This window comes from Python bivittatus, unplaced genomic scaffold (genome assembly GCF_059951505.1).
Source record: "Python bivittatus isolate LINGU-HERP-01145 unplaced genomic scaffold, Pbiv_v1 ctg000220_np1212, whole genome shotgun sequence".
Classification (NCBI taxonomy): Eukaryota; Metazoa; Chordata; class Lepidosauria; order Squamata; family Pythonidae; genus Python; species Python bivittatus.
Genome location: NW_028277048.1, coordinates 24,510,575 through 24,582,663, shown reverse-complemented (window position 1 = coordinate 24,582,663; position 72,089 = coordinate 24,510,575). Strand labels below are relative to the sequence as shown.

Here is a 72,089-nt window from a genome sequence, read left to right as displayed (position 1 = left end):
TGGCAGCAGCTCCTTCCCCAAGCGTGGGTGGCTAGTTGCTTCACACAAACACACACACAGACACCATCCTAGGTGCTAAAAGAGGATATAGTACCCTTTGGGTACTGATTCTGCATATTCCTCTCTTGCAGAATCCAAGAATAACAATAACAACAGCAATAATAATAAATGTACTGCCCAACTCCCAGTGACTCTGGATGGTTTATAAATTGTTAGAAACATTTTAAAATGGACTTCTGGGGGAGTAATGATGGATTGAAGATGGCTCTGTTTTCGCAGAGTCAATGACTGCGGGGGTTAAGAGGAGCCTCCGAAAAGCCCAACTCTTTGGAACCATCTCGAGACAAAGGAGATGACTGGATCACCCACAAGCACTCCTTGCAGAGGCTTCCTGTGAAGAGATCACAATTTAGCGATCTCCAGCAGGTTGAGCGGTCTGGGAGTCACTGGAAACACCGACACAAGCCACAGCTCGGAGCCTCTAAAGAGACGCTAGATTTGCTTTTGCTTCCTCTTTTAATTAACATCGGAAATTACTTCTGAACGGCAAGCTGCTGTACACCAAGAGCATTTCCTTCTATCCTAGGAGAAAAAAGATTTAAGTAAATTTAAAGATTAAAAATAAAAATTTTAACTTTTGGAAAACAGCAAAAGGGAGTTAAGACTGTTGACTGTGGACAGTTAAGGGGCCAGATGGATTTGAAATAATAATTTGTTTATGGAGTGTTTTAAATTTAAAAAAAATACAACAGATGATTTTCGAATTAACTGTAAGAAAATGTACTGCGAGAATGTTTTGGCTCTGAAAATAAACAAAAGATAAGGCTGGGCTTTGAAGGTTAACTAGACAGAACCAGAGAGCAATTAAAGACAAAAATACTTCCTAACATAATGGAGGGATATTGTTTTACTATAGAAAAATTTAAATCTGTTTCGGAACAATGTGTTCAAGACTTATTTTTAAAATTGGATCTAACAAAGGTTATAGAAGAAAAAAAGATTCTACTGGATAAAACAGAAGCTGAGGATGATTTGAATAGGGATTTTAAAATGGACTTTAAAGAATTGCTAGACTATAAAAGAGATATGGAAGATATGGAAAAAGATGTGGGTTTGAAAATGGACTTTAAAATGTTTGACTACAAGAGTGACATGGAGAAAGAAGTTGTAATGGATATACAAACTATGCTGGCTGATGTTTTAAGAATTAAAGGGGATATTCATTATAAATCAGAAGTATGACTTGGAAAGTTATCTTATTTTGGATCCACAGAAGGGAAGCACTAAATCTCTGAAGTTGCTACTGAAAACAGACAGGGAGGAAATGATAAAAAAATCTCTATGTGGGACTTTATTTGAAGAAGTGACTGAAGATTAAGTCTCTTAAAAAAGAAGAAAAAGGAGTTCAAAGTGGACTTTATTGACCAGGGTTAAATTGTATAAATTTTGATTTTGGGTTGTTATTATTGGAATTTTTTTTTTTGACCGGGATTGCAAGATGATGTAAATATTTTTTCATATGGGGATAAATCTTTTACCTCCTCCTTGTTAGAGAAAGTTTTGGGTTAGAATGTAAAAAGGACCTGTTGGCTCTAGTTTAAAATATATATGTTACTATTATTGATATTCTTTATACCTATAGGGATAAATCTTTTATGTCTTACTTATTAGAGAAAGTTTTAAGTCAAAATGCAAAATAGATTTATTTGTCTAAGCTTAAAACATATAGGTTATTACTACTGGTACTCTTAATGCTTTTGCTGAGTAAGACTGATCGATGAATCGTTCTATAACCTGGTTATTGTTTAGTGATGAGAAATGGGAAGAAGAGTTCTTTTTTCCTATAATATTAGAGAAGATGTTAAGTTACCCTAAATGCTTATACTTGTTTGGAGTGGGGAGTCACTTTTTATATGTCTTTCTTTTCCTTTTTCTTTCTCTTGTTCTCTTTCTTCTTCTTCTTTGTTTGTATATCTTTTCTAATTCTGTATTAGCTTTTAACTGTGCAAAACTCTAATAAAAATATTATTTTAAAAAAAGAAACATTTTAAAACAAGGAAACAACAAAAAACTGAACCAGGAAATCAGCTGGTCTACTGATTTGGCTCTACTGAACCCAACCGATTAATCACAGAAAGCAACTCTGAGCTTAAAAGTTCTGATTGTGCAATTTTCAGAGCAATAGCCACCTAACAAATGCAAGGATCTGTTGGGGGAGGGTTGCTATTCGATGTGGCAAATAGGATTTCATCTGCAAATGCAGCAGGTCCCCTAGTCTTATCACTCAACCTTCTCCCCACACTGTCTTTGACAAGAGCGGGATTCCAAATGGATCATATGGAGGTGCTGGAAAAGAACAGAGTACTAATTCAAAGAGGCATCATTTCTAAACAGCCAAGGGCTGCAGACCACAGACCATGGGGACAAGACCCAAACATCTTATTTCCTATACAGTACTACAGTGGCGGCTTGCAGGCAGAAAATATTAGTTTGATACCTGCTGTGCTGCAGTTAGGGAACAAATCACAAATAGCAATGAGACATGCTCATCCACACGCTGCTTCCAGATCACCTTCTTCTCAAGCAAGCCACACTCAGTGGTCCCTGGAGTCTCAGGTCTTGATAATTATCATGCCCCTGAAGTTTCCTGGCAGTGGCCTCACATTCTGATTTCTCCAGCCGCGTGTAGAAGTCTTGTATGAGACTTTCTGTGGTGCTTAATTGATGAATATTTCCACATAGGCCTAGATTACTCAAACCTGTGATCTCCATGATGAACACCCATTTGAATAAACCTAGTATGCTGATGATATTAATTTTTTCGTTTTTTAAAAAAGCATTTTATTTTAACATAGACAATGGGACAGTAACTTCCAAGGCATTTGTTGGCAACAGGCACATGCAGTTTTGTTATTCAATACTTCACTGCTGCTTCCAGCATCTACTGCCTGAAGCTGCCACCTCATGCCTAACAATAGGGCTGGATCTGTAGAAAGGCTGATGTGACTTTATGTCACCATAAAACTAGATTGCAGCTCAGTCAGTATATTTTTGGTGCAATACCATTAAATATGGAAGGCTGTGATCCTCTAACATGGCCTTGCCTAACCTAATGCCTTCCAAATGTGTTAGATACCTATAATTCCCAGCCAGTGCTGCCAAACTTAATTCTATTTTACCTATTTTGTATACAACAGAAAAATTAATTACGGAGAGAGGCAAATTTCGGAAAAACAACAGATGGGTACTTCAGACAGAGATATTTTTTACTATTGTTCTCAAAGGGATGGGAGGTATAAACACCAATGACAGGAAATTCCCAGATAAAAGCCAGAAGATACATCTCCCCAAGGACAGATTAGTGAATGGTGTAGTAGGATAGTGAGAGAAAGCAGCGAGATGCTAGACACAGAAAAATCATAAAAAACAGAAAGCGTATCATCGCTCTCAGGGCACATGAGAGGCAAAATACTATGTCTAATGAGCACTTTGGAACTTCAATACATTAAAAGTGATAACTGTCACACTTCACTATTTTCTATGAGTTTGGCAGTTCAGACTTCCTCTCCTATTCTAAAGGATGATTTCTTCCATTTTTCAGAAAGCCCCAGTTAGTTCATGCACTGACTTCAAAACCCTGAGTTTAATTAATCAACTATAAGCATGTGGAAGCATTCTGGCTGGGTGGCCAATTGTTTTTTGGCAGTGCTTCCATGCCCATACAGTGGTACCTCGGATCACGAACGCTTCTGTTCATGAACAATTCGGTTCACGAACAGCACCGTTCGCAAAATTTTGCTTCCGTTCGCGAATGCCGGATCGGGTGACGAACAGGATCCGCGGCCATTTTCCCTCCCGTGACACGTGGTCGTGGCTTCCTGTGGGGAGGGGGACTCTCCCTCCAAACAATAACTGCCTCCCCACCCACCTTCCTGTCTTCCACGCCAGAAGTCACCTCGAGCAAGGTTAGTTTTCTCTCTCTTTGTACTGTACTGTATTGTACTTTGTTTCATATTTTTGTGGTTTAAAAAAAAATACATATGGTTCAGAACGGATTAACCATATTTACATTGAACCTTATGGGAAAATTTGATTCGGGTCGCGACCAATTTAGGTCGCGACCAGAGTCGTGGAACGAATTAAGTTCGTGACCCGAGGTACCACTGTAATTGCTTCCTGACAGCACAAATTCAACAGATAAAGTACATTTCCTATTGTTTCATCACCAAATGAAGAAACAGCATCATCTGTTAAATTTCTGCCTGATGGACATATGCAGAAACACTGTGGTGATGGAACTTCTGGAGCACACCTACTATAGGTTTTTCATTGGAAACCTTGGAAAGAAGCACAAATATACCTTCAGTTATGTACATGAAAAAAAAATTTTTTTAAAGATATTTAGGTAATATTATCTCAGAATAATACAGAATGAATTCCAGCACTAGTCCTTCTGTTTGAACTAAACCAGGACTGTGTCATCTCATGGCTTTAGGTATATTACAACTATTTGTCATTCTGCAGAGACAAAACATTTCAATTTAAACCTTATGACAGCATCATCAGTTCTACATATCTTAGCCAATGGGGATTTATGGCCCATTATCTTGAGATAAATCAAAATATTCATCAAAAGAATCTGCCTTCAGAAAATTTAGAGCAAACAGTAGGCAATCTGATATACCCCAGATGTTATGGACTTCAATTCCCAAGGACTTCTGCTATTGGCAATAACTGGAAGTTCAAACCCAAATATCTGAAAGGTACGTGGAAGCTCTACTTTAGGGTAGTGGAGGGAAATTACTAATATGTACATATTGTCATTATACCTGCCTTATTGCCCTAGGTCTGCTGGTCAGCAGTTGATGAATTTCTGGATGTGTCTTGGCAAGGTGCCTGTTGCTTCTCTTGATGACTTACTTCCTTATTCAGATAGAAAGTCTAACAGTATTCACTAAGAATGGATCTTTCTTGATGTGGATGCTTTATTGCCAAGAATAGGCTAAAGATAGAGTTGGGTCTACTAATACCTCTGGATGATTTGCAGTAGATCAAGGATTTCTCATTTGCAACCAAAAAACATAGATCCCTTTCCCTAAGTTGTAGTGCTGAAATGAAGAAAGCTTGGGATAATCAGGAATGGAAGGACTATATTCAGTCTGCAGTTTGCAGGATTTGTTGCAGAACAAATCCTAGAGTTTAGTGGTTTTAATGTAGATGTCTTGTCCACCAGGTACTGGTTGGAAGATCTTAGGGATGAATGGAAAAACTGAGCCAGTTCTGCTAGTCTGAAGTCTGCTGTTTAATTGTATGTTTGCTGGTACTTGCATGGTGCCTCAGTCCTAGATTCTGCACAGCTCATAGAACAGTACAATACCATATAACAAATAAACAGAAATCAAAATAATCCATCTGGATAATTGCATTCATCACCCTTCTGTAGATCACTGTACAGTACAACCATAGCTCCATAGATAACAGTTATTCTCTGAAATTTCTATGGAAGAGTGTTTCAGCTGCCTCCTTGAATATTAAGAAAGAAGAAACCCTGATCTGGGATGGGGGGAGGGGGGAAGGATAGTATATAGAAGATAGAGACCATAATATGGAACAATGATCCCATCCCAGCATTGTGGGCCTAGTTTATAAAAAGGATGCACAAGAACCTGGAGGAGGTAGCCTACTCAAAATACTGGCATATTTAGAAAGAATGAATGGGAAAAAAATTAAAAATAAAATGCTTATGAAGGAATTTGGTATTCAGTTAATACTCCTCATCATGCCACATCTCAATAAATTATGGATACTGTTTGCATGTGGCTTAAGAACTATGTTAATCAGCTAGATAATGATCTCCCATTTATAAAGTACCTTACAGAGAAGAATCATTTCCCTAACTCTAAAATGAAAGTCCTTGTAGGCTGAAATGCAACAACTATTCTTTAGATGGAGAGTAAAACAGTGGATCCCAAGGCCTACAGAAAGCAAAACTTCTCCCTTGGAGTGGGACCAGGCTAGCATAGGTGTCAGCTCTGCTCTCCGGCAGACAGAATAGGACCCAGGTTGTGAAATGGGGGGTCCTGGTTTTACATTTGGTATTTGAACAACATTGCAAAGGATGTCAGGGCACTGGGGTAACTCAGCCTATTCTCCCTACCCCATAGGATGTCGGGACGCTGGGGTGACTCTGTCATAGAATCATCAAAGGGGGGTTGGTGAAACAGTGGTCCCTGAGCACTGTTTTAGGCCAGAGTTAGTCAGCAGTGACTGAACTGGAAGCGGGCTCCCCTCCAAGGGCAGATTTTAAGGTCACATGTTCACATATCCATCTCTAAAAATGCTGTACTCATAGAGATTTTTCATGCCCACTTTTGCACCTTAAAGTCAGACTGGGAGAAAAAGAAAAGAGAAAGTTTGATAACTGTATGGAATATGCAGATGTTGCTGAACAACTCCCATATATGGTATAGGTTCAAATCAATAGGGGAAAAAAATCTGATTTCTAAAATGAATGGGTTTGACGAGTGCTTCTGGCTTATTTTTGCCTCCCTGACTGGACATCAGAAAAACACATCCCTCTTTGTGAGATAGGATTAGACCTGGAAACAGAGACTGGCCTTAATTACCAGATGACTTTTATGGTTGTGTGGATCTGAACCCGAGTCTCCCTAAATCTAATCTGATATTCTAACCATTATTCTACACTGTTTCTGATACATACCCACTGAAATGAATGGCCCTGCACAAAAGCCTTCCTATATATTCAGTTATAGCACTACTGTAGAATAGTATATCATTGATTCATGCTCCATATTATTTAAAGGAATTCAAATCCTTTACCTCTAGCACTCAAACAGTTTCCCATTGCATAAAAAGGAAACTTGCTCCCACTGCTGCATTAGAAATTATAATAATTTGCTGTATACTCCCTGAGCCACTAGCCACTTTTTGTAGACATAAGATTTTTAGCCGCTTGAATAGAAGACGGCTTCTATTATGAACTGAATCCACAAACATGTGTACCCCTAGTTATTTTCAACGATGGTTTACTCCACCCAAATTTCTGGGTGTACATCCCAAATCATAAACTAATCATATAGCCTGGGTTCCCACAACAGCCTAAGCTAAAATGCGGTTGGCTTAAGATAGTATTCCTCTTTCCACCCTCAAACTGTAGGGTTTTCTCACTTTGCATAAGAGGACCTCTTACAGCAGTGCCTAAATACTTGGCACAAAGATTGGGTGATGGGGAAAGGCTTGTTACTATATAAATTATTTGCAAAGGGATATTTTGGTTTCAAATGTAGCAGGAACAGCTGCTTTATACCTTGATTTTATTTTGAAGTGACACCTTTAAAAAGGGCAATCTTCCTTGGGCTTCAGAAAGAAAATGGCACAGAACCGTCTATCAGAAGGATTGTTTTCAGATCAGCAAGAAGACGTCTATTGTCTTCATTGTGAAATCTTCCTTCTCTTGGGCTCAGAAGCTCTGCCTTCCCCTGTTGATAAATCCTTTTGAAAAAAGAAAACAAATTTCTCATATCTCTCCCCACTCCCAATTGCTTTCACAGAGTACCTACATTAGTTTAACACCACAGGGATGATTCTACATCCTGAGCTTCGTGGTGCTTAAAAAAGAAAAAAACAAAAAAACAAATTGCAAAATTATCTCCTCGGATCGGTCATTTATTGCCAAGCTAGTGAAGACTCTTAACAAAACATGCTCCAGGGTAGAGTCCTGGCAGAGAGATGGTGCCAGCATCTCTTCCTGGAAAGGCTCCATGATTTATCCCAAAGGCTACAGCGTCACCCGATGGAACAAGATGGAAAGAAAGCAGACTTGCAAGAAAGAGCCAAACTAAAAGCAAGCTGGCATGGACTGAACGAAGAACATTTCCACGCTGCTGGCAACCTTCATCCATATATTCTTGAATCTCTTTTACTTTTTACCTGCCCTACATTTTGTTTCTGTACATTGTTGCTGGTGAATAATTACTCAGCTTTAGTTACTTTTAGACACTTGGCATCCCTATTAAATAAACTATATTCTGGCTCCCTGACCTTTGTTTTCCCACAGGCTAGTATATTACTAAAATTTCCTCCCATTTGAAGTGACACCACTCCCTTAAAGAGACTGACATACTTTCTTGACTATTTCAATATGGTGTAGGATTCTGTTGTGTCTATCCATGCTCCTGCACTATTACTTCTAGAAACGATATCTTGCACACTTCTTTGCCTGGGTTTCAAATATAAAATACTTCATTTGTACAATGAAGTGAAGGCCCTTTGTACAGAAGAAGTCATCAGTAGGTTGAACAGCCAATACTAAGTTCTCAGCTATGCTGCTGAGTAGCAGTTAGTGGAGCTAAAACACCACAATCTTGTTATCAAATGTTAGGAATGGTGTTAGATGGGCTCAACACCATGCAGGTGTGATGCACTGGATGACAGCAAGGACTTGAAAAGCTGGACAGTCAACCAGCCAACCACTTCTGCTCTAACTACTTCGTCAAGGATGACTTGTCTCGCGCTGCATCAATTGTGAGTATATTTAAAATATTTGTCTGCCAACTTTCTATTCAAATTTTCAGTAGCAGCTTACAAGATCTCACAGAAACACAATCAAGATATTTATTGGGTGCCACTTAGTAGCAGTAGCAACCAGATGCTACCGTTTGTCCCATATCGCTAGCCCCGTTTCTTGAATTAAAGAACAAAACTATTCTCCCAGCAACTACAGTTCATAACCAAGGTATGGAAAAGGCCTCCCAAGGGCACAAGGGCCTTTCCCTCATTGAACCCTGCTGTAGTTCTCTGGCTCTTGATTAGAAAGCTGGACTGGCTTTACAAAGAATAGTTTTAATTCAATGCATCCTCTTGTTTATGTCCAAGAGGGCCACAATCCATTCTTATTACAGCGTAGACATGACACTTTGGTGACTTCTGCCTTAAGCCTCAGTCATGAGGAACTGGTATCCTACACAGAGCTAAACTGCTTAAATTCCACTCACCTCAATCAGTACTATAAATACAAAGGGGGTGGGTGGGGGGAGGGAGCTACCAGCATCCATTACTCATATTTTTCTCAGATTCTGAAGCAGGAGCAGCCTGCTTTTGAATATCCCTTGTTGGGGAGTATGAGCTCAAGGAAATTACACTCATGAGTTTCCCAAAGCCACGTGATTAGACACTGTAGGGAATAAAAAATGCTGGAACTTTTCTTACATAATTTTCATAGAGATCCTTAGCAGGCTTTTTGATGGTTTCATCATATAGTTCTATCCAATTGATTACTGTCATTCTATATTATTATTACTTTGATAATACCAGTGTATCTGAGGGTTTTCCTCAGTGCAAAGGAAACGACAAGAGGAATGGGTTCTTCCACTACCTGCAGCTTCCCTGTTTTGCTCCAGAGGGCGAAGGGACCCTCTGGGACAGATCTGGGGGACAGGTTGTCATGCTCAGAAATAAGAATTTAAAAGAAGTCTCCTGTATGCGTAGCTGTGATATCAAATACAATTTGCTGAGCATCAGCTCACCTTATTTTATCTTTTTTTTTTTTAAGGGCGGGGGTTGGTCAATATATACAGCAGTGGCTGGGCACACTGGGTGATGTGGTTCATGCTGGGAAAGCTGTGCATATTGATTTTAAAGTGGACCAGGTTCATTTGCAGTTTTCCGGTTCCTTTTTCCTGTAGGCCTATATAAAAATGCATCCTGATTCGTGGAATGAGTACATAGATCTTATTAATACCCAGAGATCTGCAATGTTCTTTGACATTTTTAAAAAATACGATATTCATCTCCCTTTGAGGCCTTTAAACTAAAATGCCACTGAAATATTTTCATTTGGAAGCTAAACCTGCCTGATAATGAAGGCAAGCTTGAATTTACTGACATAGCCCACTTCTGCTTCCAACCTGGAGAAGAGCTTGGATATACATACAGCTATGGGCAAAATCAAGCACGTCTTCAACTGACCGCTATGCTATTTGTTACATTTCTTAGTGCCTTTAAGGGGTTGGGGGGACTTTTTTTTTCTTGTTTCTTTCTTGACTTGCTTAGTTTTAATTTTGTTATTGTTGTATATTCTAGTATTCTGTTTATTTTTTTGTAATCGTCTAAAGAATAAAGTTTTTTAAAAATCTACTGCTATGCTGGAAAACAGCTCCTACTGTGCCTATCACTCCCCCCACTCATTTCCATAACCTTTAATAGCCTTCTTTTATCCCAACTCCATATTCTGGCTCCATAGGTTCCCCTCCAGTTGACCATTAAATATCTACCATCTTTTTTTCCAAGATGGATTTGTCTACCATTTGTTTAGAATAGCCTTCCTTAAACTGGTGCCTTCTACATTTGCTGGACTACAACTTGCATAATCCCCAATTACTATTCATATCATATTGGGCATGCTGCTCCTTAATGATGGGATTTGTAATCTGGTACTTCTGGAGAATCCAGAGGAGGGAACATGGGTTTTCTTTTATCTTTCTGAAGAGGGAACATAATTTGTCTGTAGTCTTCACCCATGCCTTTTCCTATAAACACACACACACACACACACACACACACACACACAATTCACCAGTTGCAAATCAATAAAGAATACTGCTGTTTCATTCACTGTTATGAAGATACAATTAGGCAGCTATAGATCTTCCCTCTGTTGATCCTAGTAAGGTATAGTAACTGAAGAGACCTTGCTTCATACACACACACACAGGGCAAGTAAATGAGATCATAACACACTTTTTCACACTTCACTTGATGCAGCTGATAGCAGGGAAATATGTAATGATGTAGAAACAGACAGAGCCTATGGAAGAATGAATCTGAAGAGACTTCTAATTCTGCCTCAGTAGAATCAGAGTAGGTTCGAAGTAGAAAGATGAAGAGAGCTGAAGTTGATGGTACCAGCACTGGAGGTAACATGCACCACCATGCAGATCAGATTTACCTTTTTTGTTGGCATACATCCAGAATCAGATTCAAATGCAGATATTAAATTGGTCATGACCATCAGCTGAAGCTGACAACCGGTCCTTTAAGTCCCTAGGAAGATTCAGGCTTTTTTGTTTAATTTTGTTTTACTGCCTGCAAAATAGGAGCCAGTCACTCCCTCTGGTAATCGCTGGAAACATCAAATTAGCATAAATTCTATTAACAGTTTCCCAGACGAGACTTTTGAGTCTGGTCGCCTCAACGCAAACAAAAGAAAAGATAATTGCTTTACAATAAAAGAAATGGCAAAAGGAGGTGATCCGCGCTTGCCATTTAATTCCTGATTCTTTGAAGCCATATTGTGCATGAAACGACCTTCTGATCCCCGTTCTTGTCCCATGAAATCAATTGCGTTGCCATCAGCCATTAAAACGAGGCTCTCTTGACAAAACCTTCTGGGAACTGAGTCTGGATGGGGGGGGGGGGGCAACTACCCAGAGATAGTCGCCATGCAGGAAACAATCCCTGATCCACGTCTACAGTATTGCAAGAAAGGAAGGAAAGCAGTTCTGGAGTGATATACTTCAAGGATTTTTCTTAATATTGCCAGAGATGACTATAGATTCTCAGGTTTAACACATATTTACAAAGGCATGCTTTTTTATCCCTCAAGAACGCAAACTACTATATGGTTAGCAACAGGATTACAATATTTTCTGCGGCTCACATCAATAAATAAGTTGCCCCTTCTTCTTGAAACTAAACCATTCCACTGTGAGGTGACCTTTCATCGCTATTAGAACAGAAGAGCTTTACTGGATCAGCCCAAAGGATTATCTCGTCCAGCATTTTGTTTCTTACAGGGATCAACAGATGTTTCTAAGAAGCCTGCAGTCAGGACATAAAATGATCACTATTTCTATTCCCCACAGTTAATAGCATAGATAACATGATTAGTGATGGTCCACAAATCTGCCTAAATATCACTGAACGCTGTTCAGGCCGGGCACTATCACAACATCAAATGTAGCAGCAAATTCCACAGTTCTTGGGTCAGCCAATGTAACTGAAAGGTGAGAGGAGATTCAGGACACATAAAAAAAAGCACCTTTTAGTATGTAGGCATACTGTGATATATGCTATTAAGTCTAAAAAATCATTTCACATCCTAGCAAAATAATGCATTGAATCATCCGAGGCAGATTAGAGCCCTCCATGGAAAAGGAGATGCCAGATGTTCAAGCTGGCTTTAGCAAAGGTCAAGGAACACGAGCTATTATTGCTGATGCATGCTGGATAATTGAGAAAGCCAAAGAATACCAAAAGGAAGTCAATACGTGCTTCATTGATTATAAAAAGGCCCTTGTGTCGATCATTTCGAGCTATAGAATATGCTTAGAAAGATGGGAATCCCAGAACATCTCACTGTCTTCATGTGAAACCAATATAAAGCTCAGGAAGCCACAGTATGAATGGAACATGGCAAAAACAGACTGGCTCCAGGTCAGCAAAGGAGTGAGACAAGTCGGTATATTCTCCCCTTATTTATTCAGCCTATATGCTGAATATGTATTAAGGGAAGCTGGATTGGAAGAAGATGAACAAAGTGTTAAAACTGGAGGAAGAAACATCAATAACCTATGCTATGCTGATGGCACTACTCTGATTACCAAAAATGCAAAGGATCTGCAAACTCCAGTACTAAAAGTCAAAGAGCACAGTGAAAAAATAGGACTATATTTAAATATAAAGATGACCAAACTAGCGACAAAAGGCACAACAATCAGCCCTAGGACTGACAAGGAAGATATCAAAGTAGTAGATAGCTTCTGACTTTTAGGATCAACCATCATCAATAAAGGAACAAGCAGTTAAAAAATGTACTGCTGTCATAACCAGACTAGCACTTGGTACAGTAGCCATGAAAGCCCTGGAAAAGATATTCAGAAGCTGTGATATGTCTGTCCTACAGAGATTTGAATCATGCAGGCAATCATTTTCCCTGTGACATTCTATGGAAATGAAAGTTGGACTCTGAAGAACCAGAATGGAAAGAGTATTGACGTTTTTGAAATTGTTGGAGAAATCTTCTGAGAATACCATGTGTGAAGGTCTAGCTCTCTAGAGAAGGCTGTAATGCTGGGAAGGAAGGAGAAGAGCACGATCAGCAGCAAGGTGGATGGACTCAGTTACAGTGGGAATGGGTGCAATGTTGGAAGACCTGAAAGACCAGGTTAGGGATAGATAGTCATGGAGAAAATCTATCTATGTTGTCACTAGGAGTCAAAAACAACTTGATGGCACATAATCAATCAATTTGTAAATTGCCTAGAGTGAACTTGGAATGAGGCAGTGAACAAATTGCATAAGTCAAATAAATACATTGAAAAAAAATTATGTCTACCAGCTTGGGCAGCTTTGAAAGAACTATGGAATTGATACCACAAGATGCTCACATCATAAAAGCATTACATCATGGCCATTTTATTTTTAGTTCCTCATTCAATAATCCCTAGTTACATATTGCTATACTGGGTTTCTTCCCATCACATACTTAACCTGATCAGCACCTAACCCAGTTAACTCTTAGCCACGATTTAGGCAGCACACAAACTGGATCAAAAACCATAATTTTGGGAAAATAAACTGCTGCACACCCTTTTTTCTGGGAAGTACCTAGTATCTATCCCATGAGCCCCTGCATTAGGAAGGAACTGGCAAGATTCATGAATCACTTACCTTCTCCGTATTGACCAGACAGACAGCAGAAGATGTAGCTTGGGAGGTATATAGTGTCAGATGTTAGCAATAATTCTGTAAAAGGGGGAGATTTCCGATAGCCGGAAATGCAAAGGATCTGCAAGTCAAAGAGCACAGTGAAAAAAAGTGGGACTAAAATTAAATATAAAGAAGGCCAAACTACTGCCAATAGATTAGAATTGACAATGAAGATACTGAAGTGGTGGATAGCTTCTGCCTTTTAGGATCAACCATCAACAGTAAAGGAACAAGCAGTCAAGAAATAAGCTGCAGATTAGCACTTGGTAGAGCAGCCATGAAGGCCGTGGAAAAGATATTCAAATGCCATGATGTGTCTATACTTACAAAGATCAGAATCGTGCAAGCCACGGCATTCCCTGTGACACTCTGTGGAAGCGAAAGTTGGACTTTGAAGAAGCCGGACAGGAAGAGTATTGACACTTTTCAACTTTGCTGTTGAAGAAGACTCCTGAGAATACCGTGAGCAGCGAAGAAAACAAACTACTGGATCATCAAACAAATCAACCCAGAGTTGCCACTCTGGGCACAAACCCACTCAAGGCACAAACAACCAGGCTTAAATTATCCTACTTCATTAGGTGAAGATCCAGCTCTCTGAAAAAAGCTCTAAAGCTGGGAAAAGTGGAATGAAAGAGAAGAAGAGGACAACCAGAAGTAAGGTGGATGGACTCAGAGTGGAAATGGGTGCATCATTGGGAGGCTTGAAAGAAAAGGTTAGGGATGGATCATCATAGAGAAAATCTATCTATATGTTTGCTAGGAGCCAAAAACAACTTGATGGTACAACCTATCAATCTCTCCAGAAGAGAAGGGAGGGCTGGATATGGAAAATGGATCAGTTGACTAGTTTAGATGTTTCAGGAGCTGATTAACTCGGTGGATTTATTTTTGCCCTGTATATGATGAGTGTCTAGTTTGAGATAAATTTAACCAACTGGGTATTAGTTCACTGTGTCAATTAACTCCTTTTTGGTTTGTCCAAACATTTTATCCACAATGCTAATCCAGTTAAGCAAACTGTGAGAACAGGGCCACTGGGATGACAATTTAATTGCAGTTATACATGCCACATGTGGGCTGCAAAAAATCCAGACAGCCATTAGATGGCTCCAAAGAGAGAAAGAAACTCTAAGATTTTCCTTCCATCTAATGGTCATGCAAAGTTTTGTAGCTGGCCCTACATCAATTTTCTGGTTAATCATTGTCAGTACAACTGATATCAGTAAACTCATGATGTTTGATTAAAAAAAATCAGTGTGAATCAGTTTACACTTTTTTAACCTTTAAGTTCAACAACTTTTTATAGTCTTTTGGTTTGGAGAAATCATTTGAAGCACATCAGTTATGCTATTTTGTCTTAAGACCTATATAATCTGGTGTGCTTGGCCAACCTGGCTGCCTCACTGTTTATCATTAGCTCCAGATCATTAGTTGTCTGAAGCAATTTTATCCAATTCTTTGGCTAAAAAAAGGTTCCCACAAGAGGTTACAGCATATATAATCAAAAGACAAAGAAAGACAAGAAGGATAAAACGAACAAGTTAAATTATGATCAAGAGAAGAAGCAAGTTAAAAAGCTATTGATGCTATTTAAAATAAATTTGTTTTTAAACTTGCATCTTAGTTCTGCAGCCAGGTGTGGCTGGAAAGTGCTTTTAAACTATAACCTTAACTCTATGTGTTCCTCGAAGTTCACTTGGCAATGAAAAGGCATCATTTTACATTTTGGACCATTTCAGACTCTCCATATACACTTGCTTGTTCTCTGCTTCTATTCACCTCTCCTAGTTACCTTGCATTTCTCTTACCCATATATGGCAGCAAAATCAGAATTTTTTCAGTACTGTACTGGTGAAACACTGCTTATCAGCTACCAAAGTGCTTGAAAATTTTTGCAGAATGTCATTACAGTAATAGCTAAAGTGCTTTTCAGAAATAATGGAATGAATACCTAAAATGATTGGCATTCATTCATGAAATGCAAATTTCCTTTGAAAGTGAAGTTCCTGCAAGAGAATCACGTCCTGTGAGGTGGCCTCATTTGTTGCATGAATCCTTCCCACACTATCTCTGGAAATGACCATTTGCTTGATAGAAAAACTTCACCATTGCCCATGTCTGTCTCAAATTAACGGTGGTGTTGAACTATAATTCCAATTGTTCCCAGCTATGTGGGTAATTGTCAGGGATGATGAGAGCTGTAGTTCAATCACTGCTGACCTCAAGGATGAGATAAATTGCCAATTGTGATCAAGTTGTTAGACTTCTTCCCCAAACTAATGTCTTCTACACATGCTTGGACTCAGTTCTCACCAGCCCAAATCAACAGAGCCAATAGTAAGGGTTAATGGAAGGTATGGCCTGTAATGGTATGTGGGAAAGACCTTGGGAGACAGAGTGAAGAGATGCTGCCTAGGGAATGGTCAGATAAGAGGCAGCATAGCCCGCAGCTGGATAGTGGGCGGGACAAGAGGCTCAGAAGGGACCCTCCCTAGTTTTTCGGGCTGTAAAGGAGATGGCAGGTAAATTGTACTTTCAGACTTGCAAGATTCTGTTAATGTAGCCTTACAATAAAGTAGAATTAGCTTAGCTGGTCATGTTTTCTGTCTGGTCTACCTGGTAAGGCTGACATGGCCAGAATAACCTCAGCAGATAGCAGCACCTTGTTGATTTTGGTTGATCTTGAAAAATTAAGCATGGTAGGACTGCTTAGCATTGGTTGGAAGGCCACCTGGAAATCCTAGGGTTGTAGGCTAGATTGGTAATCAATAAAATATTCCTGGAGAAGGCAAGCACAAGTGTATCCTTGTAGGTACCCACAGTTAAACTCAACCTAAGTGAGAGTATGATTTTTTAGTAAAAAAAGTAGCTGGAGGTTAACCGGTTGAGAATGAAACTTGCAAGGCTGTAGTGTGTCTCATATATATTTACTCATTTGCAACATAATTTATCTCTCTCATATCTGTCATCCATTTTATAGCCTTTTAAAAAGTTTTTATTATACATAATTTGGATTTAGGAGACTAAGCATGCCTCTACCTGCCAGTATATTTTTAAACCTTTTTTTCTATAAAGATTGTCCTCTTCCCACTCAGAAATTACTTACCATTTTTGGAACGTTTAACTACTATCCATGTGTTTATTAATTTTGAAGGATATGTGTCCCTTTCTTCAGGACTGAGATTTTTAAAAGATTATTCCACTATTCACAAGAAAGATCCTGCCTATATTAATTATATAGAGGAAGAGAGTATCATATTAGCATTGCTGGAGCCACACTACCATTAATATAGTGTTCAGAAGAATGCAAGAATTGTTGGCAATACACTTGATAGTGGGAAAAAATATTAAGGCTGTCCTTTTGATTGACCCATCCAAGATCTTTAAACATGGCAAAAACACATTTTAGATAAGGCTGACGATATGCTTCTGTGATTCAAGCTTGACTTGATTTAATGTTTTAATGTTCATGAATCTTATTAGATCTTCTCCCTTTTTTCTATACAGGTAGTCCTCAACTCATGACCATTCATTTAATGACCAATTGAAGTTATGATGGCACTGAAAAAGTTACTTATGACTAGTTCTTGCACTTACAACCATCACAGAATCCCCATGGTCATATGATCAAAATTCAGATGCTTGGCAACTGCATGTATTTATGATGGTTGCAGCATCCAAGGGTCATGTGATTGCCATTTGTGACCTTCCCAAAGGGCTTTCAGCAAGCAAAGTCAATGGAGGAAGCTGGATTTGCTTAATGACCGTGTGATTCACTTAATGCAAAGGAAAAGAAAAGAAGTGGAGAATAGAAAGAAAAGAAAGAAAAGTAAGAATATAGTAAGGAAAAAGAAAAGAGATATATAAAGAAGTGACTTCCAACCTTCATTACAACAAGTATAAACAATTTTAGTAACTTTTCACCTCCCCTTAATTTACAACCAATGATCTCTTCATCCCATGTCCCATCTCTTATCTATAAACAAATCCATAAATCATCGTCATTTTGGTCCTGGTGTCACCAAAAATCCATTAAGGGTTGCCAGAAATAACCACATATCTATTATAACCTTGATCAAATAGCCAACTTTACATTCCTTCCTTTTACTTCTAGCAACTTAATCTTTAGTTCATTCAAGTAATGTTATAGAACTTGATTTCTTTTCATTTCTTTTTTACCTCTTCTCACAAGATTCATCCAAGCTTTAACAAACCTCTTTTGAAAGTCCAATATAAAATAATTATCCAGGTCATTCTCTTGGTTTATTACTTGTAATTCCCTTTTGATTTTTAAAGCATCAACCAATCTCTTTTGTATGTCCAATGAAACATCTTTTTCCATGTCGTTCTTTTAGCGGGTCATTTGTAGATCCACTTTCGATGCCATCTCTGTCTTGTCAGATAAAACTTCTTCTTCTTCTGCCATTTCTCCCCAAACATCTTTTGGACACAGTCTATCCATAGAAGCCAACATTGCTATTGACGTTGATATTAACTTTTAATTCCATTTTTCAAAAGTATCCTTCAGTATTTCCAATGTTATAATATTTTGGGTCATTCTGTAGCTGTTAATCAGGTTTATGTAGTCTCCTTTAATTAAAATCTTCAGTTCCCTCTAGTGTCCAATTTTTAAAATTGTTTATCTCTTTTATGTCTTAGAAAAAAATTCAAAACAAGTTAACTTTCCCACAGGAAGGATTCTTTATAATTAATTCCAAAATCTTATTTCAAATTTAGTTGGACCCTTAATCTGTTAAGAACTTTCTAAAGTCAAAGTCTTAATTAGCTTTTTGCTGTTTATTTCCTTTTTTTAAGTTCTTAAGCTTGTAGTTAATTTTTTTTTTTCATTAAGGATAGAAGGTAGACTCACCCAGTGTTTTCAGACTTGTGGATCCAAGGGTTTTTAATAGCTGAAAAGTAGTTAATAAGCAATGTCTGAATGTGATTAGTAAAGGAAGTATGCGAACCCAGTGTCCTTTTATAAAGGCGCCAACTGTAGTTTGAGCAAGATGACTATTCCCTCATCTTCCAGTGCTCAAAATCCGCTGGAGACTGCTGTTTTAGTCTCCTCATGAGGAGCAACTATCTGCAGCACTTGTGGGTGATCTCCCATCCTCTCTTTCTCCAGAGAGGTTCGAAGAGCCAGTCTACTCACTGGCTCTTTATTCTTTGGGGTCATCAGCTCCACTTTTCGCAGAGCTGTCATCAGTCTGCCATTTCTTCCTCTGGAAGTTGTTAGATTTCTTTTAGTACAATAAGTGGTTTACCTATCCCTACCCCCATGAAGAAAGATTGAAGGCAAAAGAAGAAGGGGATGGCAGAGGATGAGATGGTTAGATAGCATCACTGAAGCAATTAGCATGAAACTGAGCAAACTCAGGGAGGCAGTGAAGGACAGGAAGGCCTGGTGCGATATGGTTCATGGGGTCATGAAGAGTCGGACACAACTTAACAACTGAACAACAACCCCCATGAAAGCATTAATTTTATTCATAAGGGAATCAGACTAATTCATTCATCATTTTAGGGAGTCACAATACCATGAAAAACCAGCATGGCATTAAGGTCTCGGTTTAGAATTGAGAAGACCCAGGTTATGGTCCACCCTCAACCGTGGAAGTTCACTGCATAACTGGAAAACTCTTTTCTGCCCTCTAGTGGTCATCCTGAGTTTTATAGCTCAGATTTGACAGATGGAAGGATTGAAGCTGGAGAAGCAGGGACCAGCACTTCTCTGGCAAGACAGAACCATTATGTCAACTCTGAGCAGATGCATCCTAACCTTAAAATTGTAAACAGGATGGTCCAATTTGTATTGAGCAGGAGGAAAAGTCCTAGAATTTAAATTCTGGAACACAGATAGATATACCGGCTTTGGTTTCTGTGTAATGCACCAGATAGATCTTCTGTATGTATATGGCTTCTTTTCTGTCTGCAGTGAAAAACTAATTAGCTCAGTTTTATAGGAGAAACTTCTGTGTAGTACCCTGTTCCAAAATAAGGAGGGGTTAGTCTCTGGAAAGCTGATACTTAGCATCACGCCAAGCAGTTTAGTTTGTTTCTCTCATCTTTGTAGGAGGAGAGTATCCAGCTTGGGAAAGACTGCTATGGCTGAATGAATTGTTACAGGACTTCATTAAGGGTTGTAAAGAGCCCAGAGAGGACCTTGGAGAAACTATGCAGAGATAGTTACAAAAACATGCTTTCAGTCCAGGAAAAAAAATATTAGGGAGAAACTCAAACTGGTTCTGCCCTAACTCCGTCAGGTATAAGAGGGAGAGATGGAGGGAAGAGAAAACATGGTCTGGCTTTCAAGATTCGGTTACTATAGACCAGTGTTTTTCCAACTTGGCAACTTTAAGATGGGTGGACTTCAACTCCCAGAATTCCCCAGCCAGCAAGTCCACCCATCTTAAAGTTGCCAAGTTGGAAAAACACTGCTATAGACTGAATCAATAAAATAGAATTCCAGTCAAAGGTGTGGATTGGTTTCCTGGTCTAGCCTACCTCAAAGGGCTGACAAGAGTACAGAATCTCCACTTTAACATCATTTCCCATTGATTGCCATACAGTGTCGCAGCTCTATTGCTAAGCCAGTGTTTCTCAGTCTGGTGCCCTTCGGATGTATTGGATTATAATTCCCACACTATGTAGTAGCCGTGCTCCCTAGGTAATTTTGATAATCTAAAATGTTTGTAAGACACCAGATTTGGAAGGGCTGAACTAAAGGAACAACTAGGTGGGGAAACAACTAACTGCAAAATCCTCTATATTTACTCAGAAGTAACTCCTTGGAGTTCAATGAAATTTAGTTCCTGGTAAGTGTACATATAATAGGGCTGTGTGAAAATTCAGTTCAGAGGTTTGATTCAAAGCTATTGAATCTCTGAATTGATTTGCCAATTTAGATTGTCAATTTAGATCAACTCATTGCATTGAATGGTTGTTACTAAATCAATCTGACAGTTCAGTGACCTTTTGTGGGTGCCCAGAAAGACTTTTTTCTGAAGTGAATTGATTTTCTGAATCAGATCAACTCAATTCCACCCGATCAATGCACCCCTAGTATATATAGGCTGCAATGTTAAAAAAGTCCAATTGATCACAGTGAAAATTACCTCTAAAGAAAGATGCAGAAGAAGGCACTGTTAGTCTTTTCATGAAATTAGCTCTACTGTATGATAGCCACTATACAGGGAGTCCCTGGGTTAAGAACACCTGGGTTACAGATGACCCATAGTAAGAACGGAGCCTATTGTAGCAAAATTCAAGTTAAATACACAGTGATTTGTGTTAAATACACAATACTACTTATACAGTATTGATACAGTAATACTGTTCCGGCTTACATACAAATTCAACTTAAGGACAGACCTTGGGAACAGAACTTGTTCTTAAACTGGGAACTACCTGTAGTGCAATTTAGATATAAGAAAATACAGAATGCTTCTTTTTTGTGTCTGGTTATTTCAGTGTTTTGATTCCTTTAGGTTTTCCAGGAAGCACAAGGCAGAGGAGAAGTAAACTTTGGGTTTGAAATATTACAGTGGAGGGCAATGGGATCAATGATTTAACTATGGACCAAATCCAGCTCTCCACCGCTCAGACATCCTTCATAATTCTCAGCTAGCATACTAGCTGGGAACTCTGGGAGTTGTAGTCTCAACACATCTGGATATCCAAGACAAAATGCTAATAAAACATTCTAGTGCAATAAATCACACATTGTCATCAAGGACCACTAAACAGTGATAGGTCTAAATGTCTTCAACATAATGGTGAAACTGAAAATCTCGATCGTGAGGGGAATACAGGATATCAGGATGGGAAAACTGCCCAACGAACAAGTTTCAGAGGGGAATAAAAAAAGAAAACTTGGAGGATCATTCTTCTGAACTGAGATACTTAAATAAATTGTTTAATTTGTGCGCTACAGGCCTTATGGAGAGTTTTATTGAGTGGATGAAATAACAGTGTCTAGAGATGTAAAATAATGTATTAGGTTATTCAATTCTTCATTCCTTCTGTCTCTCCTTCATTTTCTCTCCTTCATTTTCTAAAAGCAAAAGTTCCCTCAGGTTTGGGGCTTCATGGGCTCAGCTGTTAGCTTCCTATATGTCCCTTCCATTTTATTTGCCCTCAGTGAAGTTTGAGACAGGAATCAAACTTTTCCCCTTACAAATTTCTTGGAGAGAGGAAGGCACAGATCTGCCTTTTTATTTCTGTTCTAAACCGCTTGCTGCTAATGGAGGTAGAACAACAAATGCTCCAATCTTGCAAGTCAAGCTCCATCAGATTCCAACAGGAAGCAACTGGGTTTCGTTTTTTGTTTTTTTTTATAGCATCTGCCAGCCCTTCAAGGTAGGCCCAGTCAGGAAACGGACACCTCAAGATCCACTGGAACACTACTGTACTTTATTGTTGTAGGATATAACAACAGAATTGTGACAACCTGCAGAGTATTCCTCTCCCCCTCTTTTACCATACAGAATCAAGTCAGGGTTATTTTGAGTCTCCTTCTCCTGCTCCTCCCTTTCCTTCGACTATTTTGTTCTTTACATTCTCCCTGATTATCTCTTCACAGTTCTGCTAACGGTTCTCACATTCCTTCCTTAACTTTAGCTCTGCGTTCCTCTACAGCCCCTGAGCTGAGGCACAAAACCTTGCAGAAACTTATGTCTGGCAGTAAAATAATAATAACGTGAACACATTTACCACGTTGGGCTTATTGCTTTTTCAGAGCACTTAGTATGACCTGACTGAGGCAGTCCCTCGCTCTGCCTAATGGCAGGACTGGCCCTTTGCAGTTTGCCACACCTACACTATAAATCTCTATTTCCCTCTCGCCCGCGATGCCTGAGCATTACATTAAACCTAAATGGCAGATTGATGATTTGCGAGCAGCTTTATCCATAATGCCTTTCTTATGCCTCCCATCTGCAACATGGGGCTCATATAGCTTGCTCTAGTCTAACTCAATCTAATTTCATTTTGCTCAGGTACTCGTTACATGTGCTGTTGACACCATCCTGTTCAGTGACTAGGAATGCTTATGTTCATACATATTATGGACATTTCTATAGGTGGTGGAGCTCTTGGCCGTCCCACGCATGCCTTTTTTTGAACAATTAAAGATCAGCGGAGCAAAGAGATACTTTAGAGACCATTAAAAAACCCCAAGCCTTTTAAAAGTAGCAACGTCAGGATAGGAGGATGACACACTCTTGTACTTCAATGAGGAATTGCTCTGCAATTGCTGGTTGCTGCCATTGGGTAGCAGAGGGCAGCCTGCCTGAAACGGTGACGTCATACCATTAGAGACAGTGGTCTCCGCAGGCTCTTGCTTCTTCTGTCGGAATGACAAAAGCAGCGTTGTGGCATCGCACCACAAGCTCAGCGTGGATATGATGTTGCAACACACGTACAAAGGGAGGGAGGCTTGTGTCACAGTGCTGAGACACGGCTGTCATTCGCCTGAGCCCAAATTGCCCCCTTCCCACCCCCACCCACCCCCCAGGATTCCACTAAACAAAAATGGAAAATTGACAATTATTTAGTTTAGTATTACACGTTTACTATTGGAGGGCAAGCATCATTTGGCATTTTTGCCTTAGACGCCAAGATTCTGTTCTAGGCATTATTCTTAGGGAAAATAGTTGGGATTCTGGAAAAATCCTTGAGAAGGGCAAAAGAAATAGAGCTGGACGATTAGGTGCACAAAGAAATATGTACGGGCTTTGCTTAGCTCCCAGTGATTGGTCTTTTTAGGTCATATCTGTCTTTTGTTCAACCACAATAGCTAAGTTCCTGTGTTTAACTCTCCTCTTTCTAACGTTAGGACCATTATTTAGATTGTTGACTTTGGCCAGAAGCTGACAATGGATTCAGCCTTTGAAATTCTAGGTGTCAGAATATGAAGAAAGAAAGCAGCCATACACTGTGATGTATTGTTATTTAGATTGATGGTGGCCTCTATTTATTGTCCTCCTGGGCAAATTTCACAACTATTTCCGGAAGAGTTTGTTTTGCGAATTTCTTTTCTCATGCTGCCCTTCACGGCTTTGCGAGCGTTTTAATATTCATATTGATTCTTCACCAGCTAGACAGAATTTTTGTTCTATCCTTTCAGCGTATGCTGTTTCCCTACAACGTGACCTTCTGATTCATGTGTTTCACCTAATTTCAGCTGCCCTTTTACAGTTTTACCTTCTCCTTAGTGTTGTCTATGGACAATTTCTATCACTTCTTCCTCTTCTATAGCGTCTGCTACTGCCCTTCCTTCCCTCCTTCCTTTGAATTGGCACCACGTGATCTGGAACTCTTCAGGCTCCGGAGCTGAATAAAAATATACATGTTAAAGAGGAACAAGAAATAAAACAAAGGAAAGAAAAGAAAATAATGAAATGGAGAATCCGTCTGACAACACAAAAAAGGTATACAGTGCTACCTCGGGTTACGAACGCCTCTGTTAACGAACTTTTTGGGTTACAACCAGCTCCGGCTGCAAAAATTTACCTCGGTTTGCGAACTCCGCCTCGGGTTACGAACCGGATCTGCGGCCATTTTCCCTCCCGTGACACGGTCCATGGCCATTCTTCCGCCCCTGACACGTGGTCTGCAGCCATTTTCCGCCCCTGACACGTGGTCCGTGGCCATTTTTCCGCCCCTGACACGTGGTCCGCGGCCATTTTCCACCCCTGACACGTGGTCCGTGGCCATTTCCCCCCCCTGACACGTGGTCCACGGCCATTTTTCCGCCCCTGACACGTGGTCCACGGCCATTTTCCACCCCGACATGTGGTCATAGGGAGGGGGACTCTCCCTCCAAGCAATAGCCGCCTCCCTGTCCTCCATGCCAGAACGGATTAACGGTAATTACATTGAACCTTATGGGGAAATTTCCTTCGGGTTGCGACCAATTCGGGGTGCGACCAGAGTCACGGAACGAATTAAATTCGTAACCCAAGGTTCCGCTGTCTAACCAATGTCTAGTGAGGAGCTCCATCTGCCCTAGCCGAGGGCCTGACTGAACAGCAGGTCTTTAAGGGTCTCCAGAACACCATCAAGGTGGAAGCCACTCGGATCTCAGGGGGAACTTCATTCCAGAGGCTTAGCTAACTTATTTATTAATATCATCAAAGTCACTCTGGAATTAGTACATTGCTACTAATGTTCACTGTAGCCAAGCTTGCTTCATCATGGACATCTGCAGCTCTGAGAAGAGAGAGAATCTTGGTTAGACATTAGAATGAGCTTCCTCCATATGCCTCTCCCTCATCCAGACTGTGGACACATACGATAATTAATGTTATTATCTGCAAGAGGCAAAGCAGGGGTTCTTTTAGGCCACTATACATCTCAGGGCAGGGCTCATCAGCTTTTCTCACCTTTGCAATAGTGAGTATTCCTCACGTATTAGTCCTATGTCCTGCTTGGTTTGCCCCTTATAATATTGTCTGGGGTGCCCTGATATGTGATCAAGATTTTCAGTTTCACCGTTATGTTGATGACACTTAGACCTATCACTCTTAATGACAATGTGTGATCAATTGCACTAGAATGTTTTATTAGCATTTTGTGTGTGAGGATGCGAAGGTGCAAGGGGGTGCATGAGAGGTGCCACATGGTTTGGGGAGGGTGTGTGGGGCGTGTGAGAGAGTAGAGGTGTGTGAGAAGTGCCGTGCTGGTTGGGGAGGGTGCATGGTGATGTGCGAGAGACGCTGTACAGGTTGGGGAGGGTGCACTGGAGTGCAGTGGGGGTCAGGGAGGATGTGTGCGGGGGTATGAATGGCCAGCATGCTGCGAGTGCAGAGGGGCTGGGGAGGGTGCATGGGCGGAGGAGACTTACCCCAGTGACTTGTGACCTTCCCTGCTGGCTTCCCCATTGACTTTCTGGGAAGCCGGCAGGGAAAGTTGCAAATGGTGATCACGTGATTGTGGGGTGCTTGGCAACCGGTTGTAAGTCTGAATGGGTTGCCAAGCACCCAGATCATGATCCCATGACCACAGGGGTCCTGGGGCAGTCATAACATGAGGACCAGTCGTAACCACCATTCATTCAGCACCGTCATAACTTTGAACAGTCGCTAAACAAATGGTCATAAGCTGAGGACTACCCTGTATATGCACCCTTCAGTGTCATAAGATGACTCTTAAATATGCACAGTTGTTATGTTTGATTAGTTTTAGTTGTAGGTATCTGTTTTATTGGTCTGGTTGTGATGTTGCAAACTGATTTTATTGGATGGAATTTGGTCATTCTCAGTTTTCTTTTGTACTGCACCCTGGCAAAAATATTTAATAAATAAAATTTGTTGTTGTTGTCATTATTATTTGAGTACAAGAGTGAAAATTCAGCTCTCTTCTGGGCTTTCAGTTTATCTCCCCCAGTTTAGCATGAAGTGGAAGTAAAGACAAGTGTAATATTTTTAGAGCAGTGAGGCCATTCTTAAAAGGTTTGCTCACAGTATTTGAGCCTAATATTTCATGTCCTCAGCATGATCTGAAAAAAACCCCACTTCTATATTTTTTATATTTTTTGTTGTCCATTTTCTTTCTAGGAATCACTGCTGTTTCACTCTAATTATCCGCTATGCATGATTTAAACTAATTTCATACCCTGTCTCGCTTCTTTTTTCTAAAAGCCAACCCCCCAATCTTACAATCTTTCACACAGAAAAGCTGTTCCAGCTCGGTATCATTTTCATTGGTCTTTTCTGCTTTTCCGACTCTACAGTATTTTTTATGAGGGGCAGTAGCCCAAACTGTATATAATATTCTGCTTGTAGATTTATAGAAAAGGATTTTGTATTGGCAGTTTTATTTCCAATTCTTTCTCAAGGATTCACCCTTGATCAATGTTTTCACTGACATATCTATCACAATTTTAAGTTTTCTTTACAATCCATAAAATACTAAGTTACAAGATCTGGGTTAGAAAAGTCCAGACAAGTATTGAATAGTAGCAGAGAGCGATAGAAACATCTCGCTCTTTCTTGCCTTCTAGTGATTGTTCTGATTTTTACCGCCCAGGTCGGATAGCCCTGAAGAACATTAAATAACATAATGCAACAATCATCACAATACAATAGAGACACACACAGAGATTTTTACTATTGACAAAATGCTCTTTCCAGCAATCTTTCATAAATTGCAATTGTCACCATAATGCCACTCTTATATCTGCGAGCATATCTGGTCTGAATGCTAAATGTGCAATTCAAGATAATTTTGCACTGTACATGTGGTGGGAGCTTTTAAAGCAAGAAGGTGCTGTGCATTGTACTTAAAACTACCCAGAATGTTTAGCAATTTCATTGCATTAAGAAATGAATGAAAACAGATGGGCAGAACAAAAAGTAAATTAAAGCAGGCAGTTTTACAGACGTTAGCATTACTGAGAAGTAGGACTATGATTAGTTCATTACTGTGAGCAGTGGGAAATTGTAATAGGCTGTCAGAGCTACTCTTCTCTAGAAAAGGAACCTGCGTCCTTATTATCATGGGTATGTGAGTGGAGTGACATCAAAATAGTGCAATATGGCAACACAAACTTTAATCATTGGCAACAACAGTGCTTCATAGTGCTACTGTGGGCCTTCTGTTTAAAAAGTTTTATAAGGGAGCTTTAAATTTAGGTTTCTTTATTCCACTTTCACTCACGTTCTTGTGTTCCTCCTGATGTCCTCTCATGTTCCTTAAGATCAGTTTCTGTTCCCACAGGGCAAGGAAATTATTGGTTTCTTTTCATATTTATCCTTAACTTTTATATACAGAAATAACTTTCCCTTCCTATTTAAAAAATGGGAAAAATGGAAGAAACCAGTAATTACATTCCTTCCCTGAAGGAACAGAAACAGACAATAAAGCAATTAACAGAGTCTATTCAAGGGGCAATTAAAAGGCTGTTCATCACTGGTTAGAACTGGCAAGTAGGAAATTTTAATTAACCCTGGAAGTGACCTTTGCTGAACGGGACTTACTTGTGAGTGAGCCTTATAGAAGAACCTTGGTCAATGGGAAGGGCATCACTGTATAATAATGTCAAGTGCTGGGTGAATCCGCTGTTTTAATTTTGCTTTCAGTTGATTGTGGAAAACCAATACCTCAGCAACCCTGAAGCACTCTAGTCTGGAAGGAATAAGCTTAGAAGCAGCTCTGATATATTAAAAAATTGCTGAATCACCAATGCCTATATGAAGTTGTACCTACAAAGCTAGGAACACTGGCTGGGCAGTGAAAGAGGAAATTGCCAATTTTAAAGTGTGGTGCAAAACACAGTTTAAAGTGATTAATTATGTGCCGTCGAGTCACTGTCAACTCTTGGAGACCACATAGGTAGATTTTCTCCATGGCAATCTGTCCCTTACCTGGTCTTGCAGGTCTTCTAATAGTGCACCCATCGCCACTGTAATTGAGTTCATCCACCTTGCTGCTAGTCCTCTTCCACTCTTCCCTTCCACCATTCCCAGCATTAGAGTCTTCTCCAGAAAGTTAGGTCTTCACATAACCAAAGTAGGTGTGTCCAAAGTAGGATTATTTGAACCTGGTCATTTGTGCCTCGAATGAGAACTCAGGGTTGATTTGTTCAATGAACCATTTGTTTGTTTTCTTGGCTGTCCATGGTATTCTCAGGAGTCCTCTCCAGAGTTCAAAATCAGTAGTATTCCTATCCTGCTTCTTCAAAGTCCAACTTTTGCTTTCGTAGTGATTTGAGGGAATACCATGCTTTGCACAATTCTGATCTTTGCAACTACAAAACCCTCATGGCATTTGAATATGTTTTCCAAGGCTTTCATGCCTGCTCTGCCTAGTGCTAGTCTACAGCATATTTCTTGACTGCTTGCTTCTTGTTGATGGTTATCCTAAAAGCCAGAAGCTATCCACCACTTTGATATCTTCCCTGTCAATTCTAAGGCTGTTTGTTCTACCTATTGTCGCTAGTTTGGTCTTCTTTATATTTAATTTTAGCCCCATTTCTTCACTGTGTTCTTTGACTTTTAGTACTGGAGCTTGCAGATCCTTTGCAATTTTGGCTATCAGGGTAATGTCAAAAGTACAGTGCAGGTTATTGCTGTTTCTTCCTCCAGTGTTAAAACCACACACATCTACTTCCAATTCAGCTTCCCTTCATATATATTCAGCATATAGGTTGAATAAATAAGTGGAGAGTATCCAGTATCCAGCCTTGTTGCACTCCTTTGTCAACCCAGAGCCAGTCTGTTTCTCTATGTTCTGTCTGTACTGTGGCTTCCTAACCTGTATATAAGTTTCTCATGAAGAGAATGAGATGTCCTGAGATTCCCATTTTTCTGGGCTTGACGTGATCAACACAATCAAAGGCCTTTCTATAATCAGCGAAACACATGGTGACTCCCTTTTGGCATTCTTTGGTTTTGTCAGTATCTAGCATGCATCAACAATCAAGTCTCATGTTCCTTGGCCTTTTCTAAAGCCAGCTTGAACTGGCTCACATGTATTTTTCCATTTAGAGGTCTAATCTGCATTGCATGACCCTAAGCATTATTTTGCTAGCATGGGAAATTAAAGCTATTGTACAATAGTTTGCACACTCTGTTAAATCTCCTTTTTTTTTTTTTTTTTTTGGTACTGGAACGTAGATTGACCTCTTCCAATCTGTTGGCCACTGTAATCATTCTCCAGATTTGCTGGCATAGCTCGGTTAGAACCTTTACTGATTATTCTTCTGTTGCTTGCCATATTTCAGTGGGTGTTCCATCGACAAGTTAGTTGTTGTTCAGTCGTTAAGTCGTGTCCGACTCTTCGTGACCCCATGAACCATATTGCGCCAGGTCTTCCTATCCTTCACTGCCTCCCTGAGTTTGCTCAGTTTCATGCTCACTGCTTCAGTGATGCTATCTAGCCATCTCATCCTCTGCCGTCCTCTTCTCCTTTTGCCTTCAATCTTTCCCAGCATCAGGGTCTTTTCCAAAAAGTCCTCTCTTTGAATTAGGTGACCAAAGTATCTGAGCTTGAGCTTCATTATCGATCCTTCCAATGAGCAGTCAGGGTTGATTTCCTTTAAGATTGACTGGTTTGACCTCCTAGCAGTCCAGGGGACTCTTAAGAGTCTTCTCCAGCACCACAGTTCAAAGGCATAAATTCTTCAGCGCTCAGCCTTCTTTATGGTCCAGCTCTCACAGCCATACATTACTACTGGAAAAACCATAGCTTTGACTATGCGGATCTTTGTCAGCAAGGTGACGTCTCTGCTTTTTAATATGCTATCTAGGTTTGCCATAGCTTTCCTCCCAAGGAGCAAGCGTCTCTTAATTTCATGGCTGCAGTCTCCGTCTGCGGTGAATCGACAAGTTAAAGTACATCCAAATAAAACCAGACCCCAGATTATAATCCTTTGTATAAATGCATGGGAATGTGTTCCCATAAACTCAGTGGGACACAGTCATGAGAAAAATTTTTTAACACTGTAGGATAATTATGCTTTAAAAATCATTGATAAATGTTTAATTCAGATCCAGTTATAAATGTTTGCAATTTTTTTCAGATAGCTAATTTCTTTGGCTTAAATATACTTTGGAAAGGAACAACCAAAATGAGGTCAGCAAGTAAAAAGACATTTCTAAATTAGCTCAGAAAAGAGAATTAAAAAGACTAGAAAAAAGAACGCAAGAACACAAAAACCAGGAAAAAAGCAAGAAAGGCCACCAAAAGCACATTATGTTACATAGGAAAAAAATTACTCAGCAAATATCACTCAACTTTGATCATGTGGATTAATTTTAACTAGTCTTTCCTATACATCAGTGTAAAATCACTTCATAAACAGAGAGTGAACAAACGGTAGTTTTGGGGTTGAAATTGTCAATAATCGTTTTTGCTCTACCCCATGTTTGGTAAATATACAATTGTTCATATAATGATAAATTCAAAATATTAGGTATATAAATAAAAAAATACATTCACATTAATAAACCATAGTAGTCTTTGTAACAGCATACTAACTTACTGATAGTAAACCCAAATGGGGCAATGGTAGGACAAGCCCATATCATATGACAGAGGATGGATCCAAGTTTACCTCTTACTCCATTGTCCAAACTAGCCTATAACCATTTCTGAAGAGAGAATGGACAATGTCACCTTCTTTCAATCCTCCACTCAACTCTGAAAGTAACATCAGTGTTCATTTTCTTCCCTGTGTGGGGCTGAATGTTCCTACCTGTTTAGGATAGAGGGCTTTCATTTTTGTTGCAGTTCATTGGCTATTTTGCAAAGGAAGAGCCACCTCTTCTGAGCCAATGTTTAGCATTATCTCTAATACCTTTGAGACCTCTCTTCTAACATTACTACTATAATAGAATAATCAATAAATATTTGCCTTAAAAATGAAAAGTTGCTGATTCAAAACCCAACAGGAACTTGTTTTGTTTTGAATTACTTTTTTTTTTTTTGAGCTTCCTCCTCTTCCATTTGCTTTATTTTTTTTCCCCATTTCCACGGATTTTCCAGTCATCTGAAGTACAAGGCTTTCACCCAGCCCTCAAATAGCCCAAAGGTTATTTGGTCTATTTAAAAGCTGAGGGTGAAAACCTACCTTTGATGCTTTAACTTTGTAAATATAAATTTAATTTAACTTTGTGTGTTTCTCTGTGACACATATTTCTGTGTGTATATGTGAGATATATATATATATATATATACCGTATTTTTCTGACTATAAGACGATACTTTTTTCTAAAATACTTACACTAAAAATTGAAGGGCGTCTTATTCAAGGAAGTCAGCCGAGGAGAGAACCGCGCGGTGGCAAAACTGTCCATACTTTGTCTCTGCAGTCAGGCTTCCTCCTGTTGTTAGCCTCCAATCACGAGTGAAATAGCTTGTCTCCCAAACAGACTTCCTCCAATCACGAGCCTTATGTAACTGACGTCAGCTGATGCTGAACAAACCAATTAGAGGAAGGCTGTTTGCAGAGACAAGCTATCGGTAGTTTCACTCGTGATTGAAGGTAATCAGTTTTGCAAAAGAGCATGGAAATAGAGCTGCAGAGAGACGGTTTGGACCTCCTCCCACCGAGTGTATCAGGTAAATGTTAACTAATTACTAAATAAAAATGTGTTCTGCACTATCTTTAAAATATTGATTTCTTAATTTTGGGTTGGAAAAGTGGGGGTCGTCTTATACATGGAGGTGTCTTATTGACGGAAAAATACATTATATATATATATATATATATATATACGGAAAAATACGGTATATATATATATACTTTGTAAATATAAATTGATTATATATATATATATATATATAATATATATATTATATAATCATATATTATATATATATATATATATATATATATATATATATCAAGATATATATAATCATCTTGAATCAATCTACTGCAGGATAAGGCCTCTTTATTGAAGGCTATGGACCATAATCTACCATGCTGATCCAGAGCAGGTTGGTAAACAGATGTTTTCCAATTTTCTAGTCTATAGCTGAAAGAAAGTGACTGACTCAAAGTTGGCTTGACTTCCCTGCACAGACAGGAAGGATAAAAAGGAGGGAGTGAGCAATCGGGTCTTGTATTTGAACAAGATTGTGTGGTCCAGAGATTGGAAAAGATTGGTGCATGTACCTAAACCAAAAAAAAAAAGCAAGAGAATGTGCCAATTCAGATCATTGCATTATTCCATTGTACAAGCAAAACAAGAACTTATAAAGAAAAATAGAGCTATATATGAAGAGAAATGACAATTGAATAGGCAGGTTTCAAAAAAGTTCCATACTTTTTTGACATATGTAGAATGTTCAGCACTTTAATCACTTTTTCTCCTTCACTTTTAAACAGTTCTGTAGGTGTTTCTTCTGCACCCGATGCTTTCTAATTTTGCAACTGGTTTATTGCCTATTGTGCTTTACTTTCCACAGGTCTAAGCAGCATTGTCTGAGGCTAGAACTTGATAAGGCCAGAAGGCCAGGGACTGATTGTTGGGGATCAGCTGATATATTTAGATGGACAGGAACAACAGCCAGATTCAAGAGCTCCTACTGTCAGACCTGTGGGAGCTATTTGAGATCCATGGGATAAAAATCAGATGCAGAGCACTGCCTGAGAGTCTCACCCCAGCTACTTTACCGTATAACCATTTATTTGACTTTTAAGAAAGAAGAAAAGAAACCAAGACAGAACATCTCAAACAATGCAGCTTCAAATAATCTAGCTGGCACTTCTTTGTAAGATTCAGAAAAAGGAGTGGTGTTTACAGGACAGATGCTTGGAAAGAAACGAAGCCTAAATTTCTATGAGTCACACATTTTTCCCATTTTGTTTCCATTATTCCTAATTTTCAAGATCAGATTTGTGCAAGCAATAATATTCCCTGTGGCACTCTATGGAAGTAAAAGTTGGACTTTGAAGAAGCAGAATTAAAGACTACTGATGCTTTTGAACTCTGGTGTTGAAGAAGACTCCTGAGAATACTATGGATAGCCAAGAAAACAAACAAATGGTTCATTGAACAAACAACCCAGAGTTCTCACTTGAGGCACAAAGAGCCAGGCACAAATTATCCTACTTTGGATACATTATGCAAAGACTTAGCACTCTGGAGAAGTCTGTAATGCTGGGAAATGTAGAAGGAAAGAGAAGAAGAGGACAACCAGTAGCAAAGTGGATGGGCTGATACAGTGGCGACGGGCGCACTGATGGAAGACCTGAAAAACCAGGTTAAGGACAGATCATCATGCAGAAAATCTATTTACATGGTTGCTAAGAGTCAATACCAACTTGATGGCACGTAATCAATCAATCAATCAGTCAATCAATCCTTAATGTTCAGGCATTGAGCACTATTATTTTTATCTTATCATTCAAGCTGTCTGGAATCGGGCAGCCTCTAAATTTAATAAAATAAATAAATAAAACAAAGAGCAGGTATTATTACACAGAAAACCTTGAGGTTTGCAGAGGTATAAGTAATTATTGAGGAGGAGACTCAGAGGCAGGTATTTCAAAACAGCCCATTGAAAAAGGAGCATGGGGAGTAGTTGAGTGACCTTGGAAAAGTGTAAAAATCAAACACAAGGTGGAACCGAGGAAGTATGGCCAAGGAGAGCATGGCTGGCTGATTGGCAACTAGATAATTAGGAGCACTCTGTAAGCAATGTTTTTCATATCCTACTTGGTTGCTCCTAACTGGGAATGCAACCCGTACTGCTGTAACTTACACTCCGACCGAAAACTATCTAGACGTGGGTTTTCTGACCTCAACATGAAGTCAACTTTTGTTTTTTCTTCTGCCCACCAGGTTTATTTATCAGGCAGCCTGGCAGAGTTCTACAGAAACCTTGCTTGCTATTTTATTACCTTTTGATTTATTCTAATAAAGTATAACCCCCATTGTGGTTTTTAAAATTGGTACCAGAAATATGTTGCTGTATTGTTTTTCTTTCAATAGTTTTATGTATTTATTTATGTTATTAGAGGGATCAGAGTCACGACAAAGTTTTTTTTATCCTTTTTTATGTTCTAGCTAGTATGCAAAGAATAAAAAGAATGTCTTCCAAGCGTTTAAAAATTCCCTGTTGTTTCATCTAATACCCGCCCTTTTTTCCTGTAAAAGGAAAGGGGCAACAAACTGATCCTGAGTAAAACTGTTCCCAAAGGAACGCCGCCTATGAGCTTACTGATCAAAGAGCAGGAGAGAAAAGGTGTCCTGAAGTATGGGCAGTCGTGCCCTTGAAAAAGAAGGCGCCGGAGGCGTCCCGTTTCAGAGTGAATAAGTGGAACGAGAATGTTTCCTTAACGAGACAAGGAGGAGTGGTGACGTCACGCTTGCCCTCGCTACGCCGGTACTGCTTAGCCAATCACGATTAGAAGAGACAATTGGTTGTTCCGATTCAAACTGAACGGCGGGCGGGTCTCGAAGCCGTTTTGGTTGTACTGGGTGCCGCGCGCTAGTCCGGTGGGGTTCCAACGGCCTTTTCTCTCACGCGCCGCCTGGTAAGTAACATGGGGGAAGTAGGAAGAAAGCGGCGCGGGAGGCTGGTAGGGATTTCAGGGGCCATTTGGGAAGAAGAAGCTAGAAAAAAAGAGGGAGGCTAGTGCATCGCCGGCATTACGGTTCGTTTTATCAACGTGCTGCGTGGTTACGGAGCTTGCAGTTTTCCCCGGTATGACGGCTCTGTGAGGCGAAAAGGCTGAGGTTATCTTTATGGCCGGCCTGAATCTTGACGGACTTTTTATTTCACACGGTCTTTCCTTATTAAAACTGGTTACTGTGGTATTACCAAAATTGAAACGACCAGTCTTCAAATCCATTTCTGAAAATAGGTTTCTTGTAAATTGACAGAAATATCAGATATTGTAATAACAGTTTTTTTCATGATCCCTTCTAATATGCAGTTTATAATCCAACAATTTATGTGGAAAGCAGCAAAAAGCAGGGAAGGATAGGAATAAGCATGTGATTAATATTCAGATTAGGTTTTTTTCTCAGGAATGAAATCTTGTTGGAGGCTTTACAAAAATAAGAGGTTTGGAGGAGGGGTTGAACGGAAAGAAGTCCACGGCATGAAAGACTGGGTCATTTAAAGAAGCAGGATCTATTTAGATATCTGAAGGTAACCAAACTGAAAGAGCAAAGGTTATGGTAAGTATTTATTGGAAGTTGAGGTGGTAGGATGAAAGCAAGTTTACAGAAGACTTTGAAGGTAGGGGTAATGACCTCTTGGATTAAAGGGTACACAAAAGCCCAGTGAGGAGCTTAATGTGATCTGCTCAGTAAGGGAGGTGATTTGTCAGTAGAATTTTGACTGATCCAGTGGAAAATGAGAAAGTAGAAAGTGGACCTGGGCATTGCTCCTGTTCATTGAGTATATGGGTGTGATTTGATTGATACAGTATATCAGAATAGAGGAGAGTTTAAAGAAAGACAAGTTTGGTCTTGGATTTATGGCAGTGAAATATTTAAATGGAAATATCAGATCAGGAGTTAGAGGTGGGATGAATGGAATAGGAATGTTCTGTAATTGGAGTTAGAGGTAATAATTGTCTAGGCACTGATGTAAGCTATCTAAAGGTGATGAATTCATTCATGCATATGAGAGGGAATATACAGGATACAGAACACATGCTTAAGAAACTTCAGTGGACAGGGAAAAAGCAGAAACCTCCCTGCCCACCCCAGTATTAAATAATTAGAAGGACAACATTATAGCAAGCAGTTGAATGTGTCAGCTGTACTGAAAGCAGCAGTGCTGAAAACAATATTGAGAAGTTGAGGTCCTTGTATTTTCGACATATTATTCAAATAATATTATTTGAGATAATATTAGTCATTTGGATAAGAGCAGTTTCATTGGACCATAGAACCAGAAATCATATTTTGAGGACACAAATGGGGAGGGTCAAGAGAAGTGTTATGGAAGCAAGACTAAGTGGTACATTTGAGAAGCTTAGAGGCAAAGGTAAAAGGCGAATTGGGCAGTGCTTTAAATTGGTTTGTTTGTTTTTTGTGCCTTCAAGTCAAGTTTTGACTCCTGTCAATTACTTGGACTAGTCCTTGCAGTTTTCTTGGCAAGGTTTTTTGGAAGTGGCTTGCCATTGCCTCCTATCTAGAGCTGAGAGAGAGAGTGAGTGGCCCAGTCACCCAGCTGGCTTTGTGCCTAAGGCAGGACTAGAACTCAGGGTCTCTAGCCTGATGCCTTAACCACTACACCAAACTGCCTCTCGCTTTAAATGTACAGCCATATTATTATTATTGATAAAATAATGGCATGATTAAATACATTGGAAGAGTGATAGCTGATTATATGGTGCAGAATGGTAATAGTAGGATAGATGTAAAATAAAAGCTGAGAGGTAAAATCAAGGGAATGCATAAAAGTATAGGTAAGGAATAAGGGAGTTTGTCTAATGTAAGCTTTGATGTTTCTTGTTCCTATTCCTTTTCTGATTAATAACAATAATAACTCCTTCACTTCCCCCTTGTGCCAAATCCCTTGTCCTAAGGGCAGCAATCTTGCTTGCAATTATTACTTTCAGTATCTGATAACAACTACTACTTTTCTGTGTCTTTAGAAAATACATTCTTTTAAGTCCTTATCCAGTAGGTGCTTGAGGTTCTGGATTGCGGGAATTTAGGAGCTGAAAATCATGTTTTGCCTTTCCTTCTTTACAACTGTGAAGCTATGGGACATTACAATTTTAAATTTGTGTTTCTCCAAATAAGCATGCAGTAATGGTAATGGGATATTTCAGTTATCCCAACATCTAGGAATCTAATTCTGCCAAGAGGTAAAGGCACAACGGTTCTTGTCCTCTTTTGCTAACAACTTTATTTCTCAGAAGATAGAAGAAAACATTTTTATGAAAGCTTAGCCAAGGTCCAGATTCACTATGTCTAAATGTTCCCCTGATCTATTAAGCTAATCACTCTGCCAAAGGTAATAAAGATAGCCTGACACAATCTGTTTGTGATAAATCCATGCTGGTTCCTGTTAATCTTGTATACCTATCCAAGTGCTTACAGACATGTTGTTTGATAATCTGTTCAAGGACTCTGCCCAGTACAAATTTTTGTTTTCAAAAGCTAGATAATAAGTTGTAGTTTCCTTATATTAATTTTAAGGAAAAAATGAAGGCGTTAAAATTTGCATAATGTGTTATGGTTGTCCATTCACCTATTTCAGCAGAATTTAACTTTTTTCTACAGGCTATTGGGGCACTTCCAGGTCTACTGTCTATTTATAGAATTGTTTGTGTTTTGTTATAGGCTAAGATAATTCTGATTTTGACCTTAAAGGATATTGTTTTGGTGAAAGATGAGTGGGTAAGGGCAACTAACTACATTAATTTTCTCTAATGGGTTATGACTGTCTCTTGATAAGTAAGATACTTGGAGGAATAGAAACATCTTAATAGTGTATTTGTTAGTCTGATTTTTCTTTTGATTGGAATGAAAACTGAGTTATACTTAGAAAAAGCTGCTGTCGGCAGAATAATTAGAATTCTTGTGCAACTTGTTTATTGTCTGTTTATTAGATGTTTAAACTGCTGAATTCATATAACTGGGAAACTAGTTGGTGTAATGATTAAGGTAGCAGACTAGAAACCTGGAGACCATGAGTTCTAGTTCTGCCTTAGGCACAAAGCCAGCTGGGTAACTATGGGACAATCACACTCTCTCAGTTCTAGTAAGGAGACAATGGCAAACCACTTACAAAAAACCTTGCCAAGAAAACTGCAGACACTAGTCCAGGCAGTCACCAGAAGTTAATGATTGACTCAGACAAAAAATAAAAATAAAAAATTATGTAACTCTCAAGCTGTTACAGTGGGAAAAAATCCACAATACATTGGTACAAAGATAATTTTAAATATTTGTTATGATTATTTTTATGATCTGAAAACCAGAGCATATAAACATTCTGTAGTGGTACCTTAAATAGTTTTATTGTGGTTTTCTGATTTCAGTGGGAGCTACCCTAGAGTTGTCCTTTTCAAAACCTTTTCAGTCTACAGAACCTGTTTAAAGAATAAAAAGCAATGTATGGCATCATATGGACATGGCGGAAACAAGGATAGTTTGGCATGGGTAGAAAATATGAGGAGATACAGTGGATGGTGTTGGTTTAAATTAGATTTTGCTGTATTTCCTTTTATCTCGTGCTTTTAATTTCTTTTGTTTACTATTTTTTACTCTTTTTCTGCACTTCGTATATTTTTGCTTACCCCAAAGCAAATAGAATCGTGGATATGCTTCTACATATCCATCATATGACCATTGATGAGGCATAAACTTTAAGCTCTGGAAATTTGCAGAAAGGTATTAGGAAACTGGAATGCTAATGCTGACCTATGGTATGTTCATGTTGCATACAGATGCAAAATAAACAGCTTAAACTCTAACATATAGGTTGCATGTACTTATATGACCAGATTTTGATTTAAGCTCAGAATTGTTTTGTGACCTCACAGAACTTCTGAATCTGGGCATTCCTAAAGGTGTTTCTCATTTGGAAGAGAGCCACTGAGATATTTTTTGTATTTGAGAGGCAAGCTTTGACTTGTGTAAGATAACTATGTTTTAGCTGCTGCTCTTTTTTGTGAATTTTGTGAATTTATTTTTTTTAGTTCTAAATCCTATTGAACTCAGTGGGTTTTAAAAATATGCAGTACTGTATTGGTAAATGTCTAAGTTTACATGAGCAGATTTCTACTCATATGATGAGACTTCCTATTACTTTTTGTCCCAAATTTGCTTTGAAGGAAATTCTTTGAAACATATTTGGAGGATGCTTAGAAGTTAGGTTAAGTTTAAGAATATTTTCTGCTGTGAATTTAGTAACAGTGGTTACAAAACTATTAAACTCCATAAACTGTTAATGATTTGGGGCACAGGAAGAAATAGCATTGTTCTTTGCTTCTCATTTCCCAAATGATAGAATTTCCAGGCAGATTTAGTTTATTTGTAAGCAGAATTTTGATTCATTGTGGGTTTTTTTATCTTGCAATGTTTACTTGTCTTCAGATTGAATATTAATGGACACACAACCTTAAATATATTGGTTAGTAAAGCAGCTGCCATTCATTGCAGAGTAACAGCTTTGACTCCTTGGACTACTACAAATATTCAAAGTTCTGCATATCTTCCAGCTTTCATTATTTTCCTGCAGTCTGCATCAAAGTCTGTAGGTATGCAATACCTAGTAATCATCAGATATATATACAAGCATCTTTAATGAGTTCTTCCCATTAAATGAATGTATTTATTTCTTAGCTATATAGTTATACAGACTGTTGAAGCAAATATATCTTCTTATTTGACAGAATCAGAACTGTTCAGGTTTTTTATGTTGTCATTTAAAAGGCTGTAAATAGAGTAGTTATGCAAGCAGATGTGCTTTTAATTTAATAGCTTGGAAGGGAAAGGTCAAATATGGTTTTCTTTAAATGATTTTCCTTGCTTTGATATAAAGCAGTCTTTCCCAGCCTGGTATGCATTGAATGTATTATTTTATAGCTTGCGTATTTTCTAGCCAATATAGCCAACTAATACTTATAGGAACTGTAGTCCAGAATTTTGAAGGGCACTAGGATAGGATATATTTACTGGTTTGGAAAACATTAATGGTAGTGATTCTGACTGATAGCTGTGATAGAGGAGGAAAAAAATGTTTTGGTGGTGAAAAAAATAAAAGTCAGGCTGAAACAAAAAAAAGTGACAAAAGAATAGATCAAGATAGCGTGTGGCACTTGAACAGACTTATAATGCTGGAGTAATAATTACTAAATTTATATGTTGCCTGACTCCCAGCTACTCTAGACAGGTACTCCCAGCAACTCTAGGAGGTGTAGTAACACTGTAATTTAGCAATCGATCACACTGAATAGTAGTATTTATTACTTAATATTCATATTAAGCAGAACATACTTCTGCTAACTGCCTCATTGTGGTGGGGCAGGGGGAGGTGTTCCTGGGAAGGATGAGTGAAGAACACCAGGAATGTGTGCCAAGAGTATATACTCTCAGCAAGGTCACCCAAGGTGTGAAGATCATCCCAACTGCCCAGCTAAATCAAGAAGGTACCTATATTGGGTGGCAGGGATGTATGAAGATGATGGAGGCAGATTATCACTTTAGTGACAATGACAAAGGCATCATTTCATATTATGCAGGAGAAGGCAACCCACTTCTGTATTTTGCCAAGAAAATTACATGGCTAGATAATAAAAAGTGATCAATGATATCATGCCAGATGATGGGCCCTTCAAATCAGATGGCATTCAACATACTGCTGAGGAGTACTAATGATCTTTATGATGTGGCTTGATTAAAGTATTTGGGACATCTAGTTGCTGATGTTGCCATGCAGGAAAAGAAAATCCAAAGGGGCAAAAACAAAATTGCATTGGGTACATGGAACATAAGAAGCATGAACGTGGGAAAGCTTACCACAGTGAAAGACAAAATGAATTAACTGCATATTAACCTCTGAGGCATCAGCCAACTGAAACTGACTGGAATTGAATGCTTTTGGTCAGAATATCATGCTGTTTACTATTCAGACCATGAAAAACAAAGAATGAGTGGTGTTGCTTTCAGAGTCAGGAAGGATATAAAGACAGTAATTGGGTATAATGCAGTCGATGGCTGAATAATATCAGTTAAACTTTGTGGACAATCTTTTATATGACAATTATCCAAGTTTGTGCTCCAACCACTAATGCAGAAGAGGAGGAGGCTGAGAAATGTTATGGTCAAGTTCAATCTGAAATTGATCAAGCATGCAAGCAGGATGTGGTATTTGTGATTGGAGACTAGAACACCAAAGTTGGAAATAGTAAGAAGAAAAACATGGTTGGACTGTGTAGCCTATGTAACAGTAATGAAGCAAGAGGATTATTGGTTTCTGCCAGTCCAGTGATTTCTTCATTGCTAACACAGTCTTTGACAGCCAAAACAATGGACATCACCAAATAGAGAACACAGAAATCAAATTGACTATATTATTTGTACAAGGATGTGGAATGGCTCAGTTTTAACAACAAAGTTGTAGTCAGGGGCTGACTGTGAAACAGATCAGTTAAATGAATCACCATGGGTCATTAAGCGAGGATGTCACACGGTTGCTATTTGTGACCTCCTGCCGGCTTCCCCATTGACCTTGCTTGTCAGATGCTGGCAAAAAAGGTCACAAAATAGTGACCACAGGGACACTGTGATGGCCAGACCTCTGAGGACCAGTTGTAAGTACCACCCGTTCAGTGCTGTCACAAATTTGAACAGTCGCCGAATGAGTGGTCATTAACCAGGGATGTCCTGTATGAAGAAGACCAAACTAATGACAACAGTTCAGCAACCAGACTTGAAGATACTGAAGTGGTAGATAGTTTCTGCCTTTTAGGATCAACTATCAACATCAAAGGAACTAGCAGTCAAGAAATTTGCCGCAGACTAGCTTTTGATAGGGTAGCAGCGAAGATGTTGAAAAAGGTATTCAGTTGCTCTGATATGTCATTATCTACAAAGTTCAGAATCACACAGGCAGTGATTTTCCCTGTAACACTCCATGGAAGCAAAAGTTGGATTTTGAAAGATATTGTATCTTTATTGTATAATATTTGGGATGTGTGTAGAGACTGTAGTGGATAAAATTAAACAGAATGGAGGCTGTACCCCCCCCCTTGTCTTTTGCACATGATCAAGATCAAATGCAGCTCCTCTCTTAGTCTAATTCTATCAGAACCAAATTGACCTTCCTCAGACAAAATTCTCTGCAATTCCATCTAAACCAAAGAATAGATGCCTCCTCAGCAGTTCACAGTATAGCCCAAGGGCAGCCTTAACAAGGGAATTACAACAGAATAACAAGAAACTGCTCCATCACCTAATGACCTCAACATTCCATTTCTTAACAATGGACTTGTCCAGCTCTGCTGCCCTCCTGAAAGGCCTGTTTTGCCTAACGATAGAAATAACCCCAGGTGCAGGGATAAGGACCTGCCTAGCTTCCCCAAACTGGCCAGCAAATCAGAACCCTAGGATTTCCTGCCTGCTAGACCTCAATTTCTATAAAAATCTTTGCTTTTCCATTGTTTGGAGTCCCTCTTTCTTGTAAAGCAAAAACCCAAGAAGTGTTATGTTCCTTCTTCAAACAGAATCCACAAGTCTTTGTAGCATTTAATTGTATGGTTATGCTATTTTCCTTGAGTAGAATAGCGGGCAACAGTCTTTCATAAGTTGCTTTTCCCACAGAGAGGAAAATTGGTCTTTCATTTTTGACATAGTTAAGGCACAGACATTTGGTCTGTTGATAAAGTAATTAGTGAAGCTTTCTGCAACTTGCTGAAGTGACTAGCCCTTGAGACTGAATCAGAATCGGTTATGTGTGATTGTTTTTAATTTGTAACACCAAGCAGGGTTTTTTTTTTTTTTTTCAGTTTAATAACTGTAAGCATCTCAGACTTGAGTTCAGCTATGCTAAAATCCTCTGCTTGGTATGGCTGCTGTCATATTAAAAGAAATACACAGAATGAAAACATTTTAGTTCCCAACAGCGATCCATGCAAGCATTGTGGATAAAATATAAGCTAATACACATCTGTACAGGAAATTATGTGACCCCATTATCTCATATATAATTTGATTTGGAAAAATTCTGCATGCATGCGTTGTAGTATATGAAGTACTATTTCATTGATAGTGGCAAATATGTGAAGCAGATAACATTTGATCTGTTTTACTTTCATTAGGCTAAACCAGATGTTCTTTGGAAAGACTTGGCTTTTGATTCTGAGCCTCATGCAGTACAGAATTTAAGGTAAAATATTACATTTATTAATAATATCCATATATTTGTATACATCTACAAACTAATCAAGTCTTACACTACTGCTTGTGCCATTTTGGCTAACATTTGTTTTTAAATAATGAGATATTAGCTCTTGTCAGACTTCTCTGCAAGCTCAACTGGAACAAATAACTAGTCACGCAAGGATATAAATATTTCTGATTACTGTAGAAAAGATGAGAAGCCATTACAAAAGTATTCTGCTGATTGTTCTGTTCGACAGTAATCTATGTTAAATTCTTGTAACATTTTCTCCTGCCTGCTCTATATAAAATTAGAAGTGATTTGCTTTTCGGAGAAGAGACAGATTTTTTAAAAATTAATCATTTTTTTTAAAGCAAAATAAGAGAAAATGATACAAAGATATATCAGTAAGTGACAAAGAAGTTGTGAAAGTTGTACAGTTAGTGCTCAGTATATCATTAATGAAAAATTAACCATAAAAACAGAATAAAGTTGTTTCTAACAAAAAGGAAAAGGATTTTAAAAATCTTTTTGAATCTCTGAGCTGAATGCCAATATCTCCACTATTTTATTATTTAAAGATAAATCATGCATACATCCCCAAAAAAGAAGAAAAACTAGTAAAAATATTATGTAAATATTTAGTTTCTAACTTTCCCTTTGTTATACAATATTTACAAACATTTTTTTCATATATTTCTGATATCAGTTTTTTGGTCAATTCTTTTTCCCCTTAAAACCATATTCGAAATGCTTAACTTTGCCTTGCTGCATAATATATAATATATATAAGCCATTCTTGCTTAAATTTGGTAAAACGTCTGTCGTTCATATATGTTGTTAACTTTGCCATTGCTCCGTATTCTCCAAGTAAGCTTAAGTTCCTAGTCTAATATTGTTGGTAGCGTATCCCTTTTCCAATCTTGTATTAGGTTTATTCTTGTGGCTGTGAACATGTATCTTAGCAAATTGTGGTATCTTTTTGTTCATATGTATTGGAATTATGCCTAATTTTTTTTTTTAAGTGATTTCAAATTTGGTGAAGAGTCAGTTTCCATTGTTCTGGTAATGTCCAGATTTGGTACCAAGCTATTTGCTTTTGACCATGTGACTAATTCCCGTAGTTGTATTCCATTTCCCTTCAAGAATTTCTGAGATGTCCCTTTCCCTTTGCATTAACATAGTAGCAATTGCCCTGATAATTCTTAGGGTGTTCTGGAGTAAGACATTATAATGTTGCTTCTCAAGTATCGCTATGTAACATACTGAGTTTAGGTGGAATACAAATGATTTTGAAAGATTTGATACATTTTTGGGCAAAATAATAAAAGAGTAAATTAAGGGAATGATTTTTTTTCCACTGATGCTTTCTCATATACTTTTAAAATCAATATATTTAACGCCTCCGTGTACCTCCCCTTATGCTGCACTTGAAAGAAAGGATATAGTACTGTAGTGGCTAAGAGGAGATAGGGAAAGGAAGGTCTTGGGAAGATTAAGGGTAGTGCGCCTTAATCAGGATTCGGGCCAATCTCACCTGGGGGTAGGGGATGTTCCATAGGGCAGGTGCCACGGCAGAGAAAGCTCAGCTCCTGGGTCTGTAACATGCCCTTCCTCCTGGACCTGATGGGACAGGTAGATGTAATCAGGAAGAGGCAATCCCTCAAATAACCTGGCCCCATGCCATGTAGGGCTTTAAAAGTCAAAACCAGCACCTTAAATTGAGCCCAGAAGCAAACTGGCAGCCAATGCAGCTTACAGAGCAGAGGTGTAACATGTGTAATTCTAGGAGTACACATATGAAGGAAACAAAATAGAAATTTACAAGTGAGTACTAAAAGCCATAAATCCAGGCAGTGTTATGAATTTAAAACTTGGTGCATGAACTTGAGGAAATTATAGGTTATTTTCCTCTATTACAACAGCATCTCCCACCACAAAGCTTTGCAAGCAGTTTTCTCAAATGGAAGTCTTAAAAGCAGTTTGTTTTATTTTTTAAAACTTACCTGTTCAAAAAAGTGAAAAACAAACAAAAGCCTAGCATTTTTTTGTGAGCTGAAGTAGTGAGGTTTTAATGCCTGGATGTTTCCAGAAGCAAGGACAGTGTTTTCTCCATGACCTGAAAATAAAATAATATTTTGCCTTGATTGTAGTGGTGACAAATATTAATAACAATATATAAATATGCATGGCATGTATAATGCTTCAAGTTGGTTTAAGACTTTTACATTAAAATGTTTATAAAAAGGTGGTTCTTAAATTGTTATGAGTTGATTTATAGATTTTAATTTAGATTTTAAACAGGTTGATACCAAGATTCATTATAAGCAAGGTGTAGTATTGGTAAAATATTTTGTATCCCTTCTACTGAAAACCTAATTTATTTATTACTTAAGATTTTCTTGTAAATATTTACTTCCTTAAGGTCTTTAGTTTTCCACTTTGCAGGGGAAGTACTATGTATCTTCTAGAGATATTCTGATATCAAGGACTGAAGTATCCTATGGCTTGACAGCTAGATGAAAGAAGAACAGATTGTTGGTTGTGTTTCTTCCTCCCTTTCTTTATCTCTGGGGATATGTTTAGTTTACAGCAGCTGAAAGGATCATCTAAATTTTTACCTGGGTTGGAATGTGGTAGCTCCTATGTCAGGAATGCAATGGCTGTGGATGATTTTTCAGAGATCAGAAAGAGCAGTTTTGTAATTGGTTTTCCAAGGTCTGAGCTCCCTTTCCACCCTTGGAGGGAAAAATTCAGTCTCACACAAGTCATTAAGGCTTATCAGAGACAACTGGATTGCTTCTAGATCTTCATTTCCAACTACTGTACAGGACAGTTTACATTAATTTTTGCTAACTTTTATCTTTCCTGTTGCCTATTTCAAACTAAATCCTTTATTGGCAAGGATCTATGTTTTACTTATATAATTTCATAAATCTCTTTGTATACAGCTGTTGAACTCTACTGTACATGATTTTTGCAAGATGTCTGATATTAGCTTAAAGGGGAAAGCAAAGGTATGTGTTTTGGGGTTACAGTCTTCAGAACTTTATCTATAGAGAGAAGTGAATATTGATACAATGGTTGTGTTATTCAGATTACAGTTTGCTATACTGTAAATCCATAGCATGATTATTCTTCACTTTAAGATGTGAATCACTAGCAAGGATTGCTGTTCCTGGCAAAAAAAGAAGGCAAAAATGAACTAATTTCTGAATTATTTCAGTTTCATTTGATAAAGATGGAGACAACAATGCTGAATTTACGGAATCTCTTTGACCAACTCATATGCCAAGCAGAAATTCTAAATGAAGGCAGTGAATACCGTAAGTGGTCACTTTTTATGGATATTGTGCAGGTGAATCATGTTAGAGACACAAAAATAAATGTAAGAGACGCACATATAAATATCATATTTGAAGGTTCCTTCTTGCTCTGTAATTTCCTTGAAAGGTAGGCATGAATTTTTCCAAATTCGTTAGATCACCTAGCATAGGTCTGTTACCTAACTTAGGAAGCACGATTAATTTGATGTCTGTCTGTCTTGTGTAGAAAACTAATCTGCATAACAACCAGCAGGTTTGTACAATGTGGTTTCTAGGCAACAGTGTAGAGCAGGTAGTTAAAATATTATGGTTCTGGTAGTTCCGTTATTCTGTTGTCTCAGGGAATCAGGTTACATTGCCATGTACTATTGCAGGTCTCAAAAGAGCCCAAGTTAAGTCTATGTAGTGTTAGAATCACAACATCTATAATAATGACTTGGAGGGGTTAAGGAGAAAATACTGGCTAATGAAAAGTTTCAACAGAAGAGAGTATATGTAGCTCAGGGTTGAACTGTGAAGTCCTTGGGGTTTTCTGAGCTTGGTTGTTTTCTTGCAAACATTTTGTTACCCGGCTAAGTAACATCTTCAGTGCTAGGTATATAATACCTAGTATATAATAGTATATAAACAGAGAGCAAATCCCACTCCATTCTAGCACTGAAGATGCTACCTAGCTGGCTAATGAAACATTTGCAAGAAAACAACCAAGTTCAGAGAACCCCAAGGACTCCATAATGAAAAGTTTGTCCAATGCTTTATGGATATCACTTATCAGGATAGAATGTTTGTATCCACTTTAGGGTAGTGTTGAGCATCGAAGGGAAATTAGTTTTTTTTCCCTTTTGGATCAATGTTTTTAAAATTGTCTATCAAGTTGCTAGTCCAAACATCTATAGTACTAATCAACATCAAATGAAGCATATTTTAAACTTTTCTGTTGAATGTCTTCCTAATGTCATAATCTTTGATTAATATAATCTGTTCTCAATTTAGTTATGACTGCAGTTTTATTCTTTGTATGGCAGTTGCCCATTCATATTACATAAGTTGCCTTAGTAAGATGATTGTTTTTTATTGCATGATATCACTGATCATGCTTAACATGGAAGTACATTGAATAGCTGAACTGAAATCTTTGAACTGGATTATAGGGAAAAATGTATTGATTTTGCCTGTTTAATCAAAAATAAGTTCCACTTCATTTGGGCTTATGCCAGGTAAGCATTCAGTACTCTACAGAGTAAACTGAGTACAACTTCTTTTTCTAAACTGTGTTCTGAATCATCAGGTTTTCCAACGCCCAGGTATTATCTATTTAGATTATTATCAAGTTGAATTGAGAATATATTTAAAGAGGAAATAAGAAAAAAGCATTAGAAAATTAATCAATTGTAAATTGAATAAAACTGCACTTTTCCCAGAATTTATCCAATTGGCCAAGAATTTTGAAGAGTTCAGGAGAAAATGGCAGAAAATGGATCATGAGGTGGCCAGATACAAAGATCTACTGATGAAAACAGAAACTGAGCGTAGTGCTCTAGATGTGAAACTGAAGCATGCACGCAACCAAGTAGATGTGGAGATCAAGAGAAGACAGCGAGCTGAAGCAGATTGTGAAAAGTTGGTATGTATAACATTGCTTATCTTGTTTTTTAAAAAATGGCATCAGATTTAGAAGAGGAATGTAAGAGCTTTGTTGAATATCTTTCCATTATGTAACAATAGTAGCAAGCCTTTATTTTCAGAAGATATAAATACATTGTAATGATGATATGAATGTGGGTTTCTTATTTGGCTGATAAAGCTACAATAAACGCTTGGTTTAATAGATCTCAATTTAGTGGATTTTAGATATAAAGTTTTTATCCTGCAGCACCCTGAAATAAGGGACTTGTTGATTATTTGGAAAAGCAGTCTGGGCAGTGGTCACTGCTTCCCTTAAAAAATGGGTTTGTTTCTATTTGAATTCTAGATGAGGGAGAGAAGGTACTAGGATGATTGGGTGGGCTAGTGGGATATACGCACATTTAATATTTGAATTTTTGCTGAGAAAAGGGGAGAGAGGAATACACTAAGAAGCTCAGACAGCTGGGTGGGTTCACAATGGGGCAGCAGTGGCTTAGTCAAGGGTAGGAGACAGATGGGATAATGCTGGGAAGATCAGCAAGTTGCATGCTGGGCAGTGACTGAGGGTAGGAAAAGTTCCTGGAGCTGACCTCCAGGAAGGGAAAGAAAATAAGTGGAGGGTTTGAATTTAATGGACAACCCTTTTACAAGAACAGTCTGTTAAATTAAATTTTTACTGTATGGTAATGTGATTACTTGCCTGCAATGGATAAATAATGTGTAATAATTTTAATTTCACTGGTGACATATGGAGTGATTTCCATTTTGTGATACAATAAGGTTGTTTTTATGAAAGTGAACATTTTGCTAAAGTCAAGGCAAAGTAGAGAACCTGTTGGCAGCTTAACAGTGGTGAATGGATCCTTCTTGTGTACTTATTTCTTAGACCTCCCCATTTAATGTGGAGTGTAGTTTTTAAGTGGGATTTACAAGATTATTCCACAAATACAATAGCCACAATTGCCCATTCTTCTCTACTTCTTTTCCTTTCTTTGTGGGACTAAAATGGTGAATTCTTTTGAGATTAGTCAATAGTATTAGTAAGATACCAGCAAATTGCTTTATAACTGAAAGAAATCTATTTGAAGTACGTTAGCTTTTACACTGGTTAGCGGTTGGCGCCAACAAAATCCCTTGGCTGCTTTAATCTGATGCTATAACTTGAGAGATCAGTGTATGTGCCTTGTGTAGGGATTAATATGCTAGTGGGATAGTTGTGTTTCTCAGAAGGTTTTGCATATTATGGGCTTTCTGTGCTATAAATGTAATATAAAGCTACTCTTAATGTTTCCCAATTTGTAGGAGCAACAGATTCAGCTGATCAAAGAGCTTCTCATGTGTGATTCATCAGGCAGTATACAGCTAAGTGAAGAACAGAAATCAGCACTGGCTTTTCTAAACAGGCCTCAGACTTCTATGGGTGGCAACAAAAGGTAGGCTGTGCACAGTTTATTTTAGGTGGATTAGACTGTAAAAATGTAATGGCTAGTGTAATCTTCATTCATTTTGATTAGGGAACATTTTCCAAACCTGTTGAAATTTTGCTTAGAGTCAGAAGTTAAAGATTCAAACATGTTCACAGGAGTTACTTAAAATAGCAAGATACAATCCTAACACATTTTTGTGTGTGTGTTTGTATTTCAAGTGTTGAAGCACATGGGTTGCAAGTGGCATTGTTAAGCTTCAGGATGACTTTGCAGTTTAGATCTCTTTATGTCTGATAAGCAGAGTTCTCAGTATTATTATAAATTAGAGTTAGTTGAAGTGAAAAACCAGTGTATTTTTGTTTAAATACTCTTTTTGTTATAGTAGAATTATTTTATCTGTAAGCCTATCTTGAAAAAGTTTTCCTGTGATGTAGGTTGTTAACCTGAATGTTAATAATTTTACATCAATAATCTAAAAATAAGAACTGTTTCAGATTTTTTTCCAGGAACTGATCTAGTTCCAAAGAGTAATCATTTTTCTTGTTTGGCAAAGAGCTATTCAGTCTGAATCCACATTTAATAGATATTAGGAGGGTTTATGTTGTATTATCAAGCACATGTTTTTGTTAATCAAGAGTTTATCACTTGGGAATTGCAAAGAGTAGCTTTGGAAAACCCTGATTTATAATAGTACTAACATCAATATTTGTTAAATAAAGTACAAATCTGTAAGGTTTTAGTGGGAGTATTGCACTGAGTTACCCCTCCCATATTTTGCAGCAAGAAAACACATCTTCCTGATCAAAATAATTATGAGGCTAAGATTTTAATTTGTTTTTTTAACCAAAGATTACAGTGGAGGTTAAAAAAAAAAAAGGAAAATATGATAAGATGGGAGGGAAATCATGGAATACACAACTACATAAAAGGGGTAAAGAACTTAGTAATATTAATAATTGGCAGCTGAAAGGTGATCACCAAACTCTGGTTTTACTTTTGAACTTTTACCACATTAATCCAAGATATTCGATTTATCATTGTGGTAAGTCTCTGAGAATTGAATAGAATGGGACCAAATTGGGTGGCAAAAAACAAAGATTGAGTTGGAAAATGGCCTGGATCTGGCCAGGAGCTGCAGAGAAAAATACCCCCCAGGGCATTCCTGTGGGAGAGGGAGTAAGGCAGTTGCTCAGATAGTTGCTGGCTGTCCCATTATAAGTTGCCTCCTGCTTCTTTCCCCATCATGTAACTCACATCAGAGCTATTTTTAAGGGATTGGAAAGAATTCCAGAAACAGTGCTCTACATGCTTTCCCTATCTTGCCTTTCCTGGAAGCTAGGATTCTCAGAATTCCAACTTCTATCCCATGAAGTATGTAGTTTCATATATAGGCAGGATGGATCCATTACTGCATAACTCCAAGTATGTATGTATACTCACTGGTTACACAAATATACCCAAATTCTATAAATACATGAAATGATATTAATAATATTTCCTGGGTTTTTTATAGTTTTTCTCCAAGAGGCTTTTGGTGGTATTTAGCCAAACTTAAGGGTAACTCTAGTAAATGTTTATTGTGAAGAAACTCGACTCCCATTGTTTTCAGCAGTAGCATTAAAGACATGTTTAGTGTTGTCCCAGTGAAACCACTGAAATTTAATGTTTAACCTGAGTTGTTGCTATAAAAATGAATCTGTGACTTTTAGTATTGTTACAGTAAAGTTTCTATATCAAGATGCCAAATTCAATATTTTGCATGGATTGAATAACAGAGTTCTGTATATGTTGCAACATTCTTTGTAATAGGCTCTGTTTGCTTATAAAATGTTGGTTTACTATATTTGATAAGATGAGATTTTAAAATTTGTGATTTTTATTTTAGATTGTCAACAATAGATGAATCTGGTTCAATTTTATCTGACATCAGTTTTGACAAAACGGACGAATCATTGGTAACGTAACTGCTATCTGAATTCACTTCTTGTACTGTCGTACGATAATATTTTTAAAATGATCCTTTTAAATCCTATAGGTGAATTGTTCTTAAATATTGAATATGTTAAGTTAGGCATAAAAATATGAACAGACTGAACATGTATGTTTGTCATCTGTGGGATACTAAAGAGATTCTTTTCTAATATCTAGGATTGGGATTCCACAATGGTAAAGACTGTTAGGCTGAAAAAAAGAGAGAAAAGAGTATGTATAGGGTTTTTTTTCTTCTTTTTATTTGTTTGTATTATCTGATGCAAAGAGTGGGTTTCATTTATTATTGAACTTTGCATTAGTGATTGGGGGTATGCCTGCAATGCAAATGTTTTGAGCTTTGGTACATTTAAGTCATATATCAATATACGTAATTGTTATTTTTTCATTAGAATTATATTTCTCTGTCTGAATTTTTTTCTTGTTTTATGCTGACAGAATACCCTAACAGGCTGGCATTATGTAGAGAACCATTTAATTTCCAGATCTGTTGCTTGTGCCAAAAAATCTATTTTCTTTCAGTGTTTAATGTTTTACATTAAACTTTTATAATAAATAAGACAATTCTGGTAAACAGATTTATGGAATCTATTTATGGAATAGATGTGGAAATTGCTGTCACAGTTTTGCTTTCAGTTAATATGCAGTTGAACTTTGGGGTTATATTTAATATACAGTATATTAAAGAGAAAGTATACTTGAGATAATCTATCTCCCTTCCCATTTAATTCTCTTTACTTTCATCTGCTCTGGTTACTACATGAGGTGGGCAAAAAGTCAGAGTCACCCACTGGGGGAGATGGGCAGCATACAAATGTAATAAATAAATAAATAAAAAGGGTATTGTCTCTGCATGTTCCAGGTAAGAAAGGATAATTTAGAGAAATTATTGACTTCATATTCTGCTTAGATTCCTTATAAATACAGAATTTAAAACTCTTGTAGAATTTTCACTTTACTCAAGAATGCTGTTTTCACCCAAATAATTACATGTTTCCTTTACAGCGCTCTTCTAGGCAGTTTATTGAAGGTCCACCTGGTCCTTTAAAGAAAACCCGTTCCATTGGCTCTACAGTAGATCAGGTATGTGCTTTTATAAACGCTATAGTAGATTCCTTCCAGAATTAGGTTCTGATCTTTAAATACCACACGTTGATGTATAGAGGGGGTGTTTATTAGTATTTATTGTTTTTTATTATTCACTGCAGGTTCAACAAGCTCATTACCCATTAGGAGGGCACTATTAATGTATATAACCACCTCTTTATGCCCAAGCTATAAGGTAGTATTCTCCAAGGTGGCACCTTCCTGATGTGATGATAGCTATTCCTAGATATGCTTTCAAGTTTTGATTATGCTGACTGAGAATTTTGGGAGCTGCAATCTCAGTGCATCTGGAATATACTAGTTTGGAGAAAACTGTTGGAGAGTATAGAATCATGTGGCAACTTCTATTTCTCATTTGAAATCAGGATTTTAATTTTTGTTGCTGCAACCATTTTATTTCAGGGAAATGAATCAATAGTTGCAAAAACAACACTCACAGTACCTAATGATGGAGGCCCAATTGAAGCAGTTGCCACTATTGAGACTATACCTTACTATGTTGGAAATCACAGAAAGGCAGGTAAGTGACTCTTTGTATGAAATTTAGAATATTGTGACTTCCTCGTTACCACAGTTTTTAATCTGTGTTTGCCAGTAGCAATCTAGATGCTGACAGAAATGAAAGTAAGGAGCCTCTTGGCAATGTTCATCTGAATTACATTTGAAATTCATTATGAATCACCTAGGACCATCTTTTTCTTTCCATTTGTAATACTACATAGTTTACATAGTGTTTAATTTTCAATCTTTTCCTCCATCAGATTTTAGACAATAGAAAAAGAAACCTGCCACTGAAAAATGTACAGGTAGTCCTCACTTAATCACCACAATATGGATTGGAATTTCAGTCATTAAGCAAGTCACCACATGACCAACCTGATTTATGACCACTTTTACGATGGTTGTTAAGTGAATCATGGTTGATAATACAAATACAATACAATACAAAATACTTTAATGACCAAGTATAAAATATATACAAGGAATTTGTCTTAAGTGAATCATGTGGTTGTAAAGTGAATCCAGCTTCCCCAATGGACATTTTTTGCCAGAATTCACTTAATGACCATGTGATTCACTTAATGACTGTGGTGATTCACTTAACGGCTGTCGTAAAAAGGTCACAAATCGTGACCACGAGGGGTGGTGAGATGGTTTGCGATAGTTGTAAGTGCGAGTACAGGTTGTAAAGCACTTTTTCCAAGGCTGTTGTAACTTCAAACCATTGTTAAACTAACAGTCGTTAACCAAGGACTACCTGTATCTGTTCTGTTAAATCCATCCCACACATCGGTTCTTTAAGAAGGTTTAAAATATCCTTCAAGTCTGAGCTCCTGTGCTGAGGAAAGGATCTGAAAGTAACCATTTGCTTTTTTTTCCCAAAAAAGTGAAGCATTACCTGTTGTAATAAAAATGAGAAAAGAGAGATAGCAATAGCTTTATTGGGTTAACAACACAGATTAGAATAGATGTATTAGTTCATACTGGGACTACCGTCTGTCAGTTTAATCCTGTGTCAAAAACAGATCTTTCAAATTGTCTCTTTTCCACGCAAGCCATTCTACAGCCTTGGAACAGTGACTCAAGCCTGGGAAGCAGGAAGGTGGAAAACAAATCTGAAACAGATGGATCTAGCACTCCTGGAAGCATTGGGATGAGACTACATGAATTTGTATCAAAAACGGTGAGTGAAGAAGCCTATCAGTTCTGGGCCCAATTCAAAGCCCAAATTGTTTTGGGACCAAGATACTAAGATAGTAGAAGAAACACCTCTTTGATTGTCAGCTGAGGTTGTGTTCTAAATGTTCTTTGGAAAAAGAGACTTGAAACATGGCAGTTGCTGTAATGGATACTGTTCCTGGCACACTGCAAATTTGTTTAATCATTTGATGCTTTGAATCTTGAATAAGATATCAAATATGTGGTGAAACCTTTTTTTTTTGTTTGCAAAGCCTTGTCCAGGAAGGCATATTAAGGGAGACATTTGCACATTTATTTGTCAGTATTTTTGTTTGTTTTGTTTTGCACGATGTCAAAGGTTGGAGGAAAACCACTTTGCAGACGTTTAACCATACATTTGCAAACTCATGTCCTATCTTCATTTGAAGCCATTTGTTAGCCAGCTTACATATAAAAAATGTAGTTAAGGAAAAAAATTCTTAATCAAGTTTACACTTTGCATAGGATTTAAATAATGACCCTGCCATAGAGTGTATTGTGCCTAGCTGCCAAATACCATAAAAGCCTAGATAATGTAATATAGCAACCTTGCTGAATAGGAAGCTGGTTAAAACAGCAGTACCGTTGCTGCTATAATTTGCTTTTGTTAGTCTTATCCAGGATTCTAACAGCTTGGAATTAGTTATGATTAAATTGGCATTGTCGGAGGGTGGGTCAGGATGAGCTGATACAACAGACATAGAGACAGTAATTAAACAAATTCTGGACACTATGATACCTACACTAATGAAGCAGTGTGATCTAATAATATGTACGAGTGAAATTATTATTTACACAACCAGTATGTTTTTCAGTATGTACATAGGATAAGAATTATAGGAAATCAAGTCTTAACTTACTTAATTTTTCTCCCTCTTATGTTTCTTTCACTCACTTTCTGCTTCTGATTTATTACAACTTCTTCTCCCACTTCTTATATCAGTTACTGATACTGGAATGTCTATGAGTTTTCTTCTGGCTGCCTTGCTGCCAGACCAAGCCTTTATCTCACAAAGCTCCATATCCAGCATCTGAATGTCTCTACACACAACACAGTCCATCTTCCTGATCTTTCCACACTCTCACAAAATTGCTCCACGCTTTTCCTCCTGGTTTTCCTCCTTGTCCCAGGACTGACATCCCTGGACTTGGCAGGCTGGGTTGTTCCTCCACTCTACTCCCTATTAACCAAGTAAAGTCCTCTCCAGCAGCATGTCTTGCAGCATCTGAAGTATTACCCCACCCCCCTTTCTCTGCTTCCCCTTTCTCTCTTTTTTAAATATTTTATATCTAAGGCACGTACATAGAACTTTACAGGTACATTCTAGCATTTTCCTCTTTTCTGCCTACTTGCTCTTGGTCTTGTGCTGGGTCATCTGCCTTTCCTTAAAAAAAAAAATCCATGACCTTGGCAGAGATCCAGCCACTTTCCTCCAGCTGGGCACTTCACACTGCCACAGGCATATAAGCTAAATAAAATAAAATAAATATGTTTAAATTGACGCCTTCATATTAATGTATCTTAGTGGTTAGTTGTAACTACTGTATGTGCCTGTTTTTTGAATTCAGTGTATTCATTGCTTATTCCAGATCAAGTTAGTTTACACATGTTCTTTCTCTAGGTTATTAAACCTGAGTCCTGCGTTCCATGTGGGAAGCGGATAAAGTTTGGAAAAATGTCCCTGAAATGCAGGGACTGTCGGGTAGTCACACATCCAGAATGTCGAGATCGCTGCCCCCTGCCCTGTACCCCTACCTTAGCAGGAACCCCTGTCAAAATTGGAGAGGTATGCTTCTAAATAAAATACCTTCAGTGGCCTATGATTGTATACGTTTCTGTTGGACCCCCCCCCCCCAAAAAATTTGAAGGTTTAAATAGGTGAAAGTGTTAGTCCTGTGTGAAAATGTTTTTTCACAGCAATATTTCAAGATATTTTCTGGTGACTAAAGTTACTGTTGACACAGCCACCAACTCTTGTTATGCTGGAGTTTAAAGAAGTTCTTTAGATTCTAGATGCTGATAGAAAAGCATACACTGGAGACTTCCTATTAATATAAATGCAGTGTGTATGCGTAAAGCTTTCTTGCTAACTGTTTCTAAAGGACATTGGTATCTAGAAATACAAAATGAAAGAACAGGGGGAAAAAACCAGAGGATGTTAGTGCTTGATATTTTGGAAAGGGAACTGTTTACTTATATCTTACCATTTGTTATTCATGTCTAAGATTTTTCGAAAGAATATTATGATCCAATTATACAATATAAGCAGTTAAGGAAGGAGTAGTATGTAATAAATTTATGTTTAAAAAAACCTTGCACTTGCTGCTGCTGTTATTATACTATTAACATAGTACCCTTTTACAGTGTTCAGAAAGCATATTAAATTTTTAAGTATTCCAGTGTCTCTTGTATTGAGTTACTGAACAATTAATGCCATGTGTTTTCATTTCATATAAGTGCTATGGTACATTAATTGAGTTTGCTGGTAGAATCTTAACATCTAAGCTTTAGAATCTGGCATTTGGTCACACAAGTTAAATGGGTTCTTTGTTTCTTGCTTTCTTGGAATGCACTTACATGATATATTTCTTAAATGATTCTCACTAGTTTTGCTGTCAAATTATCCATTAGAAAACTGCCTTTGTTTTCTCCTTAGTGAGACTTGTACAAATGGAAAATAACTGTTGTTCCTTTCTCTTTTTTTAGGGAGTCCTGGTGGATTTTGTACCTCTGACGACTCCAATGATCCCCTCCATTTTAGTTCACTGTGTGAATGAGATTGAGAGACGAGGGTTGAATGAGGTAAGAGTGAACTTAAAAGGTGTGGATCTTCTTATGGAATTGTTTGGAATGCAGAAAATAAATATGCTTTCTGCCAAGACATTCTATATCCACCAAGATACAGAGAGACAGTTTGATCTAGTGGTTAAGGCACCAGGCTAGAACACAGGAGACTGTAAGTTCTCCTCCCGCCTTAGGCATGAAAAACCGGCTGGGTGACTTTCGGCCCATCTCTGTCTCTCAGCCCAACTTACCTCACAGGGTGGTTGTTATGGGGAAAATAGGAGGAGGAAGGCGTATTAGATTTGTTTGCCGCCTTAAGTTATTTATAAAAATATAAAGGTGGGATAAAAAATCTAAAAAAAAAAAAAGATGCAGCTACTTTCAGAATTGCTGATGTGGTGATTATGAACACCATCAAGCACTAGGACATATTACATTGAAGCTGGAGGGATTTAGAGAAACAAGCTTGGGATCTTGTTTTAAAAATCATTGTTTCAACAGACAGGCCTCTACCGAATTTCTGGTTGTGACCGCACAGTGAAAGATTTGAAGGAGAAATTCCTTAGAGGGAAAACAGTACCTCTGCTTAGCAAAGTGGAAGATATCCATGCTGTATGTAGCCTTCTTAAAGATTTTCTCCGCAATCTTAAGGAGCCTCTTCTTACATTCCGTCTCAACAAGGCCTTTATGGAAGCAGCAGGTATGAGTAATATAAGACTTTTCCAATGACTGGAACATTTTGAGTATAAAACTTTCCTCCACTAGGCAAGTTAAAATGCTGACTCTTAGCCTTTTTAATATGGCTTTTATCCATATGATATAGAAAAATAATATATGATTAGATCCCCTGCTCTTGTGTTTATATATAGACTCCACTTAATATTTAAGACTAGGCAACACAACTCCTGGAATTACCTGGAGGGTTAATAACATAAGCCCAGGAATAGTTTACCTAAATGTAAATGTTATACTAGATTTATAGTGTAGTATACTTATAGTGTAGATTTATAGTTTTTTCCCAAAATGCTAACTATTGTGATTTGGTCTTTTCTCTGCTGACACAAAATGGCCTGATATAACTTCCTTTTAATTCCTATATGTTGGCTTCATTTTGCTTTTATTTTTGTAGCTTTCTGTTTGAGGATCCAGTTTTATGTTTTTGTTAGTGCAGGACAGAAGCCCAAGACTAAAAGGATATAATTATATATTAGAAACCCCTTTCTTACTGATTGTTTTCTATCTTTCAACATAATATTTATTTTTCAAATTTCAGTGGTTTAATTCTTCATTTTTGTGCTGTTTATTTTCATAGATAGTGACAAATCTTAATCTATTAATGAAAGGAAAATATATACTCTTTGGGAGCACATCTTGGCTGTAAAATGCTTTGTAAACTTCCAAACTAGCCTACAAAAATATGTATTCTTCATTGACTCCCTAACACAATTTGCAAACACAGATTGGGTTGGAGGCACAAGTACTTCCTGTGTCTCCCATGAAGACATTTTGATCTAGCATTTTTTTTTTTTTGCCCCAGATGTGGAGAGTTATATCACTCTCATTTAACAGTTTACTGTTTGTTTGTTTATTAAATTTGTGTGCCACCCATCTCCCCCAGAGCGTTACTCTTTCTCTCTCTTTTAATTTCTAAAAGTTTTACTAAGACTTGAGTTGTGTATCACACAACACAAAGTGATTTGCTTGGGATTGATTTAATGTTTGTTTGAATCTAGCCAATTGTAGTTTATTTGGTAAATAATGATTAAGCAAACTATGGCTTAGTGTGATGTATGAACTCAGCTATATGTTGGGAAAAGCCTAATAAATTGCCATTTTAAATTAACTCCCCCTTCCTAACATGGAGACCAAAGTCCTAGAAACCTAAGCAATTATAACTTATATACCTGGAGAATATTCATTATTTATTAGAAAAAAACTGCCCTGATGAGTTGGAAGAGGTCATAGAAGTGCCTTTTTTATGTTTCCATTTAAAGAAATTGTGGATGAGGACAACAGCGTAGCAGCCATGTATCAAACTGTTGGAGAGCTACCACAGGCTAATAGGGAAACTCTGGCTTTCCTCATGATACATCTGCAGAGGTGAGTTCAGTTGTGTTACAAATTCTTGAAGAGGTGATAAGGAAAGATTCTTACACTGTAATTCTGTTCATTCAGGTTCTTGTGGGATTGGGGTGACAATGCAAGGAATAGTTCATAAGACAAAAACATATTGTTCCTCTTTGCACAAATGCTCTTAGATGTCTGTCTTTTCTCTAGAGTGGCTCAAAGTCCAGATACCAAAATGGATATTTCCAACCTGGCTAAAGTCTTTGGACCTACAATTGTTGGCCATGCTGTACCAGAGCCTGATCCCATGACACTACTCCAGGACACAAAAAGGCAACCTAAGGTAGGTCACCAGGGTGCATAACAGAATGGGAATGCTCAGTATTCCAAATGACATAGAATATATTTGTGTTTGGAAATGCTTAGCATTGATCTGTGCCACTAAAAAAGAAGAAGGGATTATATATCAATATGAATTTGTAGGTTGTGGAACGGTTGATCAGTTTGCCTGTGGGATACTGGAGCCAGCTTATGATGGTAGAACAAGAAAATATTGAGCCAGCTCACATCATTGAAAATTCCAATGCTTACTCCACACCCTGCACACCTGATATTAAAGGTAATTATGCCTTTGAATTGTTAGCTGTGATCCAACACATATGCTAGCTGAAACTTGGTAATGTGAACAATAGTGTTGCTTTTTCCATCAAAATGTGAATATCAGTGGATGTAATAATTCAATACAATGTACTTAACGCATCATCTTTTATCCATTTTGTTCTTATCAATGTCATCTTTTCTTCACTTCTTTATTGACTATCTATATAGTGTTAGAAGTTGAGATGACAATATCTGTTTCTAGACATTTGAACCAAGCATGGCATTCAAAAAGCATGTCACAAAATGTGTTTGTATGAGTGAAGCATCCGTCCTCAAAGCTTGAAAGTAGCCACTTTTTTTGAAAGACTCACATAGCTGCATTGAAGGCTGTCCCCGCTTGATTGCATGTGTGTATGTACACAGCACTTCCCCAGAACTACTAATGAAGTGTATGCATGTGCTTGCATTCATACATAGACAGCCAGGAACTGTGTGCCTTCCAAAGGATGCAGCTGCTTTAGGGGAGGAAGTCTTCCTTGTACTAAGGGAGTTTCCCTTATTTCCTCACTTTGTGGAATGTTTATTTAGAATAATTTGCACAGCTCAATTATACATGCCATAGAAAATGAGACTGCTACCAAAAATGACAACCTGTTGCCCAATTCACTCTCCTCTCCCCTGCCAGATAGTAATAAAAATGTGTAACTGCTCCCCTGTTGCATTGTCCAATAATAATCAGTGATGGGGAGCAGACCATAATGCCATTTTGCAATGAAGATGTAATTATTTTATATTCTGTCACCTGTGGATTGGATCCCTGCCCCATCTGACTGGCGAAGGCAGCTAGAGAGGAGGCACAGAGATGGATCCAGGTTGTAGTTAATCCTTGAGAAAGGGTGTGGTCTCAGCAGCCATGAAAGAGGCACTGGTTTGCCCATTTCTCAAGAAGTTTGGCCTGGATCCAGCAGATAATGAACAACTAGCATCCTATCTCCAATCTGCCTTTCTTGGGGAAAGCCATTAACAAAGTGGTGGGTCTGCAATTACAGAGAGCTCTGGAGGAAATTGACTATGGACCTATGGCAGTCTGGCTTCAAACCCAGACTTGGGATGGAAACTACATTGGTCATTCTCAGGGATGACTTTTGGAGGGTGGGAGTGCAACCTTTTTGCTCTTCTGTAACTCTCAGAGGCTTTTGATACTGTTGACCAGAGTATCCTGAGTTGACTGCAAGGGTTGGGAGCAGGAGGCACTGTATTACGGTGGTTCCACTCCTACTTGAGCAGACAGCTTCAGTCAATGGGGAGAAGTCAGGCTCTCACTTGCTTTGTTCTGGAATTAGCTAAAGCTCAGTCCTTTCCCCTATCATATTTTACATCATACGAAACCATTGGGAGGATCATCTGCTGATTTAGAGTGAGGTGGCATCAATATGCTGATGGTACCCAGTTATGTCATTGGTATACCTCTATCATGCTCCAGTGGGAGATATAGTAGAAATCCTGTCCCAGTGCCCAGAGACAGCCACAGTCTGGATGGGGAAAAACAGACTCAATCCAAGCTGTTAATTCAGAAATCTTCTGACTCCAGGATTGTATTATCTGTAACTTTCGATGGGATTGTGTTCCCCCAGAGAGAACAGACTCTCACAACCCAAAGTTCCTCCTAGACTCACAGTTCCTGCTTAAGTAACGGGGAAACTGTGACCAGGAGGGCCTTTGACTGTTATGCCATTTGCAACCTTGTATGGAACAGGATGTACTGAGGAAGATCACTTATACCTTTGTCATCTCCCAATTAGTTTATTGTAATTAGTTTTACTTGGGGCTGCCCATAAAGACCACCCAGAAATTTCAACTGGTCCAGAATGCAGTAGTCCACCCGCTCACAGGCCAATCTCTGTACAGCCACATTTCAATGCTGTGGGAGCTAAACTGGCTGCCAGTGTATTTCCAAGGGCAATTCTAGGCGCTGGTTGCTACCTTTAAAGCCCTGTTTGGCTCGAGTCCTGGATATTTAAGAGACTGTCTTTCCAAGTAGCCTCTGCCCATCCCTACTGCCCAGTAGCTAGAGAGTACTTACTAAGAGTTCTCATATGTCAGAAGGTCTGGCAGGAAGGAGCTCAATATTGGGCATTTTTAGTGGCAGCTCCCCTCTTGTGGACAACTTGTCACCTGACATGACAATGGCCCCTCATTCTCATGGCCTTCTGGAAACTAGTAGAAACTTGGCTTTTCTGAAAGACTTTTGGGGATTGATTGTAGAGCCACAGATAGAAATGTACACGCACACACACAAAGTGTGTGTATGTGGATCTGTATTTTTTTTTCTTATTTGATATTGTTATGATTTTGCTACTGAAATTTCAAAATGTAATTTTATTTCATGGCTATTTAAATATCTGTAAACTGCCTAAGGTCTGTGAGAATTGAGGTGATAGATAAATTGCAGAAATAAATACATTTGACAAGGGTTGCCATTCTTTGTGAAAAACCTCTACTGAATCTTTTCTTTCACATCCAGTCTGATTCTCTATTACAGCAGTATGTAGGGTATGTACCTCCCCTTGTTCTGATAAAACTGGGTCTGCTACTTCAATCTACCTAAATTGTGTTTCAGTATTGTGGGATTTTAATCTTTTTGCTTTGCAGAACAATTGCAGGACAATAGTATGAACTGTGGAGTCCTTGGGGTTCTCTAAGCTTTGCTGTTTTCTTGCAAACGTTTTGTTACCCAGCTAGGTAACATCTTCAGTGCTAGAATGGAATGGGGTTTGCTCTCTGTTTATATACACTGGCATGCCTTGCCAGTGTTGGTGGGGGTGGGGGTTTTGTTTTGTTTTATTTTTTTGCCCTTGGTAGTTCCTTGATTAGGGTATTGTTTACTGCTGATTGTATGTCTGGTGATAATCTTGGTGTTAATCTCTGCTTATCTGGGTGATGATTGCTGGTGAGGAAATGTTCTGGTCTTTTGTTTTTGTTGTGTTCTGGCATCTCCGTAGCACACAAACCAACTAAAGCCCTCCAAAACATCTTAAGCAAACCAAAAGACCCAGTAGCCCAAGAAGAAAAAACAGGAGTCATCTACAACATACAGTGTAAAGACTGTAACAACCACTATGTAGGACAGACAGGCAGAAGGCTAGCAGAGCACATCCATGAACACCAACTAGCAGTCAGAAGACATGATGAAAACTCCTTAATCTCACAACACATGGACCGACTTAACCATAGTTTCAACTGGGAAACTGTCGGCATCTTAGACCAAGCGAAATCCAAAAATGTGAGGGAATTCCTGGAAGCTTGGTATTCAGACAAGGCAGCCATCAACAGGCACATAGAGATAAACAACATCTACATACTATTCAAAAGAGACAATAAAAAGGAAAACAAAAGACCAGAACATCTCCTCACCAGCAATCATCACCCAGATAAGCAGAGATTAACACCAAGATTATCACCAGACATACAAGCAGTAAACGATACCCTAATCAAGGAACTACCAGAGGGAAAAAATAAAACAAAACAAAACCCCCACCCCACCAACACTGGCAAGGCATGCCACTGTATATAAACAGAGAGCAAACCCCAGCCCATTCTAGCACTGAAGATGTTACCTAGCTGGGTAATGAAACGTTTGCAAGAAAACAGCCAAGCTTAGAGAACCCCAAGGACTCCACAGTTCAACCCTGAGCTACACGTATTCACTTCTAATAGTATGAACAAGTTATTTACACTTTAGGCTTATTTTTTGAGCAAAGGATGAAAACTTGGCAGTAAGAATTAGATTCAGAAATGCCACTTCATTCTAACTGTGTTATTATTTGAGAGAGAGAAAATAAATAATTCTCCATTCATTAAGACTTTTCATCATTTTACTTATAATGCATAATGCTGAAGCTGTTTGAAATATTGTGACTTAAGAATGTTAACTGTAGTATGATGCCTGTGTTGTTCTTATCACAAAGTGAGCATGTTAGGACCACTCACCACTCCAGAACAGCAACTGGTAAAAACTCCTTCAAGCAGCTCACTGTCTCAAAAAGTCAAATCTACGTTTAGCAAAACCACACCCAAGTAAGTATAATTATTTATTTGGTCTAATTAGCAAAGTATCAAATCAAATATTTATTACAGTCATAGCATAAATTAGCGAAGTATGTTTTCTTTTATCCTACTTAGTGTTCTAGAGCTATAAGTTGAGTTTGTGTAGCAGCTGATCACCAGTTGGTGGGTAATAATAGAGCAAAAATATTTTTGGTAAGGAATGCTGTAATCAGTTTCTAAATACATGCTTTGAGTACTGGGCAATGAAGATTGGTGAGATAACTTGAGATGGAACAGAATATGAGGAATAATTGATTCATATCCAGAGGAAAAAAAATATTCCAAAGGCACAACATATTGGTTGTGAATGCTTCCAAAAGAACTTCAGCTCAAATGGTTACAATTTTTAATCTTCAATCAATTTGAGTTGTATGTTTTTTGTATGTAGCACTGCTATTCAGTGGTCAAGAAAAGTGGAAATGTGGGTCATTGTTTAGCAGATACTAATGAGAGACATGCAAAGTCATGTTTCAAGAGTAAAAGGTATTTTTCTACCGAGTGAATGTTAAGACACACTGAAAACTATTAATGATGAATCTTTCCACTTATTTCCTAGATTTACAAGCAAAAGCAAGTCTGCAACAAATCTTGGACGACAAGGAAACTTTTTTGCTTCTCCGATGCTGAAATGAAATGCATTGGTGTTCTGAATAGCTACTTGCAGTGCAATTTATAAAGACCAACAATAAAATCTCACGTTGTTCCTTCACTTTGTAACAACAATGTGTAATAGGATCAGTGGTATATGTCTGTTTTTTAGCTTTTCTTAAATTTTATTTGAATTTTATTCAGTGTAAAATATCTAGAGTAATATCACATTTATTGTAGGGTATAACTGGCATAACCAATTCAGCATGCAGGTAGGGAATCTGCAAGTTTGCTTGTGTTTGAAAACATTTCTGTAGCTGGGAAGCTGCCGTCATCTGTTCATTGGAAAAGAATGTAGTTTGAAAAACGAGTAATTTTCTTCATTTCACAAGCTTTAGGGAAAATTAATGCTGATCCACTACAAAAGGTATCTCTAGTTGAAATTGTACATGCTCAAAATGTGGTCATGTGAAAAATTGAAACCCAGTGTTCCATTAGTGCATGTACACATTGTATATTTAAGCTACTTTTTTTTGTACCAAAGGGGGACATAGTAAATGTGATAACAAATTGAGTAAATGAGATAATAGTATATTGTTACTTTAACTCTACCCCCAGCTCCCAAATGCAGTCAAATGGTTTCATTTATTTGAATTATCTAGATTGCTGGTAAAATCATGTGCTTACCATTGGAAGGGCTCTTAAGGTTATAGCCATAGCAATACGAATTTACCCTTGAATTTATCCCTCCTGTAAAGCCTTCTGATAAAGTGAGTTCTTAAAAGAGCTGTCATTGAATAGAAGCTGAATGTATTATTTGTCTGTTAGATGCATTGGATAAATCTGTCTATTTGGCTCTTTCTATTAATTTTTATCATATCTGTAAAAACTGCTCTCTATTTAAGAGCATTTTATTTTGCAGCATCAAAAAAGTAAAACATCCTCACATAGCACATATTATTCTGTGGTGTATTAAATGATATTTAAATGGTAGCAATTTTTAGATTAGTATCTCTAAGAGTTGGGCTTAGTACCCAAATCTATATAAAGCTTTGCTTTGGCAGCAGCCTTTCATACATCAGCTCCTAACTCTTCCTTTGGAAGAATGACGCAGGTTTGAGCAAGGAAATTAGTAAGTTTGGATAATCTTCCCAAACAGGCAAAGAATGGGTTCAAGAAAATTTCTTGCACAACTTCCCTTCTGTGTGAATCCGTTCTATACATATTTCAGATTGAGGCATTTTCTATAGTAGTAAATGCTGTTGCTGTGAAGAATCTCTGCAATTGGAATGTGGACATGGGTTTCAAAATTCTCCAAGCGTCTGGATGGGGGGAAAAACACTCTTGTGGCCAAAGCTATTCAGGGATGATTGATGGGAATTTCCAGTACTTGGTTCTAGACAACTTTGGACAGGTGAGAAAAACAATGGCCAGGTGCTGTTTTCTGGAATTTGTGCAGATTATGAGAGATTGCTATCACTACAGGGTTTTATCATTGAAACTAACCTCAGCATCTTGGATATTCAAAAAGTTCTAGTGGCTCTAATGGGTCACCTGTGCCTATTATCATACTTAAATGAGATTTTGATATGATGTTCAGGACAGAAGTTCCTAGACAATATACATACCACTTTAGTTTCCTTGAAGGAGTACAGCTTTGTGGTGAATCTGCAAAAGAGCACTTTAAGAACATTACGATGCCTAGAGCATTTGGATATAGTTCTGGACGCCAGTCAGGTCAAGATTTTTTTGACAGATACTTAAAAGATTCTGCAGGTTGGTGCCTTCCATTCTGATAAAGAGCTGATGAATATAATGGACTTTGCTTGCCTTCAGGGTATGATGATGATATAACAAGATCTGATTTCTTGGTCCTGGTTATCAGGACCAAGAAAAGTATCAAACGGTTTTTGAAAGGAGTGGCAGTGATTAGTTCTAGGGCTCATCCATTCATTACTTAGAAACTAAATTGGATATTGACTGCATTTTTGGGATTCCCCCTTTGAGCTTTACTTGCACATAATTTTCATGGTTGGAAGAGTGTATCATGAAGGTTTATGTGGCTTTGGGAATGCAACCACCATGGGGGCATCAAAGCACATTCAGAGGCTGCAGCTTCAGCAACTTTCCAGAGGAATTCTTTAATAGAAGAGATTTGTAAAACTCTGATTTGGAAGTCAATGCATATCTTTACTAAACATTATAAAACCAATAAAAGTACAAAAGTTTTCCAGATGTGTTTTCCAGTGGTGATATGGTCAGCTATTTTAGAAGTCTTCGTAGGGATATTGGTCATATCCCTGGGTTAAGAATATCCTTTGTGGTACTCCATTTGTAATCAACTACTATTCTAAGAACTTTTTCATAAATATTATTGTCAAGGCAATGTCCCCCCATTCTATACTGGTAAATTTGATTTCTGCTTCCTAAGTGAGTTTTGCATTTATCTATGTTAAGTTTTATTCTATAATTTTTGGCCCATTTTAACTGAACAATACTATTTTAATTTTTATTTGTCTTTAGCTGATTTTGTGTTAACAAAATTCAATAAACATTCTCTATACCTTTGCATCCAAGCCATTAATACAAATTTTGAAGAGTAGGGGTCCAGGGCTGAATGTTACAGCATCTACTCAATGCCTCACTCCATGCATACCATTTTTGAGCCATCAATATATCTACTTGTTATTGGCATCCACCCCACATTTAACTAGCTTTTTAAATGGGATGCTATATTTTATTATACTCTGTCAGGTGTTTACTAAACTTAAGATATGTTATGTCTACAGCACTCCTAGGATACATTAAGAAGGTTAGCTAGTTCTTGAAAAATTGGTAAGATTAGTTCATTAGGCTTTCTCTGCGTTAATGATTGTGATTTGGCCAGACCATCAGCAAGCTCCTTCGGCATTCTAGAATGCAATTGCTGTGGCCTGGAAACTCATAGGAAACAAGTATTCACTGACCATGGAATTCCAAGCTTTGATCCTACCCCTTATTCTGTTTGTGTCCTTTTTATTATTCTTAAGCTTCTTTGGCAACTTTGGTTCATTCTGAGGGTTAGCTTTCCTGACACCATCTTTAGGTTCCAGGACATCTATAAGTATTTTTCCTTAATGACCTGGGCCTCTTTTCACTTCCTGTATGTGTCTTTTTTTTCCCTCTGAAATTATTGCTAAGGTTTTTGTGCAGCCACATTGGCTTCTTCTGCCTTGCTTTTTTTTTTTCCTTCTGGAATTGTTTGTAATTATGCTTTAATATCTGCTTTCTTAGGAACTCCTTTTTTGGGAATTCCTGCCTTTCTTGAGCTCCTTTCCCCCATCATTCCCTGCCATAAAATTCTACTTGTCATTGCTCTGGTTTTATTAACATTATTTAGAAAAAAAAAGATACATGTTGGTCTTAAGCCTGCTTGCATTTCCCTTAAAATCAAGGAGTCCAGCATTATTACCTTGTCAGTTTCCCCCCAATGTTCCTTCTATTTCCACTTCATCGATTAAGTCTTATTGGCTAGGATAAAGTCAGTTGATGCCCTTGTGATTCCTCAACTGTCTGAAGGTGAAAATAGTAACACAGGAATTCCTGGCAAGATCATGTTTGGCAGAACTTTTCTCCCTTCAGAATCAGGGCAATTAAAATCCCCCCAATGCTATTAATTCATGCCTATTTTGCTTTTGGAAAGCATGTTTGGTTCTCATATCTGAAGATTTTCTTCTGGTGTCATGGATTGTTGTACTGTACATAGCATACTTTATACAGGAACCTATCATAACCTATCTTATCCAAGTTGGGTGCATAAACAAGACTAGTTTCAATCTGTGTCTGTCAGAATGCCGTTTTCAAGGGTATCAGGTAATCCGTAATCCTGCGTTCACTCAGTCATGGTTGGTGAAGCAACTCTAATTAATAAGACTATAGCTTTATTGAAGATGAGAAAGGAAGGACTTAAAAGCTTGACTTACACAAAAGGGAATAATGACTTTTAGATGAAATTAGAGGAAGCAGAATTGTTCCATAATAACTACTGTGTTATCTGCTACTAACCTTGCTCTAGCAGGGAACATTCGTGCTTCTTTCTACAAAAGCTGAATTTACTGGCTATGATCTCTTTTGTGAATGCACTGGATTATTGGGATTAACATTTCAGGCAGCTAGGCAAGGAGCACCTACTTACCAGAAGGTGACCAAAGCCCCCCCAGCTACTTTATGTCATTGAAGCTAAAAGACGAGCACAGGCTTCTAATCGCAGATTTGCGTTTTATACCAAACGTACGTCTATTTCAGGCAGTGAAAAAAATCCTGCTGATGTAGCGATGACTGGTAACCAGTCTGCATGCAGAAGCATCTCTGAAAAGCCATGCATAGGGAGTAGATGCCTCAAGGAGCTTTTGTAGTTCCTTCCACATGGCAAACCATTTTCCCTGTTTAACGCTGCAGGTTGTAGATTTTCACTGTATATTTGGGTTAGATTGAACTACTGTGTACAAACAGCTTACAGTGTTAGCTGTTTTGTATCCAGTATTTCATCCCCTGACACTGCTGTTTGCTTTAGCTCTTTTGAAAAAGGTGGTATGTGCCATGTAGCATCTTTTGTGAACGTAGATGCAGGAATGTAATTCAGCTCTGCATTTTTCTGGACCTGCTTGATTCTCTTGTCATTTAATTGTTCAGCCTTTTCCCTAGCCAGTTACTGCCCTCTTTTCTAATGTATGTGCCTGTATACAGATTGTAATGGTGTTGCTGATAATGTTCCTCCAAATCATTTTTATAATTCCTGATCTGCTCCCATTTCTTGAATGGAAATGTACATTCCTTTTTTGTTATAACAGAAGGCTTATTTTCTTTTAAAGTTTTTTTGACATTTTTGTTCATCATAGAAGTGGCTTCTTGGACTGCAGAATACTGTTCTTAACATATTATATGCATTCTGGTAGTTTCTGTTAACAGCTTTCACTCATCCTAACTTTCTGGAGAGATTTTATCTTTTTGGTTCTTTTAATCTCTTCCACTACTCCCTTGGAAACATTCCTGTTTGTTTACTATGTAGTATATATCAATAGTTTGGGAAGTATTCACCTCAGCACACTGGAACTTCTGACAGTCCTAAATATTTGTGTGCTTTCAAGATTATTTTCCCCCATAAAACTCTTTAAATTGTATTGGATAAAATTGCAGTTATATGTTTATCAACTAACATGGCAGCCCATATTTTAGGATCCATTTGATTTATTGCTGATGCAATGGAATTGTTTTCCTACTTTTATGGTGCACCTTTCCCATTGCTGTTAAGTGACCTAGCTATTTCACCCATCTTTGTGATATAGAGACCAGGAAAAATAAGTTGCTAACCTCTAACTATGGTTTGTTGAATATTCAGCTGTGCGGTCAAATAATTTACTTTCTCCGCAGATGCTGATTCTCTTGGTACCTCTTGGCTCCTTCGGGCTGTCGATCTGAGTGGGGATGCAGTACCCATACTTCATGGCCATGTTCATTTGGAGTAGGATAGGGTTGCTGCCTTAAGCTTTCTCAGCTATAGAATGTTCCCAAATGAAGTTCTGCACAGAACACACGTGGATGCCAAATGACAACGGGGGGGGGGGGGGGGGGACACAGTTAAAAGTCAGCAACTAGTTCATCCCATTCCCTAAAAGCCATAAACTCCTAATTGCCACTTTTATTAGGATATATTTTTATGTTCAGCTACCTTCGTTGTTTTAGTATTGTTGGTTTCTAAAGTCTTTTTGACTTAAAAGTTATCAATATAAAGATAAAGTTTGAATTCTGTTCATCTTCTGTTTTCTTAATCACAAATTGTCCTATTAGTATCTGTACCTCTATGTATTTTCAAAGTGATTTTGCTTTTTTTGTTATGTTTCATACAAATATTTGTATACTATTATTGGTATGAACAATGCAAGACATATTGAACGAACTTTGGGAATACCACAAATATCATATGAAAATGTGGTAAAAGATTTCATACTCAGTGACATATGTCCACTTTATATTTCTTTCTTTAAAAGGGTGGAAGTGATGACTCCTTATTTAGAGGAAGATAGCAAGGATCTTTTTATCTTGGTGTGATGTTATATTTAAGAGTTGTACACAAAACACAGGTATCTTTTGGGTAAGAAAATATAATGAATAAGCTCGGCGGAGGTCAAAATAATTTGAAATTGTAAGTTTAGGAATCTTTCTCCTGGACTGGTCCTCAAACTTACAATTTCAAGTTATTTTGACCTCTGCTGAGTTATTCATTATATTATCTTACCCAAAAGATGCCTGTGTTTTTTTGTACATCTCTTAAATATAACATCACACCAGGAAAGAGTGGGTTGTCATATCTGACAACACCTCTGTTATACTATTATATGGCATTTTAGATTAATTGCTGTTTAAAGCTGTAAATACAGACTTGTTATATATAAACACAATTCCCAAAGGTTTGGCCTTAAACATCTAATTCAACACAAGGGTTTCACACCATATGTCAGTCCAGTCAGTTCATTTCTAAAGAGAAGGAAATAACAGAAAAGGACCCTGACAGGTTTTTATGGCGAGGGCATTCTGGGGTTGTGATAGAAACAGCATGGTGGACAGTAAGGTTGCTTGATCCTCTGCTGTGCATTGACTTTCCAGCTTAATCCAGCACTCTGATGTGAGTCCGAATCATGCAATATATATACAATGTCCAAATAAACCTGTTCAGTACTTCCCGTCTATTTCACCAAGCTGAGATCTGTTTCCAAATTTCTTCTTACACCCACACTTTGCATTGTCTAGAAAAGGAAAAAAGTACCTGGGCTTTTTCTCACACCATGGAAGCATTTGTTATACCCTTCCTTAATGATCCATAGGAAGAGGGAGAGACTCAGTCAGAACAGCAGAGAAATTTGAACATTCTTTTTCAAACTGCTTAATTGTTTTACAGAAGCAAATGGTTCCTTCTGGTAGCTGCCATTATTACTTTTAGGAACAGCTGGCAAACAAATAAGAAAGGTATTTTTTGATATAGAGATCAGCCATGAGAAAATCTATGTGCATTTTAAAATCAACATCATCTACTAAAGAGCACTGCAATCTATTTATAAAGGACAGTTATCTTATTAGGCATAATTTATTCTGCACCTTAATTATAATAAGAATTGTATTACATACTTTTGTGGGTGAGTGGGAAGAGTAGCTTTACAAAGTACTCAAACCCTGCCAACACTGGATATCTTAAACAGCGTATCTGATTTTGTGCTAACCTCTTTTTTGCAAACGTAAGAGGCTGACTGAACTCGTATCACAAAATATAATGTGTTTCATTTTGGCTTAGGGTTTTGTGTGATGAACCCAACTAGTGTGATTTATTCAATAACAAATCATGACTTAGGTGTGATGTGTGAATACAGTCAATAACAAAACATAACGGGAAGCTAACTTATCATACTATTTCTGTATTTTATTGGAATCATGTCATAAATTAAACAGCATGGGTGATTGTAGTAGGAGCTGCAGTTATTGTTCTGGAGAGGAGAGGTTAGTTACAAGCAGCTGAAGTGTGAGAAACATTCATTGTACTAGCTCATTTCAAAGGCGATACCTTAAATTCACGCTGAACTAATGTTAGCAAATGGAGCAACATTTACTGTCATCCCAAATAGCTCATATTCTCCTGGATGACCTGCCAATAATTTAGCTTGTGCAGAATTTAGAAAC

General features: G+C 38.0%; 1 protein-coding gene across 2 annotated transcripts; it reads left to right on the top strand.

Moving 5' to 3' along the window:
* Window positions 1-34,627: 34,627 nt before the first annotated feature.
* Window positions 34,628-69,988, top strand: RACGAP1 (Rac GTPase activating protein 1). 2 transcript variants are annotated; one of them, XM_007423773.3, is made up of 18 exons: window positions 34,628-34,723; window positions 42,980-43,047; window positions 46,268-46,367; window positions 47,789-47,991; window positions 49,296-49,426; window positions 51,306-51,375; window positions 51,569-51,622; window positions 52,415-52,492; window positions 52,919-53,036; window positions 54,073-54,200; window positions 55,858-56,022; window positions 56,943-57,038; window positions 57,522-57,720; window positions 59,015-59,120; window positions 59,298-59,430; window positions 59,571-59,706; window positions 63,656-63,764; window positions 64,351-69,988. In XM_007423773.3, exons 3-18 carry the CDS (start codon window positions 46,283-46,285, stop codon window positions 64,424-64,426), a joined length of 1,887 nt encoding a protein of 628 aa, XP_007423835.1. In that variant the 5' UTR covers window positions 34,628-34,723; window positions 42,980-43,047; window positions 46,268-46,282; the 3' UTR covers window positions 64,427-69,988. The 2 variants fall into 2 exon arrangements, with proteins under 2 accessions (XP_007423835.1, XP_087994294.1); XM_088138168.1 differs by lacking the exon at window positions 34,628-34,723 and adding an exon at window positions 34,846-34,893.
* Window positions 69,989-72,089: the final 2,101 nt, after the last annotated feature.

Excerpts from the sequence above, each read along its gene's own strand:
- RACGAP1 (XM_007423773.3), top strand. The coding sequence starts at position 46,283 with ATGGAGACAACAATGCTGAATTTACGGAATCTCTTTGACCAACTCATA. Across the intron at positions 54,201-55,857 it reads ATGAATTTGTATCAAAAACG|GTTATTAAACCTGAGTCCTG; the intron begins GTGAGTGAAGAA and ends TTCTTTCTCTAG. Across the intron at positions 59,707-63,655 it reads CTGCACACCTGATATTAAAG|TGAGCATGTTAGGACCACTC; the intron begins GTAATTATGCCT and ends CTTATCACAAAG.